Source organism: Lacerta agilis, chromosome 6, assembly GCF_009819535.1.
Source record: "Lacerta agilis isolate rLacAgi1 chromosome 6, rLacAgi1.pri, whole genome shotgun sequence".
NCBI lineage: Eukaryota > Metazoa > Chordata > Lepidosauria > Squamata > Lacertidae > Lacerta > Lacerta agilis.
The window spans coordinates 85840354-85912442 of NC_046317.1; the positions used below are offsets into that span (position 1 = coordinate 85840354).

Here is a 72089-nt window from a genome sequence, read left to right on the forward strand (position 1 = left end):
AAAAAACCCTCCATTTTCTTATCATCTTTTACTGACTTCCTCCTGTTTCCCCTTATTTACGTCCCTCAAGAATATTTCATGTAACTTCCAAATTTAACCCTTATCACATATTTAATCCATACCATTCAATCTTAAAATTAAACATTTTAAGTCTAAAGCCATTAATTTCTAAAACAATTTCCAAATCTATTTCTATCATCTATAATCTCCTAAAATTCTCGTTATTTACTTCAGATTATACATATGACAGCCTATCCTTCTTCTAGAAACAAAAATTTTGAATATTACAATACTTTTTCAAATACAATTTAAATTTTCCCCATTCTTTCTCCACCACGTCATCTCTCAGGTTACGGATTCTCCCGGTCATTTCCGCAGGCTCCATACACTCCAACATCTTCATCTGCCATTGTTCAATAGTGGGTAATTCTTCCAGTTTCCAGTTCTTTGCTATTAAAACTCTTGCTGCTGTTGTGGCATACAGAACTAAATTTCTATCACATTTCAAAATATCATTCCCTAATATACCCAACAAAAAGGCTTCAGGTTTTTTCTTAAAAGTATATCTGAGAATTTTTTTCAGTTCATTATAAACCTTCTCCCAAAAGTCCTTCACCTTAGGGCACACCCATCACATATGAAAGAAAGTTCCTTCAGATTGCTTACATCTCCAACACTTGTTATTTAAACCTTGATGCATTTTTGCCAGTTTAACAGGGGTCAAATACCACCTGTAAATCATCTCCATAAAATTCTCCCTTAGTAAACTGCATGCTGTGAATTTAATATTTTGATTCCACAATCTCTCCCAATCCTCCATCATAATGTTGTGCCCTAAGTCCTTTGCCCAGTCAATCATTGCCGATTTCACTAATTCATCTTGTGTGTGCCACCCCAGCAGAAGATTGTACATTCTGGAAAGATTTTTACTTTTCGGTTCTAATAATTCTGTCTCCAACTTGGATTTTTCTATCTGAAAACCAACTTTCCTATCTTCTTTAAATGTTTCATTAATCTGATGATATTGTAGCCAGTTTGTAACTTGGTCTTTCAATTGTTCATAAGTTTTTAACTTAAAACTCTGTCCATCTTGTATCAAAATGTCTTTATATTTCGGCCATAGTCGATCCAAGTTTGTACTTTTGTGTGCCTTGGCTTCCAAAGGTGATAACCATCTGGGTGTTTTGCTTTCTATAAAAACCTTATATTTCATCCAAATTTTAAACAGAGAATTTCTAATTATATGTTTTTTAAAACCACTGTGTACTTTGCATTTGTCATACCATAAATAAGCATGCCAACCAAAAACATTGTCGTGTCCTTCCAAATCTAATACATTCGCATTATCTAACAGAAACCAATCTTTCAACCAGCAGAAAGCTGCTGCCTCATAATAAGTTCTTAAATCTGGCAGGGAGAATCCCCATGGATGATTTTATATGGCAGAAAGTAAAGGAATCGGTAACTACACTTCTGAAGCATTCCTTCAAATGTTCTACATACATGTAGCTGCATGACAGAGCACTTGGATGTGCATCCTTTAGCATCTCTTAAGTGGGGCTGGGAGAAACCCCTGTCTGGAACCTGGGACCTTCACCACCAGTCTAGTTTAGGCCCACCTAATCTCCTTTAACCCTCATGGGCCAAATTTGACGGGCAGGACCTCCCACATTCAATCACATGACTCCAGGGGCGTAGCAAGGGGGCGTAGGGGGCGGACCGCCCCATGTTCCATAATGGAGGGGGTGACAAATTACCAAGGAACAATTACTGCCCTACTAGGGCGGTTAATAAAAAAAACTCTTTTTAAAAAAATGCCTGCTCCAAAGGTCTTATCTTACTATACTAGGGATTATATAGCTATATATGAAATTTCATGCATATTGGTTAATATCTTGACCCTCCTCCACCAAAATGGCTGTTTACTTGGCTGTTTTCCTATGTTGTGAAGGCTGAAATTTCAGTTCAGTGGAGCACTTGCTATTCCCAACCCTAACCCTGTGGAAAGCCATCTAATTAGACTTTAATTTGATTTTGAGATGTTTTTAGGAGGTAATTTAATTATTGTTTGATTTTTATACCAATGTTATGTATCTGATGTTAGCCACCCTGAGCCCGACTTCGGCCAGGGAGGGTGGGATACAAATAGGTTTTTTAATTATTATTACTTGTTATTATTCCTTAGTAAGAAAATATGAAATAATGTAAAACCATTTTTGTGGGGGGGAATCAATGGGGGGGGGATGACAAGAAATTTTCCGCATCGGGCACCACCTGACCTTCCTACGCCTCTGCATGACTCGCAGTGGCGTCAGGCTATGGGGTGCTTTGAAGTCCCAACAGTCAGGGGACTTGCAAGCCCTTTCAAGGCTTATTTGACTCTCCCCACCAATCAGCTGCCTCCCTTGCCAATGATTGGGAGCATAAAGGCAGCAGCATCCATATCTCCACCTGCCCCCTACCTCATATCAGATATGGGGGAGATGGCCTTGGTTTGGAGGGAAACAGCCTCATGTGCCAAATTGGGACCCATGTTGGGCCTGATTAGGCCTATGGGCTGGAGGTTCCCAACCCCTGGTTTAGATATTATTGCCCTAGATAGAACAATGGTCTGGCTTAGTATAAGGCAGTTTCTTCTTGCCTATGATCTCAGCCTCTGAGAATCAGAACTCTGCAGCCCTGCCAAGTGAGTGTGCCCAAGAAATGAAATGTATTTCTTGGTCTCAGTTGCTGGAGAGGAAATCCAGAGCGAGAGAGGCTTCTGAGCTTGTTGCCCCATTTGCAAAGATGCTTCAAATGGCCTTGTGACCGAAATGGTATTGCTGTGTGTAGCTTACCACCCCCCTTTAATCTGGAGTGATAGAATGCACTTCAAATGCTTCCTGACAGCCCCCCAAACAAACCCACAGCCTTCTTAGTAAGTTCCCATGTAAGCTGTCAGGCTAAGAGAAACATTATCATTTATTTTTAAATGTCTAACAGCATTAGCAACTGCCGACTGTGAAAATGCTCCCACCCACTTCTGATTGTGGTTTGAGAGTTATTAATCAAAAGAGAGAGAGAAATGGCAAGGTCAAACATGGACACCTCATTCGCACGGTAACCTGAGCATATGAAGAGTCAGGATTGCTATGGATCAAGCAATAGCAAGATTGGCACATTAAGAAAAAGGAAATGGTAAGCTACTGCATGTGCCAAGTTAGCTGTCACAAATGACCTTTGTCATGGAGGACATAGCACTAATTTCCCCTCATTGAGATTTGAACTACAAATTATATGGAGTTCCATGATTTGTTGTTCAGTCGTTCATTCGCGTCAGACTCTTCGTGACTCCATGGACCATGATTCTGTCCTCCAAAATCTAAAACACTCTGGGGGGAGGCTGGTTCTCTGTCTATCCGCTACATTTATATCCCACCTTTTCTTCAATGAGCTGAAGGTGGCATACATGGTTTGCCATTTCCCTGTTGTGCCCTCACAACAGCGCTGTGAGATAGGTTAGGCTGAGAGGCGGTGACTGGCCAAAGACCACCCAGTGAGCTTCCTGGCTGAGTGGCAACCTGGCTGAGTGGTCTCCTTGGTCTTCTCTGCCTTCAACTTCCATCATTCCTCATGTTGTTGGACCAACTCCCATCAGCATGGCCAACGACCAGGAATGATGGGAGCTGTAGGCCAACATCCTCTGGAGGGCAGCACATTGGCTACCCCTCTGCCCTAAAGTTTCATTGCTGGCCCATGTTATGTCCAGCCTCCATTGGACACTTACAAAACATAGTGGTTGAAGTTAAGGGCCTACTAGCCCAGAAACTCCTGAGTGGCCAAATGGGGACAGTGGCAAACAGACTTGGTGTCTGGCTAAGGAACAATGGATACAGAAGTGCCTTCTGTCTAGGGGAAGGGCTGTAATAGTAGTAGTAGTAGTAGTAGTAGTAGTAGTAATACCCCACCCATCTGGCTGGGTTTCCCCATCCACTCTGGGCAGCTTACAGCATATCTAAAAACATAATAAAAACACCAAGCGTTAAAAACCTCCTGATACAGGGCTGCCTTCAGATGTCTTCTAAAAGTTATGTAATTCTTTATCTCCTTGACACCTGAAGGGAGGGCGTTTCACAGGGAGGGTGCCACTACCAAGAAGGCCTTCTGCCTGGTTCCCGGAGGCGGACCTCAGTGTCTGGGCTGAGCAATGGGGATGGAGACGCTCCTTCAGGTATACTGGACCGAGGCTGTTTAGGGCTTTAAAGGTCAGCACCAACAGTTTGAATTGTGCTCGGAAACGCCAGTGAAGATCCTTTAGAACCCGTGTAATATGATCCCAGTGGCCACTCCCGGTCATCAGTCAAGCTGCTGCATTCTAGATTAGTTGTAGTTTCCGGGTCACCTTCAAAGGTAGCCCCACATAGAGCGCATTGCAATAGTCTAAGCGGGAGATAACCAGGGCATGCACCACTCTGGCGAGACAGTCTGCGGGCAAGTAGGGTCTCAGCCTGCGTACCAGATGGAGCTGGTAAACAGCTGCCCTGGACACAGAATTTACCTGCACCTCCATGGACAGCTGTGAGTCCAAAATGACTCCCAGGCTGCACATCTGGTCCTTCAGGTGCCCGGTTACCCCATTCAGGACCAGGGAGTCGCCCATACCCACCTGCTCCCCGTCCCCCAAGAACAGTACTTCTGTCTTGTCAGGATTCAACCTTAATCTGTTAGCCGCCATCCATCCTCCAATTGCCTTCAATGGTAGAGCACTGTTTTGCATGCAGAACGTCAATCCCTGGTATCTCCAGGTAGGGCTGGGAATAGCTCCTCTGAAACCCTGGAGATCCATTGCCAGTCAGTGACCAAGGCAGCTTCCTACATTCCTATGTCTTTCATGCGTCACATACAATGGGTTTACGAATGGTTCAGCGGCACAGATCTGAAGCAGCAAATCCATTTCCAACATCAACAACTAATGTTCTTGCACAGATCCTGTTCATTCCAATGGTCCAGGATAAATTCCTAGTGGATTGGGCCTCACTCTTCAAAGCAGTACGGATTACTGTGAAGGTGCAAAGCTACCAAGTGGAACTGAAGTTGCAAAGGTTCCTGGTGAGATTGAAGCAATAATTTTTCCCTACAGAGAACTTTGGATTATTATTATTTTTAAGTCTCCCAAGTTAGTTCAGGATTTATTGCACCATTAACATGACCATAAACAAGAACAACCTGCATTGATATAGATGTGAGAGCTTCGTTGTGCTACTTGCTGACTCGGTGAAAATTCAGAGGCATCAGTGTAAAGGGCAGGGCGAACGGATCGCTGCAGTTATGTTGTAAAACCATCTGGGCCAGTGGCCTTTGGACAGCAGCAACGCATAGCCTGAAGGTGGCTATGCAGCAACAGCAGAGCGCGTCCACCGACGCACGTGGGGTGACGGGGTAGCGCATATTGTGCATGTGCTTTAGGTTAAGGAGATGTGGCAGGGACACAGTTCTCAGTCTTTAAGCCCTGTGCATGCATAACAGGATGGCAAGTGATAGGCAAAGGAGGCATCGTAGCTGCGGGCAGAGAGGTTCAGGCTAGACAGTCAAAGACATGTGGTCAACGTCCTAATGGATTATAGACTGAAGGTTCACTTATAAGAATGCTTCCATCATATGCATTCCCCATGCCCAGAAATCTAGGTATCAGGAATGAAGTTATCCTCATTAGCTTGAGGACTAGCGCCTTAATTTAAGCAACAAAAGCTTCCAACTCTCGGGAAACTCTGCTCAGTTCGGCAGACAAATCATGCCATACTGCTTTCAGTGCATGCTTCTGTATGCATTTCTATGCACTTGTGGGCTTCATTGACCCTCAATGATTTAACCATATTATCTTATCACATTCACTATGTGATCCCTGACTAGCTAGGATATTGTAGCAAAAGAAACACAGCCACTTTGTTAAAGATAAACAAACTAGTATCGAAGCAGCAGCAGCAGAGCTGGAGAATGATGGCTGCTAATAGGCATGGAAAAGCAACGGGTAAGGGGTTTTTTTCCGCTGCGAAAGGGCCTTTTTTTTGCATATGCTATTCTGAAGGCAAAAATGTGCTACAGCTCTAATCTTAATGGGACTTTAAGCTGAAGTAGCTTCTATCTGGGGGGGGGGGTACAACAGGCACCAACAGAAATTATAGAGTGGCAGTGGAAGATCTGGAAATTGGCAGAGGAGACACATGCTGTGGTAAAATTAAAGGTTCCCAACTAAAGTTGGTAAAGTCCACTCAATACCAACTTGAATTGCAGTTGCTTAAGAAGATATTCTGTGAACAGGCCTATGTTGCTGTTTCAAGGGCGTGGTTGTTGTTTTTTAAGTGATCTTTTCAATTATTGTTCCGTACCATTTTAATGATGTTTTATCGTTGTTCGCTGCCCTGACGTTGCAGTATATAAATACCTTTATAAATAAAGATCGCGTTCAGGCTCTGTCAAGTCCAGGATGTGGACCACGAGTATTGATTTGTGTCTTTATTGTTGTTTTTAATGTTGTAATTTTATAAAACTGAAGAGAGGAACTGGCCGCTTCCCCCTTCCCAGTCATTTAGGCCTGTCCAACACATGGACGACATATGGGAACTGGGATAGAGATGGTGTGGGAGAGGGGTAAATTTTCCTGCCCGTTGCAGGAAAGGAACTGTTACGTTTGCTACACTGGAGACTATTGTGTAAAACCTACTCTGAGGGCTACAAGACTGAATGCACACGAGCATCACCTTTGGACGAGGATTGCTGCTCCATTATACTTCAGGTGTAAAAAAAATGGATGCCTTGCAACAGGCCCCCTTGCAGCCCTCTGCAGAAGCAGGTTGGGCTTGCAGAACAACTCTTTCATTTTTTCCTCATGCTGTCATTGTTTCTTTAAGCTGCAAGTGTACACTCTGCATTTACCAGCAGCCCATAAATAACTCTACTGGAGCCGTCGGGAGTCAGCTCTTGGCAGAATTTTGGTTCTCTCTGTGCCCGCTTTACAAAATGACTTATGCAGACAAGGTTGAGAGCATGGCTATTGCCTGTGGACATGACTGCGGCTCTCTAGGCGTTGCTGAAGTCCAATGGCCACCATCCCTGACCATTAGCCATGCTGGCTGGAGCTGAGCAGCAGCCATTGTGGGCTGTGATGGGAACTGGAGTCCAACATCTGCAGGGCCACCCATTCCCCACTGCTGGCTACAAGATTGATGGTCAATGGATTTAAAATAGCTCTCTCTCTCTGTGTCTCCCCCACCCCTTTGTTCAAGCAGTCTAAAGCATCCAGTATCTTCATTCCAACATCTGCCATCAAATCCAACACACCTTCAAGCATTTTCTTGCTCTTTGCTTCAGGAGGTTAAAAAGATAAAGGAGCCCCTGACCATTAGGTCCAGTTGTGTCCGACTCTGGGGTTGCAGTGCTCATCTCACTTTATTGGCTGAGGGAGCCGGCGTACAGTTTCTGGGTCATGTGGCCAGCATGACAAAGCCGCTTCTGGCGAACCAGAGCAGCGCACGGAAATGCTGTTTACCTTCCCGCCAGGGCGGTACCTATTTATCTACTTGCACTTTGACGTGCTTTCGAACTTCTAGGTTGGCAGGAGCTGCGACCGAGCAATGGGAGCTCACCCCATCATGGGGAATCAGCAAGCCCAAGGCTCTGTATTATGACGCCGTGGAGTTCCAACAAGCACAGAGGTGGCAGAAGTAAGGCACCATCTGCATTATAAATAGCCGTGGTTTACCCCAGAGAATCCTGAGAAGTGTAGTTTGTTAAGGGGGCTGAGAATTGCTAGGAGACTCCCTATCCCCCTCATAGAGCTATAATTGTCAGAGTGGTTTAAGGATCAATCCCTCTTCCCGGGGAACTAACAATGTCCCCATAATTCACAGACAGTCTCCTCTCCATCTCCTCTCTCCTTCGGTACTGTGGGACATTGTGGGTATCTGACATCATAAAAAAACAACAACACCAAACCACATATTTCTCTTTGACAAGGAAAACAACCAGTGCAGGAAGCCCTGAACCAGATTGTTTCCATAATAATGGGTAATTCCTTGACAACTTCCTGGCTATAAATAGCCCCTGCTAGATTGAAGCAAAGTTACTGGACACACAATTGGTCATGCTGAGCTGATGACACCTCACCACTCACTTCTCTCTCAATCCCATTTTTGTTTCCATAGAGCGTTTCAACAGGGAGAAACAGAAAGTTTGGGTCTCTCCAAATCTCCTTATATTGGACCCCGAATAATCTTGGGAAATCCTCACTTGTTTACAGGAGCTGGTCTGGAAAGGAACCCAAGATCATTGAACATAATACACTCTCACTGAATACTGGCAGATCCCAAACTTGAAGGGGTCTTCCAAGAGTAAGAGGGATCTCCTAAGGCCTGCTAAAGCAGGGGTCAGCAAACTTTTTCAGCAGGGGGCCGGTCCACTGTCCCTCAGACCTTGTGGGGGGCCGGACTATATTTTGAAAAAAAATAATGAACTAATTCCTGTTGTTGTTGTTTAGTCATGTCCGTCTCTTTGTGACCCCATGGACCAGAGCAAGCCAGGCACTCCTGTCTTCAACTAATTCCTATGCCCCACAAATAAACCCAGAGATGCATCTATCTATCTATCTATCTATATCTATATATATATATATGTTCCCATTGCGTGCACGCACGACACCACCTTGCTCCGTAACCGCTGCACCAAACAGCATCAAATTAGGACAAAGCGTAACATGACCATCGAGGAAGGATCTAGCATAATAAAAAATTTTAAAACCACACCTGTCATGCCTAAAATATAGAATAAGGCAAAAAAATTGGCACACACATTACATGTCACCAGCAACAGAACTGAAGACTCCAACACCATCCAATAGAAAGGCGGATTGCCTGTTGACGTCATCAGACCTGCGCCAAAAAGAAAACCCCGTCCACCATTTTATAACTGCCATCTGTAAGCACCCAAGGACTTTCTGACACAAACAGCTTAGTGGAAATGTGGAAAAAAGACAGAGCAGGAGGCAGGGCAGTTGCGGAAGAGAGGGGGGAGGGAAAAAATGCGGGAGCAAAATAAGCCGAAGGCTGCCTGAGAGGTCGCAGTGAGTAAGACCGGCTCTGAGGGGATTTTGTCACTGGGGTGCGTAATTTTGGGACTGGGATGGGGGAGAATGCTCTTTTTTATGCCGTAGAGCATGGGGCCAGTTAATTGTGAGAGGGGGGGTTGTGGGGGGGGGGTTGTGCTTTTACAGTAGGCCTCCATAAAGTGGCCATGGCCCTCACTTAAAATGGCCATCGCAACTTCGCATGATGAACACACACAGTCCCAAGTGATCAATACCACCGGCCCGGCCCCTTGCTGACCCCTACTCTACAGGGACAGGGAAGAACGAAAACAGGAGCTTCCAGAATACTTTCGGGGTCAGAATTTAAAAAAGCAAAAAACCCCACAGCAACGTGTGGCCGGACAGCTAGTTTTAAATAAAAGCACATATTCTACTCATGTAAAAACACCAGGCAGGCGCCACAAATAACCCAGAGATGCATTTTAAATAAAAGGACACATTCAACTGATGTAAAAACATGCTGATTCCCGGACCGTCCGCAGGCTGGATTTAGAAGGCGATTGGGCCGGATCCGGCCCCCGGGCCTTAGTTTGTCTACCCATGTGCTAGTCTAACCCCCTGCTCAACCCAGCAAATCCAGGGGTAGAGCATCTCCAAGATATGGCTGCCTAATCTTTGCCTGAAGACCTCTAGAGTTGAAGAACACACCAATCTCTAGGTTGTGAGTTCCTTTGTTGATCTCCTCTTACCACCCTAATGGACAACTAAAATTCCAACCTCCTCCTCTAAGCCCATTAGGTCTCATCCTGTCCTCAAGGATCACACAGAACAAGTCTTTGCCCTCTTCTGTAAGATAAGACAGCCAGGTATTTGCAGTGCTGTCAAGTCTCCTTGCCCCAGGCTTCTCAGTTTACGTTTGACTGGCCTTTGAGGGCAAGAGCAAAGCTGAGCTACAAAGGTTCAAATGCCTGTATTTGGAAAGTCAAAATTAAATTCCAAAACCACATTAATCACTATTGTCCATAGTAGTTAGTTCATAATGAAGAGTCCTGCTAGATCAGATCAAAGGCTCATCTCGTCCAGCTCTCTGAAACTACAAGGGCCAACCAGATGACTCTAGGAAGCCCCAACGTGGAACATCAGCGTGAACTCTGGCTCATGTTCCCCAGTGACTGGCATTCAGAGGCATACTAACTCAGATAGATTCATTTGCTTTCTTATATTTGTACCCTTTCTTCAGCCATGGAGACCAGGGTGGTGGGCATGGGGTTCCAGGCCCTGATCAGACCCAGACCTGCTGAACCTCAGCAAGATGGTGACCTCATGTGCGTTCAGACCATACCCTGGGTGCAGGACCGGCGCTAGGGCTTCTTGCGCCCTAGGCGAACCACCTTCTTGCGCCCCCCCCAAGCTTGCTTTAGCGGGAGGTGGGGGTGGTGGAGAGGCAAGCAGCAGTTTCTCCGCTGTAGCGGAGAAGCTGCTGCTCGTCCGTCCTGCCCCCCGCCCCCCACCAAGCCTGCTTTAGCAGGTGCCGGGGTGGTGGTGTAGGGGGCAAGCAGCACCTCTCCGCTACAGCGGAGAAGCTGCTGCTGGCCCTAGGGCCGTCTCAGGCACATCTGCCGCCGTGGCGCGGCAATCCTTCCGGCGCCCCCATGCGTCCGGGGTGTCCAGGGGAAAGCGCGGGCGGCACAAGCACCCGGCCGCCCGTGGGGGCGGGGGGAGGCTGGGGGTGGGGCCGCGCGGTTCCCCCCACTTGCTGCACTCGAAGACGGGGCTGGGCGGCCGGCTCACAGCCCATCTGGGAGCAGCATGGGCGGCAGCAGCTGTGCCTCCGGCACGCGAGCGCCCGCCTGCCCACCAGCCCATGGGGGCGGGTTGGGGAGGGGGCGCACGGTATGCCGGCAGGCTCGCGGGGGCGCCCCTTGGGGGGCCGGCCCCTGGTGCGCCATGCCACCTGCCCCAATGGGCGAGACGGGGCTGGCTAGCCCGTCCCGCCCAAGCCTGGCCAGCGCCCCCTCCATTTTGGCGCCCTAGGCAATTGCCTAGTTTGCCTAAATGGATGTGCCGGCCCTGCCTGGGTGTATAATATGACAAGTAGGCAATGAAAGACTTAATCCACAATGTGGCAGCTAGATTGATGACTGGGAGTGGCCCCATCTCTGCTACAGTGCGATGGGCTGTTGTGTTGAGAAGTGCTTGGAAGAGCAGTTCAAGAGAATTTCTCTGTGCATTTTATTTCTTAAAATGGTGATAAATTAGACACTCCCGAAAGGTAACACACTATCAGAATTATTTTCTTTTTAATATAAAACAGCAAATGTTTTAAAACAGGTTTATTTTCATCTCCTTCCTCTCCCCTTCCCCTTGCCCGCAACCAATAAACATTAGGAAGGCAAGGCTGTTTACATTTTAATAAAATTAAGTTACTTGGTGCCACTTTCTATTACAGTCTTTATTGGGAAGTGGAGTAAAATTGCACACAGGGGAGTCATAAAAAGAGGGGGGTTGAAATCACCGTGAACAAAAGTATAGATTCTGAGATTTATTTCTTTAAAATGGATCATGGGGAAGATAGATATCTCCTCCTCCGAAGAGAGGTCTGGGTTTCTTCCCGCTTTCGATTGGTGCTGGTAAAATTTGAAAACTTTTAGAGAGCAAAAGAGACCCATAGAGTCAGATGTGTCAAAAGGGAGGCAATTGTCCATATTCAGTTCAAATGGTGCATCTTCCATGGGAAAAGGAGCCAGCATTTAGAGACATAGACCCACATTGATCACCCAAAGTACTAAGGTAGAAATGTGCTTCCCCCCCCCTTTTTTTGCCTGCTATCCACTGACATCACGGGAACAACAGGTTCATCTGCTGCCTGCTTTCAATTTTTAAAATGGAAGACAAGTTTCTTAGGCCAGTGCCAAGGCGCACCATGAGTCTTGGCGAAGAGGAACGCTTAGTCCCGACTGCTGGGTCATGGTGGCCGCAGAGAAGGCGTAGTCCTCTGGCTCGTACTTGAACTGGGTGTGGCTGTCAGCCAGCGCGTCTTCAGATGGGCTCGGACCCTGCGAGGATTTGCAACAAAGAAATGAATGGGCTTGCTGTCCCCATTACAGGTGAAATTTTTCGATCGCATTGGTTGCTTTAACCCCTACCGTAAAGACTAAGGTGTTTTAACACGGGTCAGACTTCCAGTCTTCCTGATCTCTGCAGCTCCTGGCTGTATACAAAAAGAATGGGAAACCTGTAGCCCTCCAGAAATTGTTGGACTACATCTCCCATCATCCCTGAGCAGTGCCCATTGTTGGCTTGGGATGATGGGAATTGGAGTACAACAACATCCAGTGAGCCACAGGTTCCCCATCCCCGACACACACCCTTCTTTATGCCTCTCTGCTTCTAGTTTCCCTTTCAGTGTTTCTCAAACTTGGGTCCCCAGCTGTAGTTGGACTACATCTCCCACCATCCCTAGCTAGCAGGACGAGTAGTCGGGGATGATGGGAGTTGTAGTTCAACAGCTGGGGGGAAACACTAAACTCTCGTATTCCTTCTTTAGGTCTCCCACTCATTCTTCTGCAGGACTCATCTCCATTCCCATAATTCCTTTGGTCTACTGCCAACTTTGGCTCCCCCTTTCATAGACCTCCGTTTTTAATACGGGCCTTTATTTCTGCTCTGGCCTGCCGTACTCTTAAGACAACGTCTGGTTTCTAGCTGGCCCAGGAGGCTTTGAAATTACAACAGCTTGTCCAATCCCTGCTGGAGGAGTCCATCATTAACACCTCCACCAGCAGCACGAAATCCATGAGCATGCTACATATCATATTGTCAAGATGTGCTGCAGTTCCCATCATCCATTTACCTGGGAAGCTGCCACGATCGACTGCCCTGGATATTGCGATGTTACAGAGGGTTCCGTTTTTAAAGTGACGGTGCTTTCAGAATTTGTGATGGAGGAAGGGGAATTGGTGGTTGAATTGGTGGACCCTGCAAGATAAAACAGTTTAAAGAATTCATACGTTAATGGAAGTGTGAATCAGAAGCAGATTGCATTATTATTGCTAGTTATAAGCCATATGATTTATTCATGTTTCAGTCTCCTTCAAACCTCTGACATCTGTGCAAGGCCTCTGAGACCAAACATTTGCTTCTTTCTCAGGGGCGAGGAACCGTCAGGTCCAGGGGCTGAATGTGGCCCTTGAGGGCTATCTATTTGGCCCTTGGGACCCTCCCTAGACCCTACCCCACCCCATAATTCTCACTGGCTCACCTCTGCATGTTACTTGAGTACTTTTATGGCTTTTGCTTTGTGGATGAAGGATGAAGAGGGAGGGAGGCAAATCTATGACTTCTGTATTGCTAGAATCTAGCCTACTGTACAAAGGCAACAATCACATCCATTGCTTTCCCTGCTTTTGCCTCTGGCCCCAGCCATCACTGCATGTGGCCCCCAGAAAGTTCTTGCAATGGAATGCAGCCCTCAGATTGGAATAGGTTCCCTACCTGTTGTTTAATCCCATTACTAATAGCAAACTGGTGCTGGAGGAGACTCTTGAGAGTCCCATGGACTGCAAGAAGATCAAACCTATCCATTCTCAAAGAAATCGGCCCTGAGTGCTCACTAGAAGGACAGATCCTGAAGTTGAGGCTCCAGTACTTTGGCCACCTCATGAGAAGAGAAGACGCCCTAGAAAAGACCCTGATGTTGGGAAAGATGGAGGGCACAAGGAGAAGGGGACGACAGGGGATGAGATGGTTGGACAGTGTTCTCGAAGCTACTAACATGAGTTTGGCCAAACTGCGAGAGGCAGTGAAGGATAGGCGTGCCTGGCATGCTCTGGTCCATGGGGTCACGAAGAGTCGGACACGACTGAACGACTGAACAACAACAACAATAGCAAACTCAACCCACTGAGTGCCAATCCTTTCACAGCCCAAACAATACTGTCCACACACAAGAGGAGCAGTCTTAAGGGACCCCCAAGGTTTGCACAAATAGAAAATACTTTAGAAAAAATATCTTAATGGGGACAACCACCCCAAATAGCCAAACAAGAACTAAGCATTTTAATTTTATCATTTATAATTTAATCTTAATTTTTATAATTGCCATCCTTCAAGCTCACCCTTTCCCTTGCTTTAACTCTTATCCTTTGTTACCGCAGAGGGACTAACTAGTCGGCCAGCAGAACCATAAGAAATAATTCTTTCTGGGTTGCATCTCTTCGGACTGTGGGTTTGGCTGGGGTTGGATGTGTGCGGGGTGAAGGTTAAACACACAGGGAGAAACCTTGGTTGAACTGTAGATCACACACAGAGAGAAAGATGAACTCTCAGTGAGAACACATGGGGTGGATCTACACACAGGGGGACGCTATAAATAAGTCAGAAATTAAATCGTTATAAGAAAAAAACAACACTATGAAAAAACACAAATAATTTTTTTTTGCTCTCCAGCACCATCTGGTGTTGCATCTTTATAATGCATTCAAAACACTGGTTGTTTTGGGGGGGGGGGGGGTTGGGAGGGGTTACTAATGTAGCTGACTCCACAGTGTGTGTGAACTGTGTGAACACTTCATGAATTCTGCTTCACAATGGTAGAAAAAGTCGACATTGAAGGATCAAATCATGCAGTTGCTGCCTTCCTTTCTTTAATTTTGCAGTGTAGAAAGTTGGATCGTAAGCTCTTTGGAGCAGGACAGCCATGCATGCACCAGGACAGCGTTTCTTTTATATTTACTATTATTATTGATACCTGTTGAGGATTTTCCTTTGGTGATATTTTTAGGTTTCCTCTTCCTCGTCTGGATGCTTTCTTTTTTCATTGCCAGAGGTCTGGGTACCTTGACATCAAAAAGAGGAAGAATCGTCAGTCCTGGCTTTGACTTGCCTTTCTGCAGAGCACTCCAGTATTCGCTTTATAGTCACTGTATCTGCGCAATGCACATAGTGTCCTTGTCCTTCAAAGGGGTTCATTTTTCTCATTGGCAGTCCTTGGGCTAGTAGATGCATGAGGCAGAGTATTTGGAGAACCTTACCACACACACACACACACACACACACACACACACACACACACACATTTCCTCCAGTTTCCTTCCTACACTACTGGATTAGAAGAATATAGCCGTGGCTGAAGAGTACAGTGTTTTTACTTCTTGAACAAGGATAGTCTTCTGTGTCTGGGACAGGTGAAACCTAGGTCCGCATTTTTGAAAAACACAAAGCACACTGGCACAGGTTCTGGCCCGGCGGCAGATTCCACTTCTGAACTCAAATCAAAATGCTGTTCTTGGTGCATAAAGCCTTGGACAGCTTAGGGCCCTGATTCCTTATAGACTGCCTTATCTCATAAGTACCGGTACTGACCCAGACCCTAAAATAGTTGTCTGAAGCCTTTTCTCTCAGTGCACTCTCCAAGAAAAGTTTGGAGGAGAGCAATGAGAGAACAGGCCTTTTCAGTGGTAGCCCCTCAGTTGCAAAGCACTTTCCCAAGGAATAATAGTAGTAGTAGTAGTAGTAGTAATAATAATAATAATAATAATAATAATAATAATAATAATAATAATAATAATAATAATTTATTTATACCCCACCCATCTGGCTGGGTTTCCCCAGCCACTCTGGGCGGCTTCCAATAAAATATTAAAATACAATAGTCTGTCACACATTAAAAGCTTCCCTAAACAGGGCTGCCTTCATGTGCAAATACACGTCTCTTTCTCAGGTATTTGGGAACTGATTGAGACTACTGTATAGTGCTGCCTTTATGGCAGTATTTGTCCATCCTGTTGTTGGGTAGAAGGTTTTTGGGACTGATTCTTTTGTGAATTGACTTTTAGAGTCATTGTTTTTAAATACATGCGGGCCACTCTCAATTTCGGCACCGGAAGGAGACGGGCAGGGGCAGGTGGGCTTAATGCGCTCTGCCAATGCATGCATGCAGAAGAAGAAGAGGAGTTTGGATTTGATATCCCACTTTATCACTACCCGAAGGAGTCTCAAAGCGGCTAACATCCTCCTTTCCCTTCCTCCCCCACAACAAACACACTGTGAGATGAGTGGGGCTGAGAGACTTCAAAGAAGTGTGACTATCCCAAGGTCACCCAGCAGCTGCATGTGGAGGAGCGGAGACGCGAACCCAGTTCACCAGATTATGAATCTACCACTCTTATCCACTACACCACACTGGCAGTGACCTGGAACGTAACTCCAGCGTAAATTGAGGTGTGTGTGCCTATATTTATTTCTGTATATTGTACTTGTTTCTGCATTTATTATTTCTTTGGGGCTTTGTGTTTGAAGAGACACATGCACAGAATACAAGGCTAACAAATACAAGCTCCTTACCCCATGCAGTTTCATGTATAATCCACACGCGTTGCAGACCGGCTCCCCTTCTGCATTCCGCCTCCAGAGCGTAGTGTTGGTTGTATGGCAGTTAGTGCAGCAGAGACCGGCGCGTCTAGATGAGGACTGAAAAGGAAGAAATATATATGTGTGGGGTGGTGCTGCAGCGATGCTGCATTCGCATCAGGCAGGAAATGATCAAATCTGAGAAAAAGCCCATTTCCTAGAAGATGAGGGGTTGATGTGACATCAAATATAAACATGTCTAATTGCCTTTTAAACCCATCCAGGATGGTGGTCACCGCTACATTTCGGGGGAATGAATTCCACAGCTTAGAACTATGTACTGGGTAGAGAAGGTAACTGAATATTAATGGGAAACTATGTATTTTTAATTAAATTTGTAAACTTTTGAAATATACAGGGTGAGTCTTTTAAAAGAGGCCCCGTGGAACATGTGTACTCTGTATCCATGGGGCCTCTTTTAAAGGACTCACCCTGTATATATATGTACACACACAGTGAGGGACGGGGGGGGGGGGAGGGAGAGAGAGAGAGAGAGAGAGAGAGAGAGAGAGAGAGAGAGAGAGAGAGAGAAATAACCTAGTGGCCTTCCTCATAGGATGGTTGTGTAAACAAGCAGAATAACAGAATAATAATAAAAAAATTACAATGCAAGAACTGAGAATGCTAAGGATGAGCTGAATCTCCTACCATTACTGCCCAAGGCAATTCTCACCAGCCCCCTGGTGTCTTCTTCGAGGTATGTTCATACATGTGCCCATGTTCATGAAGAAAATTAAGAGGTTCTCTTAATTGCAACCCCTTCACTTTTAAGGGCTTCAGACGAGAAAGTTTTACGAGTTAGAATAATGGAGCCCAACTTGTTCCACTGCTATGTCTCTGACCGAAAGAGAGAAACATATTTTGACTGCTACACGCAATCAGCAGTTCCATGTGAAATTTGCGTTGATTTGCTGCACAGATGCCAGCGTGAGAATCATACCATTGGATTTGTGCCTGGTGAAAACAAGTACTCCTCCTTTCACATGAAAAGTTAGCCTGCTGTCTCTCTCTCTGTGTGTGTATAGAAGTGTTTTAAAAATATCCAGGAAGCTTTGGTGGAAACCAAGACAATCAAGGGTCTGGAAACTGAGCCTTATGAGGAATGGTTGAGGGACTTGAGTATGTTTAGCCTGGAGAAGAGGCGACAGAGAGGAGATATGATAGCCATCTGTGAATATCCAAAGGGCTGTCACATGGAGGATGGAGCAAGCCTGTTTTCTCCTGCTCTGGAGGGTAGGACCCCAGTCAATGGATTCAAGTTGCAAGAAAGGAGATTCCAACTAAACACCGGGGGGGGGGGACTTTCTGATGGTAAAAACTGTTTGACAGTGGAACAGATGGTCTCCTTTGGAGGTTGTGGACTCTCCTTCCTTGGAGGCTTTTAAGCAGAGGTTGGATGGTCGTATGCCATGGATGCTTTAGCCGAGATTCCTGCATTGCAGGGGTTTGGACTAGATGACCCTCGGGGTCCCTTCCAACTCTACAATTCTATTATTCTGTGATGAGGGAAGGCTCTCTAACCCTCCACCCCAAACTGGCAGCTTGATATCGTGTAGTCCTGCAGCAGATACATCTTGTGTAATAGCATGCTCTCACTTTAGGTGCTTCAATAATATTTCACTGCCTTAAAGTATCATTTCTTTGTGAGCATCACCCCATTGCCTTGGAAATTACCCACAATGCAAATAACTGCATATCTGTTTGTTTTGCTATTAAAAATTTGGTCCCCACAAATGATGAATTAAGTGAAGGGGAGCAGGAATCAGAACGAGATGTATTGCAAAGACCACAGTGGTGACTGGCATTTCAGGAAGACATAGTGGGTGACACATTTTAGCATTCTCATTGGCTCCCAGTACGTTTCCGAGCACAATTCAAAGTGTTGGTGCTGACCTTTAAAGCCCTAAATTGGCCTCAGTCCAGTATACCTGAAGGAGCGTCTCTCCACCCCCATTGTTCTGCCTGGACACTGAGGTCCAGTGCCGAGGGCCTTCTGGCGGTTCCCTCACTACGAGAAGCCAAGTTACAGGGAACCAGGCAGAGGGCCTTCTTGGTAGTGGCACCCGCCCTGTGAAACACCCTCCCACCAGATGTCAAAGAGAAAAACAACTACCAGACTTTTAGAAGACATCTGAAGGCAGCCCTGTTTAGGGAAGCTTTTAATTTTTAATAGATTATTGTATTTTAATATTCTGTTGGAAGCTGCCCAGAGTGGCTGGGGAAACCCAGCCAGATGGGCGGGGTATAAATAATAAATTTATTATTATTATTATTATTATTATTATTATTATTATTATTATTATTATTATGGTTGTGAAGTTCCTGAATGCTCACCCACATTTCTAGGCACAGGTTTGGGCTTTCCAGGTCCAGGCCTGAGTGTTTTGTGTTTGTTTTCTCCCACTGCTTTATATAATAATATATAGTATGGGGTCATTCCTCCTCCTCTGCCAGATCACAGCAATGATGGCCAACACTACAGACCTCAACTGAATTATTGGTTAAACACTGTGATCAAGATAATGAAAAAAGTGTCAACAGATCACAATATTGTTAATTAAAGTAAAATCAACTAGGACTGTAATGATTGCTGTGATACTGTTTGGTCAAACAGTGGCATGGCTTCCCCCCCCCCCAAAAAAAAACCCTTAAGGAATGTCATTTCTTAGAAGAAGAGAAGAAGAAGAGTTTGGATTTGATATCCCGCTTTTCACTACCCGAAGGAGTCTCAAAGCGGCTCACATTCTCCTTTCCCTTCCTCCCCCACAACAAACACTCTGTGAGGTGAGTGGGGCTGAGAGACTTCAGAGAAGTGTGACTAGCCCAAGGTCACCCAGCAGCTGCATGTGGAGGAGCAGAGGCACGAACCAGGTTCACCAGATTACGAGTCTACCGCTCTTAAACACTACACCACACTGGCTTTCTTAAGGGTTTCCTATCAGCTCTCAGCCCCCTTATCAAACCACAGCTCCTAGGATTCTTTGGGGGGAAGCCATGATTGTTTAAAGGCATATAAGAGTGATTGAAACATATGGTGTGACTGTGACCATAACAGATGAGCCCTGTAGGAAAAGGACTACTCTTCCAGAAGAGAAACAAATTCTCTCCAGCATTTGGCATTAGTGGTAAAAGACTAAGGTCTATTTTGGTTGTCAGGGAGGGAGGCACACCACATTTGTTGCAAAAGCTCCAGCATTATTCTTACTGTGCTTTTTTAAAAAGAGAGAGTGAATTCCTCCCCCCTCTTCCTATTCCACTCTGCCTTTGCAGAGCTTTGACCTTGGCTAGGAAGTTGTTGACTTCAACATTGCGCCCCGATGTGTTTGTTTATACAAAACCAGACCGAGCCCTTAAAACAGAAAGTCCATCCCAGACTGCGTTTGGCAGCCAAATGCAGCTGATAAGCTTTTGGTATCGTGGACTTTGTAATGTGTTTCATTCAAAGCACGCAGGAAAGGTTCATACGCAGCCTCAGCTACAAAGCCAAGAACCAAGATGGATAGTCGCACTCAGAGTCATTGTAGCTCAAACGACACACGATACTCAGCTGAACAATTATTTTCTCCAATTCTTTATATGGTTGACTCTACACACACACACACACACACACACACACACACACACACACACGTGTTTGTGTGAAAGGGAGCTCAACTGTTTTGTACTCTGGTGTACACTCGCTGAATGTTACGTGTGAATAAATGCGCCAGTGTGCAGCTCAACAATTTGTGTGCACAAATTGTACATCTGTTGATCATACTGTGTGAGCACCCAAGGAACAGCCACGGGTCCATGCCTCACGTTGGGCAAAAGATGCCTGCATTGCAGGGGGTTGGACTAGATGATTCTCATGGTCCCTTCCTATGATTCTGAAGGAAAGAGATGGACAACTCTCCCCTCTGGCTAACCTTCTCCAGGCACTTTAGTTCTTAGTCAAACTCTGATTCCAGATGCATGCTTGGTTAGGAGAGGGGGCTAAGGGGAGGTTAACCAGCAATATTAGGAAAGAGCTTATCTTCATGTCCAACTACTCTATTCCGAACTTAAAAATGGAAAGTGTAATGCTGGTGGTCAACAAAAGAGGTTCAAAGACTTTCTCAAGGCAAATCTAAAAAAATGTAGTATAAACATGGACAACTGGGAAACACTGGCCTGCGAGCGCTCCAATTGGAGAACAGCCTTTACAAAAGGTGCCATGGGCTTTGAAGACACTCGAACTCAGGGTGCAAGGGAGAAATGTGCTAAGAGGAAGGCACACTTGGCAAACCCTCACCATGATCAACTCCTGCCTGGAAACCTATGTCCCCACTGTGGAAGAATGTGTGGATCCAGAACTGGCCTCCACAGTCACTTACGGACTCACTGTTAAAAGCATGTTTATGGAAGACAATCTTACTCAGCTACGAGTATAGAAGAAGAAGAAGAAGAAGAAGAAGAAGAAGAAGAAGAAGAAGAAGAAGAAGAAGAAGAAGAAGAAGAAGAAGAAGAAGAAGAAGAAGAAGCAGCAATACTAGGAATGGGCTTATCTTCATGTGCATGCACCATTGAGATTAAAATTAGACACTTTGCCCACAATCTCCCGCTTTCTAACTCTGATTAAGGCAGATTCCAGGTGCACACTGACCAGCTGCCATCGTGTATTTTCCTCTCCCTTTCCAATACTACGTTTAGGGCTTGAATAGTTTTAATCCAGCAAAGACAGATGAAGGTCATGGGAAATACCTTTGGAATCCCAAGGACAAGTCAACATTTCTGCTGCCAGGGATGTAAGATATATTCTCTAAACAACTGAAGGGGGAGGGAAGAATGTTATACTTTAAAGCTCGGTGAGTAACAGTGGAAGGGAAAGACGCATTGGGTTGCATCCAATGCTATTCCTGCTCAGAGTAGACCCATTGAAATTAATGAACGTGACTAACTTAGGGTCATTCCTTTCAGTGGGTCTACTCCAAGTTAGCTGGAGTCCAGCCACGGAGTATAAAATTAGATGAAGTGTGAAGTTGCTAAATGTAAACACAGGCAGTCTTGACTCCAACCATGAGGCGCCAGAGTTTCGCAGACTGGATCTGGGGAATGGCTGTGCAATTTGAAAGCTTGGGCTTCCTTTATGAAACCTAAAATTGAAACCCCCAACCTGAAAAGCAGGCAAAAAGAGAGAGAGAGAGCTGGGGGAGGAGAATAACAGCCACAATGGTTTTAAAGCCTGTATTTGGATGTATTTGAAATTAAAGTGCAAGCAGATAAAGTCATATATATATTAAGAACATTTTGCAAAAGGTTCCATAGAAGTTTCTACACTGAATGCTGACTTTCTTGCTGAAGAGAGTCTGACCCTGTAGGCATCCTCAGATGTGCCTCAGTGGCAGAAGGCAAAGATCTGGCAGAGGGATCCACTAGGGGTGTGTGTATATAGTTCAGGCTGCTGCAGTTCTCACTCAGGTCCGCACATGCAAATGAGGGATTGAAAGTGACGTTCAGGGATTGGGTAACTACAGAAAGTTGTTACTGTTGCTTGTAGCTGAGTTCTATATAAGCAGGCTGCTGAGCCCTTCAGATCAGTACTGTTCCAGCCTGAGAATAAACAGAGCTGCTTGAAGAATCACTGTGTCGTTTGCTATGTCCACCCACTATTTAATACTCTGGTTAAGTATTTAATTGGTTCCGGAGGTCCGTTCTTAACCTGAAGCACCACTTTAGCTAATGGGGCCTCCCACTGCTGTTGCGCCGCCAGAGCGCGATTTCTGTTCTTATCCTGAAGCAAAGTTCTTAACCTGAAGCATTATTTCTGGGTTAGCGGGGTCTGTAACCTGAAGCGTACTTAACCTGAAGCATATGTAACCCGAGGTACCACTGTACATTCAAGAACATTCTGGCAGTCAGTGGAGCAACCTCAACTCAAACAGCTCAGAACCACAATAACTCAAGGTCCACCTCTGTCTCTCCATATGAACCGACCCAGACCCTGCAATCACCATCCGAGGCCCTTCTTTGTGTGCCTCCTCCACAAGAGGTCCAGAGGGTGGCAACACAAGCCGGGGCCTTTTCTGCAGTGGCTCCCTGTTTGTGGAATGCTCTCCCCAGGGACGTTTGCCTGGCACCTTCATTGTGCATCTTTAAGTACCAGGCAAAAACATACCTCTTCAATCAGGCCTTTGGTTGGTTAGCCTTCTCTTTCCTTTTAAATGTGTTTGTGGAAGAGGGTGTTATGGGTTTGTTTTGTTCTTGCTTTCATTATGCCTTTTCTGTTTTTAGCTTGTATTTTTATGCTGTGTACCAGCACGAGATCTAGGGATGGCGGGTGATATACTAATTTAATAAATAATAATAGGTGCTACAACGTTGGCAGTAGCCAACACCCAACAGCAAACAGGCTGCAGAATTCTGCACCAGTCATGGCTTCTAAACCAGCCAAGAGAGCAGCCTTATCTTCAAGATTACCAGTGATTGAATCACCGTAGACCAGCTAAGCTGATCTAGGAAAGATTGCAGCTGACTCACAAACCAAAGCTGGTCAAAAACATACCTAGCCACCAAAGTAACCTGAGCCTTAAGCAAAAAGCTGGGTCCAACAGAACCCACAGACTATATTTGCTGCTTCATAGAGAATGCAACCCTATCTAAAACTGACAACTCACTCACCTCCAAGATACAGGAGCCACCCAGCCACAATGCTTCCAGATTCTCTGGATGTAAACTCAAGCTTATTAAACTGGATTAGACAGATTCCTGGTGGATAAGGCTACTCACCAGGATGGCTTTGTGCCTTCAGTACAGGTGGCAGTAAGCCTCTGAATACCAGTTGTTGGAAATCACAAGTGTGGAGAGGAGTCTTGCACCCTGGGGTCTTGCTTGTGGGCTTCCCATAGGCACCTCATTGGTCGCTATGCTGGACTAAATGGGCCTTGGGCCTGATCCAGGGGGGTTCTGGTAGGCAACTTTCCTTGTGCAGGAAGAGAGAACAGCCCCAAGGTCTCTGCATCGGCACCTACTCAGTTTGCAAAGAGCTTCAGAATATAAGCAGTCGCCTGCTGGATCAGACCCATGGTGTGTGTGTGTGTGGGTAGGACACATACACACATGCACACACACACACAGAGAGAGAGAGACAGAGAGAGAGAGAGACCAGCACCCTATTTTAACTAGTATCATGCCAGATACTTCCAGGAAGCCCATTAACCAGAACAGGAAAGCACAGCAACTGGTAAGTAGATTTTACTAACTCTGAAAATGGAGGTTCTAATCTGCCTATTAGGTTAGAAGCAAAAGAGGGATGCAAGTGCTCTGTGGAAATCAGTCTGCTCACTCAAAATGACAACACTATGCATTCCAGACCACAGTATTATAGCTGAGTTGGTAGAACATGAGACTTTTAATCTCAGGGTTGTGGGTTCGAGTCCCCCATTGGGCAAAAGATTCCTGCATTGGACTAGATGACCCCCGTGATCTCTCCCAAGTCTACAATTTCTATGATTCTATGATTTATTCATTTCTATATCGAAAATTCCTCCCTCCCTCTTTCCTCCCATGCAATGTGCAGAACCTCTACTAAACAATGTAAGGAATAAAATCCAGCGGAAATGCAGAAATGGGTTGGGTCATCTGACAAGAAGCTGATAAAAACTGTAAATTGTTTTCATAAGGCGGCTTGCTGAAATAATCAAAAATTAAGTTGGCTTATGAAGCTCATTGCAGGCGATGCCAACTTGATTTCACTGGAAAGAGAATTCTATACCCCTGGTACATCTGCAAGTAGAGAGAATGTGGATTTCAGACCCAAATGTGGCCCCGAGGCATTTCAATCTGAAACCGTAGAAATCTGTCCAGACCTCACACCTTTTCCAGGCCCTTCATCTGTGACCAGACCTCTGGCTCACCTGGATGGAGAGTGGCCCCTGAATGGTTGCTCATGACTGAGTGTGGCCCCTGGCCAGAAAAATGTCCCCTCCCCTGACACCTAAGACCCCCCAGAAGCAGTAAACACAAGAGGCGATCCAATATTAAAGACCAGACAAGGTGGGTATGGGTGTGTAAAACAGAAGCCAACTGAGGGTTAGCCAGACTTACCAGCCTTTTCTGGGGCTTGATGAGAGGCCGGTTAATGCCATTCATTTTGTGATATAGACCACAGGCGTTGCACAGGTAGTGCCCCGTCCCATCTTTCCTCCAAAGTGGAGTGGACATCGCTCCACAGTTAACACATTCTCTGCCATCTCCGGGGAATTCCTCCAAGAACTCTGGAAGTGAAACGAAAGGCGAGACACATTTCATTAGGCATTCAGGTGGAGACCCAGTCCCTTCTTAGCATCGAGACAAGAGACACTGTAGCACATCTCAGAAATGGTAAATCTCCTACCTTGAAGTACAATAAGTCTTCCCTGGACTTCCAGGGAAGAAATTCCCAAGGTTTTTACTTTCCTATTTGATGACAAAACAGCAGCAAGATGGTAAATGATAATGGGGTGAAACTTGCTGAGCTGATGGCGAGACCAAGGAGAGGAAGCGGTGCAGAAAGTTGGATAAAGTTTAAAAGTTATTGGAAAATGTAGTATAATTTTTAATTTTTATGTTTCCTAGGGAAGTAGATATAGGTTATCAGTATAAGAAGGCATAGGTGAAATGTTAATTTAAATGTTTTAAATAAATAAAAATGGAAAAGTGGTAATGATTGAGCGAATAGTAATGGCTAACTTGTTAAAATAAGAAACTGCAAATGAAGATTAGAAATGAAATTCAGAAGGAGGGACAAGGGGAAGCCACCCAAAGATGTTAATGGAAAATGTTAGGATAGTATAAGATTTATTTGTGCATTGTTTGTCTTTTGTATGTGTGTTTTTGTTTATCTTATAAAATGAATAAATATTATTTTTTTAAAAAAATGAAGTACAGTAAGTCATCATGGAATGGGAACGATGGCATCAGAAAGCCTATAGGCTAGGTTTTGAATCTTCTTACAGAAGCTCCCTCCAGACATCATTTCCATTGAATTCATCACTATTTGTGCTCATGATGGGGCAGGACAGTCACAAGAGATCCCACTGTCAATACTGCTTGCACCTTCAATTTTGCGTGCTGTTGCCTCATTGCTTCACATCCAGTTGGTGCATATCCCCTTAACTTCCTGTTGAAATCCCACAGGATCCATACCACAAATAATCTGGTTTATTTTTGTCCCGCTTTTGGTACGCCATAGCCTCTTGGGGCAGCAGTAAAATGGTGGATTGGGGAACCAGGCAGAGGGACTTCTCGGTAGTGGCACCCACCCTGTGGAATGCCCTCCCATCAGATGTCAAGGAAATAAACAACTACCTGGCATTTAGAAGACATCTGAAGGCAGCCCTGTTTAGGGAGGTTTTTAATGTTTGATGTTTTATCGTGCTTTTAATTCTGTTGGGAGCTGGCCAGAATGGCTAGGGAAACCCAGCCAGATGGGCGGGGTATAAATAATAAATTATTATTAATTATTATTATTCTTATAAGCGCTGCAACTGATGAACAGGAATAAATCCACCACTAACACCCTTTTATCATGTCAATAATGTTAAAGGATAAACCTCCCCCCCCCACCAACCTTCCCGAAGAGAAATCCATTGCATTCCCTGGGAGTGAAAGAAGGGCAAAGAATTTCAAGGAAGGATGAATCTCATAGAGGGCATTCCTTCCTGCTCTCCTCAAACACAGCCTCAGGGTTATTGTGTGCACAAACATTTGTAAGTCGGGTATAACACTGGACTAAGGGCAGGAAGCCCAATCAGTGTGACGTGACCAAGAGACAAGAAAATGACCACAATGTGCATATATTTAACACAAGGGACTGTGCTTGGGCCCTGAGAGAGAGAACCACCCTGGATAGGTTGTGTCTTCGCTGAGAGCCAAGAGGTTGAGAGATCTTGAAAAGAGAGGTGAGTTGGAAGGGGAAAGAGGCATGAGGTACCATCAGTACTCAAAACAAAACAAAACAAAAAAAATCCTTCCAGTAGCACCTTAGAGACCAACTAAGCTTGTTCTTGGTATGAGCTTTCGTGTGCATGCACACTTTTTCAGATACACTGAAATAGAAGTCACCAGACCCTTATATATAGTGAGAGAGTGAGGAGGGGTATTACTCAGTATATAGAACTTTAGCTGTGATTCCTGCATTGCATTCCTGGATTAGATGACTCTTTGTGTCCCTGCCAACTCTACAAGTCTACGATATGAGAAGTGAACACTTAAAACCAGTAGCTTCCACTTTTTATTTTTTTAGGTAAAAAAAAAAAAAAAGGAAAAGGAAAGGACCCCTGGACGGTTAAGCCCAGTCAAAGGAGACTATGGATTTGCGGTGCTCATCTCACTTTCAGGCCAAGGGAGCCAGCGTTTTTCCACAGATAGCTTTCTGGGTCATGTGGCCAGCATGACTAAACCGCTTAGCCAGAGCACATGGAAATACAGTTTACCTTCTGCCGCAGAGGTACCTATTTATCTACTTGCACTGGTATGCTTTTGAACTGCTAGGTTGGCAGAAGCTAGAACAGAGCAATGGGAGCTCACCCCTTCGTGCGGATTCGAACCGCCGACCTTCCGATCGGCAAGCCCAAGAGGCTCAGTGGTTTAGACCACAGCACCACCCACATCCCTATTGTATCATTGGTATCTTCTTCCAGATTGCATTTTGTCCCTGCAATCTGCAATGTGCTGTATGGATTGTTTTGGGATTATGGGTGTGGCTGTTGTAGTTTTAACTGAGTTTTTATATGCCTTCCAATGAGAGAAATAGAAACAAAATACTGTAGCTTGTTAGGATTTCACTGTTGATCATAAAGGTGAGGTGCATCTAGATTTTGCCCAAGGGGTTTAGGATCAGAACATTAAAAAGATCAAATTTCCAATACTTGTCTCTTTCTTATGTTTTTAAGAGGCAGCCATGTGTCTCCTGAACTAGACAAGTAGAAGCATGATTTACATCCCCTCCACTCAATCCACCCCCCCCTTTCAGTTAATTTCTTGTATTCTTTAATTAGTAATAAATGTATTGTCCATGAAGCAGCCATAACTAATAGCCACTGACATCGGCCGAGACTTGGAGGAGTGTATGGTTTCCATTTGCCCCCGGAAAAATCCTTGCTTTGTGCTGTTTGAATGGGCGAGATGAAGTGCGACCCAGCTTGGTTGTAAAAATAAATGATCGGGATGGTGTTATTGTAAGATGATAAAAGGGGAGGCGGAGGAGATCGGTAGACTTCCCTGATTTCAATCAAGCGGTGCTGCTTGCTGACTGGTGGCGACAGGCAGACTGGACAAGACCTGGTGGAATGTCTTTGGCTGATGGAGAAGGTTGGGGGATACTGAGCCCTGGGTATCAATCACACCGACAGCTCAGAGCTGACAAATGACAGACTCCGGGTAGAGAGGTTCGGAGTCAGTTTTACAGCATTACGCCGGCCAAATACTGACCTCGTGGTAGGCAAGGACTCGATAACTCTGCTCTGATGGAGGGTCAGAGCTAAGCCTGCAGGCACACACATTTGCCCTACGCTTTGCTTTTAGGGCTGCGGGTTTTAAACTGGTAGGTCAAGCCAGTGCTTTTCGTTGCTTAAAGGAGTCAGATCCATGTTAAATACCAGCAAAAGACTGGTTTGTCTTTAATTCCTTGCAGCAGATGCACAACACAGCCAAATCAGGCACAAGAGTTTTAATAGTAAGGGTCGACTTAGCTTGTCAGATGGGGGGGGCAGCAACCTATGGTGTGTAGCGAGTCAAGTCTACCCCTTCCTGGCTTAAACTCATTCTGGATTATTATTATTTTTTAATAGAAGTCTGCATGCTTAGAGAATGGCAACTAAGGGAAAGGGGGCATTGCAGTTTTCGGGCACTGCACCAAGAATGCCTTGCATGCACCTTAGCTACATAGGCTTGGATCATAAGAAAATATACAGTAATTTAGACGATGCTCTTGACCAAATAAAAGGTCAGATTCACAGCCGCAAACTGGTTTAACAGTCGTCAACTGGTTTACCACACCTATCAGCCAATCCCCCATTCCCACCACCCTTCTGAGTAATACCCTTCCCCACCCTCTCACTATATATATAAGGGTCTGGTGACTTCTTTTTCAGTGTATCTGAAGAAGTGTGCATGCACACAAAAACTCATACCAGTGACAAACTTGGTTGGTCTCTAAGGTGCTACTGGAAGGATTTTTTTTAAAAAAAATTAGATTCACAGCTGACCTCCACCAGCGCACTTTTGGAACTGAACACCACTGAAATGTATGAATCTGATGGTATAGGTACAACAGACACATTTTATACAGGAGAAGGATAAATTTAGGAAATAGACAGATATGGGCTGCATCCAGCTAGTGCTTAATCGTAGTGAACTGTGCAATCCTATGCACAGGCAGAAGCCAGTCCTGCTATGTTTAATTTACTCTCATCTAAAAGAGTGAACAAGGTTGTAGCCTTAAGTCATATAATAGCTAGAGCGGAGGCCACACGAAGAAGACCATGCATGTGGTGTTCTTATTGTCATTATTATTCAGTTATTCAGTTTCTTATCTACCCTTCACTACAAGGTCCCTGCAATTTAAAAGGTCCCTGCAATTTAAACTTGCTGCGCTGCCGCACAGTTGGAAGGGGTGCCGGCTGCTCGCGCCCACCATCTTGGGTTGACTGCGCATGTCCACCCAAGATAGCACCCTTAAAACTTGCCGCGTTCCTGTGGCGCCAATCGCGGGGGCAGAGCGCCGCCCCAAGTGTTACCCCCCCAGGGCGGTACCTGGGGCGGACTGCCTCCCGCCCCCTTGCTCCACCCCTGCACACCAAGGAAGCCAACCCATGCAGACTACCCAGAGGGGATGTCTATCATGCCAGTGGAGGCTGGTCCATTAGAGTGAATATGGCACTGCCCCACACCAACCTGAGTCTGCCCTCAGCCAGCCCCCACCTGCCTATCTTATATCTTTCATCCAATCCATAGGGTGGTAGTGCCTTTCAGCTTTCTCCTCCTCAGTCTCAGTGTTGCTCTGGGAGAGCTCAGCAGGGAGAAGGATGGGGTCCTGTTGCTGGTTCTGGCTCTCCGTCTATTCTTGGATCTTCCTGCCCTCTGCCCTACCAGTCGCCAATGGACTCCAGTCACCAATGCAAGTCACCCCACCCCAATACACACAAAAAACATACAAAGGAGCTACAAACATACTCCAGTGGTTGCTGGTGCAAGTCCCAACATGGGGAAGAAGAAGAATAGAAGAGTTTGGATTTGATATCCCGCTTTATCCCTACCGGAAGGAGTCTCAAAGCGGCTAACATTCTCCTTTCCCTCCCTCCCCCACAACAAACACTCTGTGGGGCTGAGAGACTTCAAAGAAGTGTGACTAGCCCAAGGTCACCCAGCAGCTGCATGTGGAGGAGCGGGGAAGCGAACCCGGTTCACCAGATTACGAGTCTACCGCTCTTAACCACTCTCACCACACTGGGGACTTTTTGCTCTCACATTAAATGAAGATGGACAGCTTGCCAGCAGCCAGGGGACTTCCAGTTCAAATCTGCTCCAGGGAATTCCTCTTCCCTTTCCACGTTGCAATCATCAAGTTGAAAAGTTGATGGCCAGGAATTGGGTGTCAAGTTACACCATATCCTATGCTCTGCCATGGTAAAGTTGTATAGGAGGCTTCTGACACAGGAGTGGCTTTTGATGTCTTGCCTTTCACTGAAGTCAAAGGGAGGGAAACGTCCCGTGCCAGAACTGGTGGTGTTGCCCAATGATAGGAGCATAACCATGTCCTAGAGGCATGTGTGAAGTGTATCACTCATCTTGCCGCATTGTAGCCATGGCACCAGAGGAGTTTCACTGGTGTAGCTGTGATGCCTGTAAAATGTATCTGGTGTTGCAGAAACATAGCCCCAAAACTCCAGTACAGGAATGCACCCTTAATCGATATAGAGAGAGGTTAAAAATAATTAAAAGGGTTTCTTCGGCTATGTCTGAAGTAAGAGGAAGAACAAGCAAGTGGTAGGTCCTCTGTATTGGGAACACGGAGAAATAATATTGGGTGAGAGAGCAACATTGAGACTCAGGAGGAGAAAGCTGACAATTTAAGAAGGGTGTTGACAAGCTGGAACGTGTGCAGAGGAGGGCAACCAAGATGATCAAGGGTCTGGAAACTAAGCCTTATGAGGAGCGCTTGAAGAAGCCGGGTATGTTTAGCCTGGGAAAGAGGAGACAGAGGAGATATGATAGCCATCTTCAAATACAGTATCTTAAGGGCTATCACATGGAAAATGGAGCAAGTCTGTTTTCTCATGCTCTGGAGGGTAGGACTCGAACCAGTGACTTCAAGTTGCAAGAAAGGAGATTCCAACTAAACATTCGGGGGGGGGGGACTTTCTGACAGTAAGAGCTGTTCAGCAGTGGAACAGACTCCAAAAAGAGGTGGTGGACTCTCCTTCCTTGGAGGTTTTCAAGCAAATGTTGGATGGCACCCTGTCATGGACACTAGTTTAGATCCCTGCCATTGCAGGGAGTTGGACTGGATGGCCCTCAGGGTCCCTTCAAACTCTAAGATTCTGTGATCTATTCTTATAAATGAAACATCAGGGACCACCTTTCCCCCCTCCATTCATTTTTAGTTACTGAAATAATGTTCAATTTATTCAGTATTCATACACTTTATATAAAGCTCCAGTGATAAACCTTTCAGACAATGAGCTCCCATTACTATACAATGAGTGGCCATTGTTGTAAAGAGGATCTATTTAAATGTCATTCAACAGGTAACTTCAAAGAAGAGCTGTTCCTATTTCTCTCACTAGAAGAAATGCCTCGTTTTTTTAAAATAGGTCACCTACTACCTACATGGTTTTGTTTTAGCCCTTTCATTTTTGATACAGCAGCTTAAAAATACACAGATCTGCTGCTCTGTTAAAGGGGTAGCTGCTCTGATACGTAGAGATATATTATATGTTAAAATCATCCCCAAACCAGGGAAACAACCAGAAAGCATTTGATTTTCAGGTAAATACTGTTGTGTGCACATGTGCCCATACCAGAGAATAGAATGCAGCCATCCTCAACTCATTCATGGGAAAGCTTTATTGAATACCACTACTGGCGTATAAGACTACTTTTTAATCCAGGAAAATCTTCTCAAAAGTCGGGGGTCGTCTTATACACTGGGTGGAGAATCTGTGGTCGAGGATATCTCAAACTCTACATTTTAACTGGAAAAGTTGGGGGTCGTCTTATACGCCCAGTCATCTTATATGCTGGAAAATATGGTAGTTTATTTCTAAGTAATACATGGACCAGGCTTCATATTTAGACAGTTAACTCTGGATTGCAATCAAGGGATATGTACTTCTCCAAGCCATTGTAAAGTTTTTTTAAAAAAAATGTATCAAGTTCACAAACTGTGTTGGTCTGCCATAGTCAAAACAAAATTTTAAAAATCCTTCCAGAGACTTAGAAACCAACTAAGTTTGTTCTTGGTATGAGCTTTCGTGTGCATGCACACTTCTTCATACCAAGAACAAACTTAGTTGGTCTCTAAGGTGCTACTGGAAGGAATTTTTGTATTTTTATTTTGTTTTGACCAAGGCTTAAACGCTTTATGAAAAATGAGTTGCCTCAATGCTAATTTATTTCATCGCTCCCTCCCAAGGATATTTACATGTATGCAAATTCAACTGATCCCTTCTACCATCAATCCCTGTGGATAAATTTTGCCTCACATACCAACAGCCCTGTCTTATTATATGTTTACTTCTGAACTTTCACTGAGCTCAGTAGGATTTACTTCATGGATAAGCAAACTAAGGCCCGGGGGCCGGATGCAGCCCAATCGCCTTCTCAATCTGGCCCTCGGACGGTCCAGGAATCAGTGTGTTTTTACATGAGTAGAATGTGTGCTTTGATTTAAAACACATCTCTGGGTTATTTGTGGGGCATAGGAATTCGTTCATTATTTTTTTCCAAAATATAGTCCGGCCAAAACAAGGTCTGAGGGACAGTGGACCGGCCCCCTGCTGCAAAAGTTTGCTGACCCCTACTTCCTGATTAAGGGTGCAATCCTAAATGCACTGGAATGTAGAACTGAAATAAGGATTTGCATTTTGAGTAAGTGCAGAGGACTGCACTGTCGAGAATGCTGATTCTAGTCACTGAACTAGAACAATGATACATAAACGGGGGGGGGGAATGTATTGATTTGATATGAGAATTATAAATATGCTTAACAGTTGATATGACTTTTAATCTAACCTAGCACCCCTATCCAAAGACAAGTCATTTCAAATATCTAAATAATTTAGTTGATCACTTGTTTGATGGGGTTAATCTGTTACAGCTCAACAATTTCTGTAACACAATAAAATAAAACCTCAGTAGAAGTATGGCTGTACAAAATGATCAGTAGACTGAAGTCTGTAACTTGGATTGCAAAACTGGTACTAACTTTTTCTATATAAGAGTTTAAAATATACAAATGTGATGTGGGGTTTGATGCCATCCACAATACGTCATATTCCAGGTAGTCACTCTGGAAAATCAACAGTCTTCAGTCATTTATTTCAACGGTCCTCCTCTAAGCATGATTTAGGAATACAATTCATACTTTCAATGACTCTGATCTCTGCAAGCTCAGAAAAGAGAATAAGCAAGTGAAAAACTGGTGGTTATGTTTGGAAGGAGTTCTTAATGACACGCTCCTTTGCAATTTAATATACTGATTTAAACAACTGAGAAAATTCCAAATGTGAGTAGCAGGAAGGGGAAAGACATGGCATTTTGATACTGATGGAAGTGTAAAGGGACCCAACTTTTTGTTATTGTTGTTACAATGTGAAAATTCCTTGCAGGTTGAAAATGTTGCATTTTTCCACTTTCACATCCAGAATTATTTCACACACCGCCCTGGACACTTCTGTTGAAGATCAGTTTAGAATTTAAGGAAATGGTGTACACAAATAGTACATAGAATTTCAGCCTACTAGCCCCACAGAATTAAGTAACACGTTCAACTCACTTCTTATGTGCTTATTCGAAAGTAAATTCCACTTTTAGGAAATTTGTGTTCAGGGATCTACTCCCAGATCACCTAGGCACAGGATTAACAGTCTTATTGTCTACTAAACACCCATATTATTATTATTTTGTAAATCCTAAACTGCAAGCCTGAACCTCCATACATTTTTGGGAGTGTAGATTAATACTGCAATAAATTAAACCTATTTCGAAGTAAAAAAAAAATCCAGTGGTTTAATTAGGGCTGCAGTCTTCTATCACTTACTTGAGAGTAAATCCCATTGAAGACAGTGGGATTTCTGAATAAAAATGCACAGGACCTGTCTAAACTACAGGTTGCAGCTCCTAAATATAGAAACAATGCCTTTTGGGAATCCAGCTATGCTAGGGAGACCTGGTTCGGTAATCCAGCTGCACTGAAAGGGCAGCGGCGAATTCACATCACAAAGAGCTCTTTGCTTGTTTCTTTTATTCGAATGCGAAAATATTCCCAGCGATGAAAAGTAGGAGAAAGGCAGTGTTTAGAATGGCCTTCTCCGGTGCGGGGGATGGGGGTGGGATTTGGGCCAAACAACCCCCCAAATCTTACTCCCGAAGCCTTTCCGTTCACTCTGGCGGTGGGACTCAAGGTTAAAGCACTTTTTCTCCTTTTAAGACTCGAGGACTAATTCTGCTTTGTTCTTAGGATAAAGATAAAGGGCGGAGAAAAGCAGAGACAGGGCCATCCAACCAAGATAACAAAAGATTAAGTCGTCTTTCAAAAGGACTCAAAAGAGACTTCGGAACATAAAACCCAAATGAAGGGACAGTTGCAGGAACCAGATCGAGGCGGGTTTTATTAGCCAAGCGCCTGCTTAAGAAAGTGCGCTTTATTGAGATTCTTTTCTGTTTCTGTTTTGTTTTGTTTTTTTGTAAGAAAAAAAGAAAAAGAAAAGCAGTGTGAACCCAAAGCGAAGCGAAGCGGCTTTGATGGTCCTGTGGCTGGGCGGTTTTGAGCGGGTGTTGATGGATGGTGCCACGGAGCACGTAGCCGGGGAGGGCGAGAGATTTGTTTGGGCGAAGGCGAATTAGGAGCCTTGGAGTCTGTTCAGATCTCAACTCATTTACCCCAATAAATTACTTTTAAAAGGCGAAACGGCTGTAAATCTGCTCACCTCATTTAAACACCAAACAGCGTCACCTCTGAAAGCTGCACAACATGGATATTGTGGAGGGAGGCAGATTACTCCGGGCGCCCCAAACCACCGCTGTTATTTCTGACTCCACGGGGAAAGTGTGAACCCCGTGGCTCTTTCATAGCGTATATGTGACTATAGAAAGGCTATTCACCAAGGCAGCTTTTGGAAGGGCGCAACAACGAAAAATCTTTTCCCTTCTGAAGTTTTGCAAGGAAGGGTTTGGGAAGAGAGAAAAGGGTTTGGGAAGCAACGAATCCCGGCAAAATCGAGGGCTAGTTGTGGAATAGAATGTAAGAATCCTCTGCCTGCTTAATTAGGAGTAAGCCTAACTGAATTCAGCGGATTTACAGTCAAGTACAGACCAGACTATGTGGCATCAAGTTACAGATATAAAAGTTATTGCATGTGTATTGGAGACTAGCCCTCATTTTCCTTCGGATTGTCAATCTTCCATTGTCAGTCGCCGTCCTTGTAACTTTAAGCATCAAACTTTGAGCCATAATCCAATCCAGTAGAAACACCCACCAATTTAAAACTGGAATTCAGAGCCCTGTTTTGAAATGATTCTTTTAAAGTGACAGATAAAATCTCAGGGAACTGGATTTTAAGTTAAATGTCCAAAGAACAGAAGATGGGAAGTTTTCAGCGCTGCAGATTAAAAATAGGACCTTCATGTGAAGAGGGCCACATCTTTCTATTTTTATGTTAACAGGTGACAGATAACAAGAAATGTTATCAGAAAGTCAAAATCCTCACCCAGCACCACGTTACTACAACTACTGTACAACCTTCCCAAAATATTCCCAGGAGAAATCTCAATTGCCTCCCAGCCCAATGGGACAATATGCTATTATCCTAAAATATGCTGCAATGGCATAGAAAATAGTTGATAGCATAGTGCTAGTCCCCATGCTAAATCAAGACTTCCCAATTCCATTCTGAAATTGAGGTAAAAATTCCCTACCGATGGTAATTGTGCAGTTGTTCATTCAAAAGAAATAGAGATGTGCACACTTTCACCCACCCACACAGACCCAATCCATGTGCAAAGCAAAGCAAGGCCAAAGTTTGATATAGATGAGCATTTGACCCCAGAATTCCTTCCCATTTGCGCTGCTCTTGATGGGGGTAAAGATCTAAGGGCAATATGCTGATGAGGCACAGCCGCTAGCATGGAACACTCCATCCCTAGTTCAGATCTCGAAGTCATGAACAGAAAACCAGACTTAGGCACAAGTGCCCTGCATGCAAATCAGCGCCAGCTTGCTTCCAAATGAACAGTGGCTTCAGGCTAGAGCAGTGGTGTGCAGTGAAATTTTTCACAGGGGAACAGTTAGGCCAGAGGCACCAGCTTGCAGGGGCGATGGGGTGGGGGAGTCACACGCGGCAGGCCTCTGATAAGATGCTGCAGCCCTCCTGCCTTCCATCCCAAAGCCAGAAAGGTGAAGGGAGAGCTCTTGGACCCTGTTGGAGCATCATGCCTCCCTCCCTGAGCCAGGCAGAATCTTCCAGGCTTTGGAAGGGGGAAGCCATGTTTTGATACTTTAATTTACCAGGAACATTTAGAGGGCTGGTCTAGTCCCCATAGTCCACTTGACTGCACACCACTGGGCTAGATCCTGCACTCTCAGTCTTGTGTCAACCCCATTGCTATCTGCATTCGTAGAAATGCTTCTGAAGTGCTATGAACATTGGATACAGTGTAGTGCAGGCATAGGCAACCTTCGGCTCTCCAGATGTTTTGGCCTACAACTCCCATGATCCCTAGCTAACAGGACCAGTGGTCAGGGATGGTGGGAATTGTAGTCTGAAACATCTGGAGAGCCGAAGGTTGCCTATGCCTGGTGTAGTGTGATACAATACAGAGCATTGCCATCAAAGCCTTTTCTCCCTCTTGGGGGCAGTTTCATACATTAACACACATACACCCCACATACTGTATAGAAAGGCACTTTGCCTAGGAAACAGCGTAACACCTGAACAGATGTAACGACATGGAGCAATTGCGCACTGAGCAAAATGCACATAGGTTTATGAATATATCGAAAGCTACTGCCAGCCAAAATATATCCAGCACACGAGCGCTTACTGAGAGACAAGCAGATGAATTCATTGCCTGGAACAATCTACGTTGCTCCTTCCCATATAGGGCTTGAAAATTATCCAAGTGTTTTTTTCTCAAGCTCCTTTGCATCTGAACACTAACCACAGTGATCAGGCACATATTCTAAACCGAAGGGTTCCCGTATATTGCCCGTCTGCAGCCACACCAAGGACAGAATTTGGCTTCCAAAGCCACGTCCCATGCACACAGAACCCCAGAAATAGTTCTTACCATTTCCAAGCCAAGGCAGCATTTGCTGGAGATTCTTGAATGTTAGGGTGTGGGGAGGATTTGTCTTGGCCAAAACTTTCATTCTTCCAATATGCCATGTTTGCTACATCTCATCCCTCTCTGCAGTGCCCCCATTTACAACACTACCTCTAGCAGATTATTCCATAAAGGGAGACTTATTATTTTTAAAATGAATGATGTAGTTATGTATGCACCCACATAAAACAGACAAAAAAATCCAGGACAAACTTTCAAGCCAATTTTAAACCAGTTAAAGAACACCAAGAGAGCCATCAATCTAGTTCAGCTTTCCAATTTCAACACTGTTGACTCAAATGCCTTCTTGCCTTGTGGTGGGCTTTCCAGATGAGTCAAGGGCAGCCAACATAGCCAATGTCACTCAGACACCTCTTGGAAGCTTCTTCTTCTTAAAAAAATCCACTTTTCACACACCTATAATTTCCAGCGGACCTTAGAGGAGAACCAATTACGAATCAACTAGATACTGGTTTCAGTACAGCCTTAAAGCACCCTTAGGCCATGGGTGGTGACTTTCTGCCCCTCTGGATGTTGCTGGACTCCAGCTCCCATCATCCCTCACCCTCTGGCCATGCTGGCTGGGGCTGATGGGAGTTTGAGTCCAAAAAGATCTAGAGGACCATAGTTTCCCCATCCCTGCCTTTGACTACATGTACTTTTTGACTCAAAGTGGATTTGCTGAATTTTCCAGGTTCTGGAACTGGGGTGGGTTTGCTTATGATAAATTAAGACGAGAGACAAACAGACATGTACTGAACACAGTGAGATACACTCAACAAAGAATGCCAGGTCAAACCATGGCTTAGTACAAACAAGCAAACATGCAGACTTCTGGAAATGAGATGGTGGCTGTTTTGATCTTCCAGTCATTCTGCTGCTACATCGAGAGAAACCATGGTTTGGCTTAGTTGCATGTTGCCCGAACCCAAGCTTGTGGTTTAACACTCCCAGACAAAACGTAAGGACAGATTTTGGTTACAGCTCATGGTTTATCAGAAGTGAGGTAAACCACAACCATGGGATTGGATGATGCACTAAGCCAAACCATGGCTTTACTCAGTGCAAGGGCAGAAGCAAAACAACTCTGGCTGACACTTTGGGAGCCTGTGTGTTTTCTCATTCGTGTTATTATGCCACCATTCAGATTCATGTTATTCAGCTTTTCTGTTCAGCCTCTCCATGGTCAGGAATCACAAGACAGAGAAACACTTCAGTCTCTCAGGACATGCTATACAAGATCTCAAAGTAGCTGTCTTATTACAAAGGAATTTCAGAAATAGACTGGAAAGAGAAGTTGCTGAATTGCAACATTACCAAACTTAAAACCATGGAGAGACCTGGTCTGAATAGAGACATTAGATTCTTGTCTCATTATACATGATATTTTTAGCCATCTCACCCCTTGCTTTTTCCTGTAAGACCAATTGCAGTCGTTAACAGTCGTCAACAGGTTTACCACACCTATCAGCCAACATGAGTCTGACCAAACTGCAGGAAGCAGTGGAAGACAGGAGTGCCTGGCGTGCTCTGGTCCATGGGGTCACGAAGAGTCGGACACAACTAAACGACTAAACAACAAATCAGCCAATCACCCATTCCCACTACCCTTCTGAGTAATACCCCTCCCCACCCTCTCACTATATATAAGAGTCTTGTGACTTCTGTCCAGTGTATCTGAAGAAGTGTGCATGCACACGAAAGCTCATACCAAGAACAAACTTAGTTGGTCTCTAAGGAGCTACTGGAAAGAAATTTTTTGTTTGTTTGTTTCGTCAACAACTGTTGTTTTAAATTACTTTCTTTTGACCCAAGTGCTCAGAAAAAACCTGCCAAAAATCTTTCTATAACTTCTACTTTTAGTTAAGTATCTTTACTTATTCACTTGATTTAGGGGCCCAGCTGTCCCCCTGGCCCCCTAGTTATACCCATGGGTCTCTTCCGACTCCACAATTCTAGTAGTGGGAGTTACGATACATACCAAATGTGGGTCTCCGGCCAGGCAAGCCCCCCTGTCGCGTCTGAAGGCTGTGCAAGACGCTGCTCTCAAAGTGCCCCGCAGTCCAAGATGGCGGCATCTCCGCAGAGCTGACGTAAGCCCCGGGATAAGGGCTGGAGTAGGACCCGTTGACCGAGCGCACCAGAGCATTGCCATACTGGTCGCGCCCCCCGGTGCCCAACAACAAGGGGCTCTGGTAGCCTGCCTCTCGTCCGGCACCGCTACCGCCAGGGGGGCTGTGGGAGTAGGAGAAGCCGGGCGGTGCGTGAGGGCTGCTGGCGTTGAAGTGCGAGGCCTCGGCGCTGGCCGGCTGCGCCCATCCTGGGTGGCTGCTCAGGGGGTGGCCCTGGTGGGCAGGTTCGCAGCTCTGCAGGTAAGGCAGGCTCTGGAGCATGGAAGGCATCCGGCTGGTGGGAACGTAGACGGCAGGGCTGGCTGGCGAGTGCAGGAAGTTGCTGGAGTCGTGGGAGTATGCCGATTGGCCAGGGTTGGGGGCAAGAGTTATGCTCTGGTACATTTTGTATCCTTCAAGGCAGGAGGAGCGCAGCTGGTGGGGCACAAATAAGGCAGTTGGACGGCAAGCGCCGGAGGTTTGACATGAAGAACTCGGCTAATCCTCCCACACCGGTACAACTGAAGCAGCTTTCAGGCACCTGGAAAACAGGAGAGAGGAGAAATAAAGAGATGCTTTTGAGTCCTGTATCTTGGCTCCTTCTAGCAAATGACAAGTTGCTTCATCCAGACTTTTCCATCCCCCCTCTTTTGCTCATCTGTCAGCTACATAAAAGAAATTATTCAAAACAAAATAGAAAATATTTTTTTCCCCTTCCAGTAGCACCTTAGAGACCAACTAAGTTTGTTCTTAGTATGAGCTTTCATACCAAGAAATGCACACGAAAGCTCATACCAAGAACAAACTTAGTTGGTCTCTAAGGTGCTACTGGAAGGATTCCCCCCCCCCTATTTTGTTTTGACTAACACGGCTACCTACCTGTAACTGGAATTATTCAAAATATTCACTCTAGGGTACCATCCAGCTGTTCTTCTATCTGCTAAGCCATATTTACCCAATCTTCAGACCCAAATGTCTCAAATTCATTCATTTTCCTTTGCACATAAGAAGTCAAAAATGGGTTCTCTAATTATTATTATTAGTAAATGTGAACAATGATTTTTCTCTAATCAAACATATCAGTTTTGCTTCCCATAGCTTCCATCCCTGCCCTGAAAACTTAGCAAGAGTGGTTTGAACATCACAGCAAAGGTGGGAAGGAAGACCGGAACTTATAGCATTTGGGGAGTGTTCAACATTTTTAAAATGTCATTTGCTCACATGTTTTAACAGCAGCTTGACCGTAGAAGATAATCAGTTAGTAAAACGTCTCCTAAAAAAACCTTACTTAACTGGAGATTATTTTTTTGTATCAATGACTTGAAAAGGGCTGGTAAAATTTCCATTTACATATCAGCACATTTCCATTTACATATCCCAGCATATTGTCGTTTTTTTATCCCTTTGTCTAACTAGGTCAGGGTAGCAAACATGCAGATACCCCATTGCTGTTGCCATTTTTAAATTATGAAATGTACAACTTCATTACTCAGTAAGGGCAGCATAAAGCTAAGAAAATATAAACTATATAATTAAGGGAAAAGGTAAGATCTTCACAATATCCCTGTGAGGTCAGTTAGGTTCAGAGGGTGAATGGCTTAGGTCACCTAGAAAGCCAGTGTGGTGTAGTGGTTAAGAACAGTAGACTTGTAATCTGGTGAACCGGGTTTGCGTCTCCGCTCCTCCACATCCAGCTGCTGGGTGACCTTGGGCTAGTCACACTTCTCTGAAGTCTCTCAGCCCCACTCACCTCACAGAGTGTTTGTTGTGGGGGAGGAAGGGAAAGGAGAATGTTAGCCGCTTTGAGACTCCTTCGGGTAGTGATAAAGCAGGATATCAAATCCAAACTCCTCTTCTTTATTGCTAAGGGCAAAGGGATGGACAACTCTGTCCTGGACACCAGCCAGCCAGTTCTGAAGTGGCTGAAGCACTTTTGGCAATCAGAAGCCAGAGGAAAGACATTTGCAGCTCACTGATGCCCTCCATTCATGTATATTTGGAAGTAAGGCCCACAGAATTCAAAAAGGCTTGCTCCCAAGAAAGTCTGCAAAGGATTGCTTCCCCAGATCTGGATCCTGGTGCAGCTCACAAGCCACTAAACATCAAACTCATGTAGATTCCAGTTATCCCTATACTACACACCCCCAGTGTATAATCAACACTATGGTGACTTCAATTTCTTTATCCCTACCCAGCATTATCCCACTGAGCCCCATAGGGGTTATGTTGCAATGAATGAGTTGAGGATTACAGCCCGCATCTGTAGTCTGACAGACGGAAAGAGAAGTGGAACAATTGGCTATTTTTAAAAGTATTTTAAAAACAATGCAAGAATGCATTGTTCGTGCCCTAACAGCAAATTCTTTTGCGAGGCTACATGGAATGTAGACCCACCCATGTCAGTGGTGCTTACCCCCTAGCAAGTGTGCACTGCAGTCTCCAAGCACACTTCCTGACAGGGCTTTACACAGGGAGCAAGTGGCAGTGAGCTCAAGCCTACTCATTTTGAAGTAGTCCTATCACCCTCGTAAGAACAGCCTCCTGGATCAGGCCAATGGCCCTTTTCTTTTTTTTTTCTTTTTTTAGAAGAATTTATTAGCATTTTCATAATACAACACAAACCCAGACCCACACCTACAAATACAAAACAATTACAAATACACATAATGCCAGGATTCTTCTTCTTGTTTATATACCTAAAAAAAATTCTATTTCCGAATCTTGACGTTTGACTCCCCCTGCCTTTTCACCTTCGGTTTTAAATCCATATTTTACTTTCTTAACACCTTTTCTCTATAAAAAATTTTTTAACTTAAATTAAAGATAACACAATTATCTTCATCATCCTATTATATCATAAATCTTAACAGAATATTCTTATAAAAACTAAACTTATTTCTTCTGTCCATTATCATGCTGCTTTAACTTAAAATCCAATATCCCCTTACTTATTCAAAATAAACTTATTCTTAACAAGCTTCACTCTCCGGTTTCAGATACCATAGCAAACCATTTGGGTTTTACATTTAGTGCTTCATCCCACCCCCCCTCTATCCATTGTCTTTCTCTGTCTTTCGCCGGAACCAATCCTCGAGATGTCTTCTTTTACCAAGTGTCCACAGATCCAGGCAGTATTCACAACAGACCTTGCATCGAGTTTCAGGGTACACATCACATCTTTTCTAGGCTCCTCCGTTTCTTTGTACCATACTTCTTCTTCTTGTAGATATCTTAACTCCATGTCCCTTGCCCCCGAGCTCCCACCTCGGGGTCTGGATATTGTAAATTTTCCCGTTCCAGGGCTGCCAATGGCCCTTTTCGTCCAGTATCCTGTTTTCACAGTGGCCAATGGGAACCCCAAAGCAGAACCCAAGTACCACGGCAGTTGGTTTACTCTAGAAGTAGTAGCTGAATCCACTGTGAGATGCTCCATAGGAAGCGATTGGCAAATGAAGTATTAGAGTTGCAGCTACTACAAGCAGATGCATTGAAGAGCCTTGTGGCATCTTAAAGGCTAACAAATTTACTGTGACATAAACTTTCGAGGACGGGGGATCCACTTCATATGCCATACGGCAGGAATTTGCTCTATTCAGAAGTTGTGAATTGAAGCATAACAGCATTCCGACTTTTAAGTGATTTTTTATTTATTTCATAAATATAATTTATGAACAAAATGTCACATGGAACCCATTTGAGGCTCGAGAATGACACACTTAACCAGATGAAATATCCTCTTCAGCTGTGAGTGAATTGATCCATCTATTACGAATTAACCAAGAGCAACCACTGTCATCCAGATAAGGTTCTTCCTTGCCACCAAGTTGAAAAGCTTATCTCTTACAAATACTTCTGGTGAGTATGGGGAACACATTTGCATGACATGTGTCCATATAAAATTATTAAGTGAAAGCAGTGGTGCTCTTTGGGACACACACACACACACGGGTCATAAGCACCACCATATCACAGTAACCTCCCCTAAACCCTCAGAATAGAACAGACTACCAAAAAGAAGCAAAAAGAAGCACAATCCTCTGCATGTTTATTGTTACTATTAATGATAATTAATTAATTTTTATAACTCCTCCCAAAGGAGCTCAGTTTACCATCTGTTAGGAATGCAAAGGATTACAGCCCTTTATACACACACATGGTCAAAAACTTCAGAATAAGAAATAGAAACACTTAGCACACAAATAACATGTGGCATTCACACCCAGAATATATATAGAGAGAGAGAACATATAAAACCAAAATACAGTGAGCTGTGAGTGTTTAAGTGACACCAGGAATCTATTCAGAAGAAGTTGCTTTTGGAAGGCCAGGTTCCAGGAAGGAACAAGGAGAGGCCCAACAGATAATTAGGCCAGTGGATTGTGTGCTAACTGATGCCCCAGCCTCCAAGTTCATTCTGAAGTAAAGTACTGTATGGACGGTGGAAGTCACTGTATAGACTATTTGTATGGAACTGTATAGATTATTTGTATGGAACTGCAGCAATGCAGGGAGGAATATAGGAAAGATTTAAAAAAAAAAGTTGAATAATGTGTAACTAGAATTAATTACTGCTTTTTGTTTCTTTTGTTTGTATCTCTCTTGCATTGGAAGAAGTTACCTACGTGACTATACACTTAGTCTTACTTTTTCTTTTTCTTTTCTTTCTTCCTTCCCCTTTTCCTGCTTTTTGTGGTTCTTATTTTTGTTTTTTGTTTTTGGTTTGTTTGTTTTTTACCTTGTGTGGTTGTTATTCCTTTGTATTTGTATCTGCGAAAGGTTTTTATATTCGTTGTGAAATTGTTAAATCTAAATCTAAATAAAGTTGATATTCAAGACAAAAAAAAAGTTCATTTACACCCTGGGTTCTAAAAGCGCTGTCAGGGTTAAGTTGCACCGGCCCAGATGGATAATGAAGCCGGTTTAGAACCACATTCCACATTGCCCAGAGCTGTCAACCTTCCTTTTTTTTGCAATGGGAAACACGCTGAAATAAGGGAATTTCCTGCAAAAAAGGGAAAGTTGACAGCTATGCATTGCCCGGTTGTGGTGAATGCACTGCACTGATATAAATGCAAGCCAGAAATAGGATTATTTCTGTGCACTGAACTACATCCAAAAGCTCAGCCTGTAACATTTAGACAGAAAGCTAGCAGCTTAACAGGATACACTGCAACACAGTCACTCTTAACCGAGTTTGGAATTGGGCTAAGTACTAACAATTAATCCTGCATGCTCCCAGTATCCACAGTAGATTTTGTCCTAATCATCACATATATGTGTAAATAAGTCCCACTTTTTTGAAAAGAACCAGGTTGCAGGTAAGTGGATGTAGAATTTTTCTCTTCAAAGCAGTTATAAACTGGCGTCAGAGTTTGCCACCACAGATGTAGTAACAAATTGCATTTAAAAAATAAATATTAGTACTGTAATATTACTGCTGCTAAGACTATTTGCAGATGATTTCTTTTTAATTGTTTTTATTAGGGATTTTCTTGGGTTATGATTTCTATGCCAGTCTACTCAGGAGCAGGGCCTAAATTCAATTAGTTGCCTCCCATTTGCTTGAACCATGCTCTATGCCATTTACAAGGAAAGAAGTCGTGGCTAATTTGGTGAGCCATTTTTTTTGCAAAGGATTGGACCCAGAACTTTGGAAGGAAACCCCAAGTGTTATCATCTAGGGTTTCATAGTTCTTGGAACACTCTTGAATTATTTATCCTCTCTCCCCTGCCCATAATGGTTTGGATAATTCATTGGATAATCTGTGAAAGCGCTCCCCCAAAATACACTACTATCCTAATAATCCCTTGCCACCCTAATGAAAATTAAGAGGGGCGGGGGAACCAGAAGCACTAAATCCACTTCCACTAGAAGGAGACATTAAAATACAGACTTCCAAACCAACCCCAAAACCTCATCCCACATATAAAAAGCAACACTCTGCTAGAACATTTCAGAGAGCTAGGGGTGAGTTAAGAGTGCTGGACTAGGAATTGCCGGAGGTGAGGGTGGACTGTGTTCAAATTGCACTCAGCCAAAAAGCTACAGTACTTGAGTGACCTTGGGAATGGGTGCTTAACCTATGGTTCTTTTTAAAGTTTCAAAAGGCAAATAAAGAAATAAGAGTAGTTGAAGGATGAGGAGGTGAAGAAACTTAGAATAAGTACAGTCCTCTGAATGTTTACACGGAAGCAAATCTCAGCTCTTGTCCAAAAAAGAAAGAAAGAATAAAAATTGGAAAAATGGATAAAATGAAAATAGCAGAAACCCTTTTGAAGAGTTCAGTAGGAAATCCAGATCTGTGATCCATCACATATTCAAAAAATATATAGGGAAACCCCCACCCCCCAATGCCCTGCAAATTAACATTGCAGTTCGAGGGCATCAGTATTTTAATTTCACTAAAATAATTTTATGCAATACAAAATAGCAGCAATCTTTCTGACGTAGTTAGCGGGTTTTGGCTGCTGAAACACAGGAACTAAAGCAGGACGCGTTACTACGGAATGCCGACTTAAACCTACACCTATAACATTTTACTCCAAAGTAAACCTCTGGTCTTAAGAAGCTCGTCAGCTTTACTGTGCTGCTGCGATCTCGGCTGCAGTCCCATTCACTCGGAAGTAAGGGCTATCGTTGAAATTAAATGGGATTTCCAGTGTGCCAACCTGGAGGATCTCTCGAACAGATTCGAGTTTATTTCCTATGAACTGTAGGATCGATAATCAATTTCGCTGCCCTACGCAAGTTTCCTTGCGGAAACAAGAGTTCCCCAGATTACTTTCGAGGATTAGAATCCCACTGACTTCAGAAGAACTTACTTCCGAGTAAAGCATAGCTTGGCTCCATGTTTACCAGGAAGTAAAAAAATAAAAAAATAAAAATAATCCGAGGAAGAAGCGCTACTTGCTGACGGCTTAGCTTTTTATTAAAAAGCACACATACTGAACACACTGAATTCCAACTCAGAATTAAGCGGTTCACGATAGCATGATGTACTCCGAAGTCAGTCCAATTGCGCTTAACTCCGAATTAAAACTCGAATAGGATCCGCAAGATCAGATTGCAATGTTTTGGGATTGTTTTTTTTTTTTTCACGGATACATGCAAAGGTTCTAAAGAAGTAAAAAACCATTAAAGCTAAAACGGGACGTAAAAATCTCCAATGTAATTTGCTTTTAGGATTCGGGTGGACCCAAGGAGAACAAGTTCAGTAAAGGGGATCGGCAGCGACGGCGGCGAGATAGATCCCCTTCGAGATCTATCTAATGGGGAAGAGGAATGCTTCCTAGGCCCATCCCATATAACCAATCCTCTCTTTAAACGGGGGGAGGGCGTCTTCACCCTATCAGTTCTTCTGTAGGAAAACATTATCTGAACAGGGTTCCCCCACCCTTACCAAAAAGAAAAGAAAAAAGATAGGGAAATCAGGAAACTCGTAAATCACAGACACGGTTATCAATAGTGGGTCTTTGCAGAGCTAATATAGCCCCCCCTCCTCCCGCCGTTCGTTCCCTTTCCCCACTTCTCCGAGTGTGGCATTATCTGGGAAGATAAGCCCAGCTTGCACGAGAGATAATTTTAGAGAGAGGGATACTTACGCAGGAGCAGGCAAGCTTCTGAGCTGAGACGATTCGAAACAAAGTATAAGAATTAAAAAAAAAAAACCCAAAGGGTAAAAAAAATCCCAGGCAAAAGGAAAAGAGTTTGTGCGTGCAAAGGGTGTCTAATCCCAGTATCTCCCCTCACCCCCCTAAAAAAAATGCAAAAGGGGGTCTCTTGCTCAGCAGCCCATCCCTTTGAAGCGCGGCTCTGCTGCGTCGCCGCTGCTCCGGCTGCGCCTCTTATCTCTGATCCGCTGCGCTGATAGCTGCTGGGGACCCGGCTCGCCTATCGCGCCTGGAGACGAGCTCCTCTCTCGCCTAATCTCGGCCTTAAAGTGATTCCCTTCATCTGCGGCTCGGCCCCTTTACGGCCGGGGAGAGGGGGCCGCGTCACGTGACCGCCCCCCCCCTCCTGGCAAGCTGGAGAGAGAGAGAGAGGCATGTAGGGCAAGGTTGGGTGGCGAGGAAAAAAGGAGGAGGAAAAAATTGTTAGGGAGATTTCCCTGCCCCAAAGCCAGAAAGTAATTTAAGGGGATTTTTATTTTTTATTTTTTTTAAAAGCAGGGTATGGATTTTTCTTGCATTGCCAAGGCCTCTTGATTTCTCCCTCGATTATTTCCTTTTCAGAGCTGCCTCCTCCCTGAGGAAGTCGTGCGCGCTTGTGAATATACAGTACATGAAAGCACATCTCCACCCGCCTCGCCCAAAGAAGCGCGGGAACTGTAGTTTGTTCAGGGTGCCCGGAATGGTAGCTCGGGGGGAACTACAGTTTATTCCCAGGGTTCTTCATGTATATATGGAGAAATTGGCTTTTAAATGTCTGATGTGCTTGGAGGTTACTTGATAGAATGGATTGCCAATCTGTTACCTCCCCACCACGAAAGGGACGGGGGAGACCTACCTTAGTTACGGTTCTGATAGCATTTTTAAGACGGATTGCTCCGGAATTGTGGCCCCTGATGTCACCTCCAGCTTCGATGAGAATCAATTTCCATAATTAAAACTGCGGTTGGGCGGGGGGGGGCGGAATTTGAAGGCTATAACCCTTAAACACCCTTGCGTGGAAATAAATCCCTTGGACTTCTAGCTGAGTCAACAACGCAGTTAGAGTCGTGCTACGTTTATTACTTCTGGGAAATCTTATTAACATCAATGGGACTTTGAAAGGGTTATTCTCTCTCCCCAATCTCTTAGCAGCAGCCCCCCCCCCATTACTTTCCTCTGTTCTGACCGTTCACCTCTATTTTGGCGACATCTCTCCCCCCCCTCCACACACACCTTTTGCTATCCTTTCTTGTCGACGTTTTCCTTAAGTTCTAACTTTTTCGTACCATTAAATCCCAGTTATTCCGTATTGGCTCCCCGTTTGAATTCTCTGGAACTGACATGCATCCTATATATCTGCAAATTCTCTCAATCTAAGGCAACTAAACCATCCCCCACGCTTAAAAAGTGACTCGAATTAAACCGGCTTTAATTGTGAGAGAGCAGCCTTGCTATCATTCATTTGAAACCTTAAAAAAATAAGTATGTAATAATAAATGAAGGGTTTTCTCACCCAGGAAATCAATTCAAAATTATCAGCGGCATGAAGTTTGGACTTAAGCAGAAAGGTTTGCTTCGGATCCCGACCCGGTCTAGGCTCACATTTGTTGCATATTCATATGTAAACATTAGCTTGATTAAAACTTCTCTTCCCCCTTAAGGGGATCATCCTTGCCTTGGGTTCCCCCCCCCCACCGAAGACCCATAAAAAGGGGGAGGAGGGAGAGAAAGCGATATCTGGCACCAGTTGACAAACTCTGAAAACCGAGCTTTCTCCCTCACATTTATCTCTGAATTTGCAACTTTTAGGATGCATTAAAACCGACGGACCGCGTTGCAGTTGTGCCACTGGGCTGTAAGGCGAGCTTATCAGTTCCACGAAACTGTCCCGAAAACCTCCTTGAGCGAGTTTGCTCGCTTATTCCACGCGGAACTGGAGCCTACCGCAGCCGAGGATGCAACGCTTCTTCTCCTTAGACGTTAAAAGTCAGGGAAAGAAGAGGATTCGCGAAAGAGCTCGCGAATTCTCAAGCTCCAGGAGAGGGGGACTTTTTTTTTTACAGTATATTTCTGTCTCGGGCACAACAGAGTTAAGCAGAAATACGGTGGTTTCAAAACGATCTCGCCCCCTCCCCCAATCCTTGATGGCGCTACTGGGTCAAAGTTTAAGGGGAAGACCTTTAAAAAGAAAATAAAAAAGCGAATCTGGTTTCTGGCTGAAAGCGAGTAATTTGTCAGATTTGGCCTACAGCCACAAAAACCCACTCCCAACTACATATGTTTACTTGGCAGTAGGGATCGCCACACTTACTTAGGAGTAAGTCCCATTAAAGAACAAACTCGCAGAGGTAGGATCGGATTGTTTACTTCCAGAGAGTTGAGGCTGCTAGCTGGAAAACTTGGGTTGGATTTTGCGCTGTTTCCAAATACATCAGCATATGTGAAAAAATTTACGGGCTCTGGCGATCTTGAGGTTAGCGTAAAAATGTAAGTAGATGCATCAAACCCGAACCCTATTCATTTCTGATTTGCATTATAAAAAACAACAACCAAAGCCTCGTGGATTTCAATCCGAACTGAAGCTTCGAATAATTTCGGGGGGCGTCAGAAAAAAATGGTTGTGGGTTGTACCCTGAACAGGCCCTAAATTCATAAATGTTCCTGCTTTTATGTAGTCTGAACACAAGCACCTGTTGCTCTCTGGCAACTCTTTACTGGAAAGACGGAATGCTAAGAGTGCGATACCAGTTTGTTAGGACTTCCGAACGGACCTTAATTTGCAAATCTCTTGCGCTAGAATTGGTTTCTGCAGAAGGTCCCAGGTTCGGGGTCCGGCATCTCCGGGTAGAGCTGGGAAAGTCTCTCTGCCTGGAGAGCCGCTGCCAGCCAGTGTAGACAACACTAAACTAGAGGTGGCCTCCTCTGTTCTCCACGGCATGCCCTAGAATAATATCCTGGATAACGACCCCCTTCTCAGTGGCTTAAAGGACAAAGTGAATTGGATGTGACTTAAAAGAGGATCAGGGAAACGCGCAATTCTTTCCAAAGCAGCCCTGCTCTCTGTCTTGGGTCCAGATGACTCGAACCAGTATTACATCGGATTGCTCAATATTTCATCGGATGTGGAGGGTCGTTTATCAAAGCAGGCCCCATTTTTAAAGAAGAGATTTGTGAACCCAGGAGGCTGCGACTTAAGCTAGTGAGCTAGGAGCCTTAAAACTGAAAGCCCCAGGTTGGTCTTATTGATCTAAAAATCGAATTTAACTAAAATCGGTTTAACTGGCATGTGACTTCGCAGTGACTTCGAATCAGAAAGATGCCCTGACATTCTGAATGTTATTTGAACCTCCTCTCCCGCTGCAGAGCAAATTAGGAAACCGCGAACCTCTCAACCGCCAAGGAAAGCGAGGTCTCTCTAGCACCATAGATCCAGCTTAAAGAAGAGAATAAAGAGGAAACCAACCCTGTACCCACCTCCACACTCCGGAACAAATGCTCTCTGCTATGAGCTGTTGCCTGTCAGGCAGTAATTCAACAGGTGTGGCTTCTCATAGCTACCTTGTCCGCAGTTAAAAACAACAGCCCTGCTTTTAGGGCTGAAAAAGGAGATGGCCAAGTAGCATTAATTTTGCAAATGTAAGCTGCCCCCACTCCAAAATCAATTTGTCTTTGAACGCATCCAGTAAGCCTACCTCTGTGTTGACGTGCCTCAGGCAGTAGCGTAGCTGGAGACAGTTGTCCCTTGGACAACTTAGTTTTAGTCTTTATTTTCCCACTGGGTTTTATTATTATTACTATTTTTAAAATTGGGAGCCGCCTTGAAAGACGGTTGCGGCGGAGAGGCGAGATCTGAACTCTCAGCGCGACCGACCTAACTGCAGCCTAACCTCTCTGGGTTTAGGTTGTTGTAGTCTTAGACATACTTTCCCGAGAGTAAATCGTATTGCACTTGGTGGACTTACTTCCGAGTAGACCTGCTTAGACTTGCACGGCGGAGACGGAGATTGCAGGAAAGGCGAAGAGACCTTATTGTATACTATATAAAACCAGACTCTTTGCCTTGATGAAATCTCGCCCTGAACAGGTATTACGGTGGAGATGTGAACGTATGGCCTCCCAAGATACTTCCCGTCCACATCTTTCGTCTTCAAAGTCCGGAAATTATTTATAATTTCCTCAGCTCTTAACTATTCCTAATTCCTCTCCCTTCTCTGCTGAATTTATATATATATATAAACAAAATAAAAAATTCTTTCCAGTAGCACCTTAGAGACCAACTAAGTTAGTTCTTGGTATGAGCTTTCGTGTGCATGCACACTTCTATATATATTTCCTGCAATCACGTTCACTCGCAGAATTAAAACACCCAGAGACAAATATACAAGAAAGCGAGAGTCATAAAGGGCATTTGAATTTCCCTTGGGTTACATTTTCCTGCTCACATGCTTCCGAGTAAACCCCATCGGAGGGCGACGGGGGGTCCTACTTCCGCGTAAATAGCATGCATAAACATCCAGCTACATCTCCATCTCTCTTTATTATGGTTTTATTAAACGGACTGCGATTGCGTCGTCCTTGGCTACTTTTATTTGAAATAAGATTCTCTAAGAGTGGCCTTATTTTGCTGGTTGATAATCTGCTTTTTAGAAGACGGTGGGCAGAAGGTAGATCTCGGGAAGATTTGCAGCAGAACCCGCAAGGATTTAGCAAGACCCCCAGCAAAACGACCCCTTCTCCCTGCCCTAAACGACCCTGCTGAAATGGACGTTTGGACGGAACAGGACTGCGCAAAAGGACTTAGTTCTGGAACTCAGAACAAATTCCTGAGCTCAGAATCCTTAAATTCTCCAGCTTTCCTTTCAGTCTCTGGTGCATCTTTCACTTCCAGCCAAAATAAAAGTCTATCCCACAAACCTGGAGAATCCTCGTTCTCTAGCATACATCACATTACTTAAAAATAATTTTTAAAAGACTTCAAAGCACGAAAAAGCAACTCGCAGTCTCTCGAGATAGCAAGAGGGAGCAACGTAACAGACACACGAAGCTGCGGTAGATGTCTTGCAATTCATATGGAGAAACGATTGCATAGAGAAATAAAGGGGCAATGGTTTCCCGGGGGGGGGGGACAGCCCTTATCGCTTATTTGCTAATGTATCTGGTCAGTTTTCCCCTCTGCAAAATGGGGAGAAAATGGGCTGCGACGCCTAGTCTTGCAGCCTGATCCTACGCACGTGTAGCCAAGATCAGTTTCCCACTCCTCAGTGGGATTTACTCCCAGGTAAGTGCGCACGATAGATTTATTGCAGCTCCTGCATGCAATGTCGGGGGACTTCATCCTTAGAGATGGGGTATGCCCCCTTCCTCTTTTAGATTCACTAATATTGCAGCAGAATGTGGAATTATCCCCCCCCCCACACCAGTCCTGGTGGCGTTCAGTGGGGAACAAACATCCTCACTCCAAAGCAGATCCTATTGAGTTCAGTGGATGATGATTTTGATTATATATTTATTTATATCCCACCCTTTTTTCATTGACAGGGACTCAAGGCAGCTTACAGATAAAATGAGAACAGCTAAAAAACCCAATCCTTAAAAAAAAAAACCCAATTAAACTTTACCAGAATGAAACTATATTTATATATAGTTTTATAACTACATAAATATAGTTATAATTCTATTGCTATTTATTTATCAATCAATCAATCAATCAATCAATCCAGATTAAGGGTGCTTTGTAGGTCTACAGCTCAAAATGCATTTTGTTATGGTAGACACCAATTAATTTAACCCATGGGTTGGCAAACTAAGGCCCAGGGGCCGGATCTGGCCCAATTGCCTTTTAAATCCGGCCTGTGGATGGTCTGGGATTCAGCATGTTTTTACATGAGTAGAATGTGTCCTTTTATTTAAAATGCATCTCTGGGTTATTTGTGGGGCCTGCCTGGTGTTTTTACATGAGTAGAATGTGTGCTTTTATTTAAAATGCATCTCTGGGTTATTTGTGGGGCATAGGAATTCATTCATTTTCTCCCAAATATAGTCCGGCCCCCCACAAGGTCTGAAGGACAGTGGTCTGGCCCCCTGCTGAAAAAGTATGCTGTCCCCTGATTTAACCAGTAAATCACTTCATGTTGTTGTATTTAGCCCTTTCCGAATCAAATACAAGCATTTCCAAATTAAAATAGAAAACAACGGTTTGACTGAAGAGTGGGGGACAGGGGCCGAGGTGGATGCCCATAGGGTGGTACTGCAGTGATTCCGCAGGAGCTGTTCCCCACAGCCCTCGATAAGCTGAGCCACTTCTAAGACTGCACCACCAAAACAAGCTTCTGACTAACTAAAGCAAGACATTATGACTTCTGGAACAAAAAGGCTTCTCTCTTCAATAAAGCCCCCCTCTTGGTTTTACTTCATATCCAGCCTGCTGAAAAGTCCTGTTGAACTCAAAAGCCCAGATGGGCGGGGTATAAATAAATAATAATTACGACTTCCGGCGGCGACGCAATCGCCGGGTGGTCGAGGGCTGCTTCGGGTCCGAAGCGCCCTGTCCATCCCGGGGGTCAGGAGCCCCGCTACCGCAAAGCGGGGCTCCGGTTGGGGTGCGGGAAGAGCGTCCCGCACCCTGGGCTCCCCGGCAGCGCCCGCGGAGGCTCCGAACCCTTCCCTCGCTCCCCCTGTAAAGGGGGAGTGGGGGTGAAGGGACAACCGGAGCCGGGCTTCGGGGACATGCCCCAACCGGGATGCAAATGCGGCGACAGAGCCCGCGGTGAGCGTCTAAGTTCTACCTGTGAAGAATGGAGCTAAAGGAACCCGGTGGTCGTGAGTAAAGAATTTGAGTAGAAATCGTGCTTTTGGGACGATCCGGGGGGAAGGAGAAGGGCAGCCTGCCTCCCTCCCTTCGAGCTCAAGAATCTAACCAATTTGAGTGATTACTGCTACAGAACTGGTTACAATGTATTTAAAATCGACACATGAGACTGGCAAACTTTTCTTTCGGGAAGTTAACTAGAGGAAAATATCTCCATTTAAAGTTGCGGTATTTGCGCTCCAGCTCAGGAAAATGGCGACGAACAAAGAGGGGAGTAGAAATATGACACCCACTTCCTCCTCCTCTGCCAGTATGTTGGGTTTCGTCCTTGAACTGGTATTGAACTCTGGACTAACGGATGAACAGAGACTCACTGCCTTGAAGGTGGAACTGCTTTGTAGAAAAGTCAAAGTCTTGTGTGGGGGTCTGAAATGGAACCAATTGCCCACAGAGGAGGCTTTTAAAACTTTTGACATTTTGGAAGAATGCCTTGCCAAGGAGCTGAGAGGGTTGATGCAAAGTTGGAGAGAAATGAGTGAGCTACTTCGGAGAAGAAATTCGCTTTCTGGGGGTGGCAGCCCCAAGGCGACGTTAAGATTTTTTATATCCAGTCCCCGAGGTGTGAGCTCGGGGGCCAGGGACAGAGAATTAAGGTATTTACAAGAAGAAAAGAAATGTTACAAAGAACCGAAGAAGCTGAGAGATGATGAGATGGATACCTCTGATCTCGTGGCAAGGAGAGATTTGGACTGTGCCTGGATCTGTGGACGTTTGGAGAGGGAAGCTACATGGAAGTTTAGTGCTGAAGCCACCAGGAGAAGAATAATGGACAGAGGGGGTGTGGGGTGAAGCATTAAGTAAAATTTAAGGTAGCCTGATATGGTAAACTGAAATCGGAGGGTGAATACTGTCAACAATTTTCTGTTATATTTTTTATTTGAACATGAAAGGAGATATTTCAAGTTATCATGTTATTAGCAGCAATCTTAAGGATAGAAGAGATAGATTTGATCGAATGAGTTGTGAAGATCTGTGAGGGGGAGTATAAGTAAAGTGAATTTAAGTGGATTAAGTTTATGGATTAAGAGGATTGAGATCAAGATGTAGATTAAGATAAGAAATCGATAAGAATAAATGAAGAAGAATTATGACGAGGTATTATTATGATGATGTATTTTTAGTAAAATGTTGAAGATATAATTGATTGTAATTATACAACTGAATTTAATTTCTTTTTTCTTTTTTAGGAGAAATGGTTATAAAATAGATTAAGGATATAAACTCGAAGGTGAAAAGGCAGGGGAAGTCAATAGTCAAGATATGGAAATAGAAATTTTTTTTTTTTTCTAGAAAGATGCAATAAGAAAACTTGACATTGTTTGTATTTGTTTTATTTGTTTTGCATTTGTTTAATTGTAGGTGTGGGTGTGGGTATATGTTGTTATAGAAAAATGCCAATAAATTCTTATAAAAAAAAATAAATAAATAATAATTACTACTACTACTACTACTACTACTACTACATTTTGGGTTGTGCTATATTAATTATTGTGTCTTTATAGATGCATCTGTTTTAGTTGATGTTGTGATCCACCTCGAGTTCTTCACTGGGAGACAGGTGGACTAATGATTGATTGATTGGGCTTCAGAATTTTCCGAATCATAAACGGAGGTTTGGCCATCCGTGTTAATGGAACATACGTCCTTCCTCTCCTTAGTACACAACGGAATTAATTTTTTCTCTCTGTATAAGATCCAAAATAAAGAGAAAGAAAATTAACAGCAACAACCCTCCCCAACAAACTCCAGTAAGCAATACCCCAACCCAAGATGCTTGCATTACAAGAGCCATTTCCCAGCATTCCATCTCTCTCTCCCTACATTCTGTCACATTCTAGAGCACGGGTGGCCAACTCCCCAAGAGGCTGAGATCTACTCACAGAGTTAAAGACTGGCAGTGATCTACCCAGGTCAAAGTTGTTGAGCTTTTTTGGAAGGAGATCCCTGTTTTTTTTGGGGGGGGTATTGTTTTTTAGGGAGGAGGAAAGCCCTGTTTTTTAGGGGTTCATGTTGAAGTTGTTTAACTTTTTTTAGGGAAGAGGAAGGCCCCGTTTTTGGGGGGGCAAAAATGTTGAGCTTCTTTGTGGGGAGCCAGTGATCTACCGCAGACGTCTAGTGATCTACCAGTAGATCATGATCTGCCTGTTGGACTTGCCTGTTCTAGTGTGACCAGGAAACAGAACCTTGGGTGTTGTGATGCAAATGAAGAGGTGGAGTTATGCAGATAAGAGCAGGGTTGGTTCTTAATGGTTCATCACCAGGTTAGGTTCCCAGCCAACAGTGTCTCAGAATCCTTCACCTTCCTCTTCACAGAACCTTCTTTGCAAAATATGAGCCATCTCATCACGTGCAATCCACCAGTCCAAAAGATGGACCTTTGGTGAATAAATCACCAGCATCATTCTTTCCCACCAGGGTTTATTTATTTATTGTTTTGCCTTGTTCCCCTGAGGTGGAAACTGTGAGTCTGGATTTGTACCACTTTAGAACACTTGAAAACCGTGTTCAGGGAAGACAATCTTACTCAGCTACGAGTGATCACCAAAGAAGAAGAAGAAGACCACTTCAGACTGTAGATGGGGGGTTCACATGACTGAACTCTCCTCTATCCCAAAATATTCCCTTCACATGGAAAACAAGCATGTCAGGAGGAAGGCAAGACTGGAACCCTTCTCTCTGGCAGTTAGTTTTCAATGTGGAGGGGATTTTTGAATGGTGTAATTATGTGAGCATCTACCTGCAGTCTTGAAATGCTTCAGCACAGACATCTCAGTAAGAACTATGCCCAAGGTTACCCCAAACCCACTAAGTTTACTCAGGGCCGGCCCACCCATGAGGCAAGGTGAGGCAACCCTCTGAGGCAGCAGACCTCACAGGGGCAGCAGATCTGGCCTCCAAGGAAGGCTGCCATTGCCCAGTGACAGTAATGGCTACAACACACTCCTTGGAGGCCGGATCTGCCACCTTTTCCATAGGCCCCTCATGCTGTCTCTTGGTGAATAGGAGGCACTGCAGGTCTGCTTCCACCCTTGTTGCCAATATAGATCTTTATTCCCTGCTTGTTTCTGATGTAAATCTCCACTCCCCGTTTTGTGGCTCTCCTTAGGTTCCAAAATGTTTTGGGCCAGCCTTGGGTTTAGTGTAGAAGCTGTGATTTATGCAATGGAAGTTGCTTGCTCTAAGTAGCCCTATTAGGAAAGTCCTTGTGTAGCTTAAGCTGATGTCCCAATGGCAAGGTTACAAGGAGGGGTGGAGAATTTGGCTTGATTTTGAGTCAGTGGGTAGAAAGCAAAGGGAGAGGTGGATGGTAGTGTGTATGGGGAGGAACTGAGGGAGGGGGGCAAAATGGATGGAGCGATGTGAGGGGGGGAGGGGAGGGGGGAAGTCCTCTGTAATGAATTAGTCCAGACCTCTGGCAAGAGTAATCTTTGCCCAGAAGGGTGCCAGGAAAGGACAGAAGAAAAGAGAGGAAAGGGTGTGGTAGAAAATGTGTTTGAGAGAAGGGTGTGGAAGAAAGAGAGGAAAAACAGGTGGAGAGAGAGAAAGAGGGAGGGAGGGAGGGAGGAAAGAAGGTGGTTGCTGTGAGAACAGGGTGCTGGACTAGATGGGCCATTGTCTCTTTCTGTGTTACAGATAGGTAGCTGTGTTGGTCTGCAATAGTAAAAAATAAAATAAAATAATTCCTTTCAGTAGCACCTTAGAGACCAACTAAGTTTGTTCTTGGTATGAGCTTCCGTGTGCATGCATGGTGTATCTGAAGAAGTGTGCATGCACACGAAAGCTCATACCAAGAACAAACTTAGTTGGTCTCTAAGGTGCTACTGGAAGGAATTTTTATATTTGTAACATTTTTCCTGCATCTCCTTATTTAAGCCCAATTTTTACTTATCCCATATATTCAAAATTGGTTTTATCTCACTGCACGCCTTTATGTTAATCCTGCTAATGATTGTATCTGTTTGCTATAATTTTTTAAAATATTCAAAAAATGATTTCCACTCTGAATTAAAGACTCGGTCATCTTGATTTCTTATTTCTTCCTGTAAGTTTCCACATTTCTGCATATTCCAATATTTTTTGCTGCCATCCTTCTATGGACGAGACGTTATTTTGTTCCATCTTTGGGCAAATATCATACAAGCTGCTGTGGTCATATACATAAATAAGTTTCTATATTGTTTAGGTACTTCTAATTCCATTACCCCCCAAAAGAAAAGTCTATGGTTTCTTAGAAAATGTTACCAGTATCTTAAACTCCCCCCCCCCCGCCAACCCATGAGGCTTCTCTACTCTCCTGAATGAGTGGTACTTAAGGGAATGCCTACCACTCTCATTATCCTCATTTATTTACAGTTAAGCAGTATGCAAATGTTGTTCAATAAATAAATCTGGCAGGGGCTTGTTCACCCAAAACAGTTCAGTTGGCTTCCTCTGCCTCTGCAACCTCCGGCAAAAACCTGTGACTTAATAAAATGTGCCCCTTGTTCCAGCCAATATCTTAGGTCTTGGCTCTTTATTCCTACCTGTGTCTGCAAAGCCACACTGGTTGCTCTGCTTCCCTTCATTTCAAGTGTATCGAATCAGACCTGCAAGAATTGACAGTGACTATTATTCGGTCCTAAATACTCCCATGGAAAAAGGGGAGAATCAAGCTCCTTCTTTGTCATCTCCAGAAAAGTAAAAATGACCCAGGCACCTGATGCTTGTCAGAAAACAGAGCGAGTGGGTGAGGAACTTTAGTTCACCTTTTCTGGCTTGACATGACTGCAGAGAAGCTAGTAAAGCAATTATCAGGATCTCTTCCCTGTAGTCATTTCAGCTCTCATTGCCTTGCTAGGTCATAAGGTATTGGCCCAGTACCAACTATCCTGGATCTTAGGATCAGATGATGAAGGCTTGTTGGTGGTGCTGACATTGGAGGCTGCTTGGATGGCAGTGACCAGCCACAGGGCCTTTTTGGTGGTGGTTCCCCTTTTGCGGAATGCCCTCCCTCTAGAGGCGCATCTGCCTCCCTCTTTATTGACTTTCAGAAGATATTTAAAAACATTCTGGTTTACCGAGGCATTTGATGGTTGAAGAACATTGTTCCTGGCAACGCTGAGATCACCAGTTGAGAATGGTTTTAGCGGTTTTTCATAATGTTTTAAACTGTTATTAGTTGTTGTGTTTTAATGTTTCATCACCACTCTGTCTGCTGCCCTTGGACCCTTCAGGAGGAAGGGTGGGAGAAAAACTGAATGAATAGAGAAATAAGAACATATGAACGTACTGGATCAGGGCAATGGCCCACTAGCCCAGTGTTTTGTTTTCACAGCAGCCAGCCAGTGGCCTATGAGAGGCAGCAATTGAGAGCAGCAGTGCTCTGTCCATATGCGATTCCTGGCAACTGGTATTCAGAAGCATACAGGGGTGGAACATAGTCATCATTAATAGAAGCCATGAGAGTCCCATGGACTGCAAAAAGATCAAACTTATCCATCTTTAAAGAAATCAGGACTGAGTGCTCACTGGAAGGACAGATCCTGAAGTTGAGGCTCTAATACTTTGACCACCTCATGAGAAGAGAAGACTCCCTAGAAAAGACCCTGATGTTGGGAAAGATGGAGGGCACAAGGAGAAGGGGACGACAGAGGATGAGATGGTTGGACAGTGTTTTCGAAGCGACTGGCATGAGTTTGGCCAAACTGCGGGAGGCAGTGGAGGATAGGGGTGCCTGGCGTGCTCTGGTCCATGGGGTCACGAAGAGTTGGACACGACTGAACGACTGAACAACAACAACAACAATAGGCCTGCCTGCCATTCATTTCCCTAATGTTTTGTAAGAACTGCCTTGCTGCACCTCAGACCAAAGGTGCTCCCAATCCAATGTTATATATCAGGTGTGGGCAATAGTCGGTCCTCCAACTACAGCTCCCATCATCCTTTGCCATTGACTGTGTTAGCTGGGGCTGATGGAAGTTGTAGTTCGGCAACCTCTGGAGGGACAAAGTTTTTTTCTTTTTGTTTTTGACATACAGAGATCTTCTAGTAACGATCTTGACAGCTATAGTGCACTGTCAACTCTGGTAGAAATTCACTGATCTTCAAAAGCACAGCCTCTCTTGTCTATATTGCAGAAGAATCTAGTGAGTCACTCTTGAATACGGTTGGCAGTATAAGACTTCGTGGGTGTAGATGAGGGGTCCCCAAACTAAGGCCCGGGGGCCGGATGTGGCCCAATCGCCTTCTGAATGCAGCCCGTGGATGGTCCAGGAATCAGTGTGTTTTTACATGAGTAGAATGTGTGCTTTTATTTAAAATGCATCTCTGGGTTATTTGTGGGGCATAGGAATTCGTTCACCCCCCTCCCCAAATATAGTCTGCCCCCCCACAAGGTCTGAGGGACAGTGGACCGGCCCCCTGCTGAAAAAGTTTGCTGACCCCTGGGTAGATAAAGGGGAAACATTTAAACAGAAGCATTAAGAATACAGCAAACTGGTGGCAGCGGAACAGATCTCAGAAGGAATACCTGTAGTCTTGGGGAGGACACAGAAAGCAAGATGATTCCAGGGACCCAGCCTCTGCAAGCACTTGTTGGAAGTGAAATGAAATCAAATCCCCAAACCACATTTTATTTGCAAGGGGGAAATTCCTTTGGATTGCCAAAACACAACTGTATGCATTGCCAGGACACAATTATATACGGTAACATTCTTCCCCCTCTTTATATTGCTTCTCTTACAAAAAGCATGGCCAGATAAAGGACCGTAATGACCCTAGCATTATTTTCCAGCGCACGGCCAGAAGTACTCCAAACGCTGGGTATTAATAATTCGCAGCTGGGCTGAATGCAAAGGTTGAGGGGAGGGGGAGGGGAGAATAGATTTAGGAGGGTTGAGCTGTCCAGGTAAGTTTTCTTCCAGGACCCTGCGACAGACAGAGCGGCGCCCTTTAGACGCCCCACGCCTAATCCATCCCCTCCCCACACGTTTCGCTTTTGATTTGTGGACCTTTCGCCCTAACAAAGACACGTGGCGTCCTTAGCAGGGGTTGAGAATCGGAATCGGTGGCTTTCCACTAAATCCGGGGCTGTTCGTCGGCGGCGGAGCGGGGCCGAATCAAACAGCCGTCTCAAAGGCAAACAGGGCTGGCATTAGGAAGAGACCTGGGTTCGAATCCTGTCTTTTTCATGGACCCGGAGAACCCGGGACCTTGCGCACATCACCCCTTCCCACAGATGTCCCCCTCTGTCCGCAAAATGGAAACAGTAGCGTTTAATGCAATGAGTCTCTCAATCCCGAATCTGTTTTTAACAGGGCTGAGCAGGGGTGCCAACTGTAATAAAATGGGGGGGGGGCGCTGAGGCAAGCCCCGCCCCGCATGATTGATCGCATGACGAGGTGCACGCACACTATTTAAATGGTAATATCCATCAACTTGGGGAGCGGCCCCCTCGAATATTTTATGGGGGTGGGCTAGCAAAAACCCCTCGGCCCTAGGAGTTGGCTCCTATGGGGCTGAGCGTTTAAAACTGTGGCTCCTAAACTTCGTCGCCCCGCCCAGTTTGTTCCAGTGCCTTTTACCCTGCCCTATAAAAAGCATTATTCAAAACAGAGGTTTGCACGACCCACTAAGGAGGACAATTCAAAACAGTAACAATTAATTGCACATTGATTCAGAGTCCAGTTTAAAGTTATTTAGTTTGATTAGTTCAACAAAACTGATGAACTTGATGCAATGATTCCAGCTTTTCAAAATCTGATGGTCATTTACATGGGCATTGTCGGGGGTGGGGGGCAGCTCCCCATGTAAATGAATCAAAATCAATACAAATCTAAGGTTCTGCCCCCCCACCCACAAAAGCCTGCCCCCTATCAAAAATCATTTACACCTCCAGTGACACCCTGTCACACTCTGCACTTAAGAAGCAGAGTCTGTGATGATTCTTATTATGTATACATATTTATAACATTCCAATGCCTCCTTCTTCCAAAGAGCTGAGTCTCCCTCCCCGCTTTATCCTCACGCCAACCCTGTAAGGCTAAGAGATATCAGCTGACTTAAGGTCACCTAAGTTTTGCTTCTGAGTGGGGATTTCGCAGCTAAGTCTCCTGCTTCGCCAATGTGATGTAGTGATTAAGAGCGGTAGACTCATAATCTAGTGAATCGAGTTCGCGTCTCCGCTCCTCCACATGCAGCTGCTGGGTGACCTTGGGCTAGTCACACTTCTTTGAAGTCTCTCAGCCCCACTCACCTCACAGAGTGTTTGTTGTGGGGGAGGAAGGGAAAGGAGAATGTAAGCCGCTTTGAGACACCTTCGGGTAGTGATAAAGCGGGATATCAAATCCAAACTCTCCTTCTCCTTCTGTAATGGCAATGCACCAACCACTATACCAGACTGTACTTGTGGCATGTTTTAAGGGGCATCTTGACCCAGAAGTAATCCCCACTGCATTCAGGGGTTCTTACTCCTAAGTAAGTAGGTATAGCATTGAGGGTTCAACACAGTGCATCCTGAAAGTAAAACTCAGCTTGCACAGGAAGCTGATGAGTCTGCAGGGAAGAATGGAGAGAGAAAAGACCCAAGTTCCCTACTCTGAACTCACCTGTGCTGTTCATTTCCTCAAGGTGCTAGCCTTATATACTCTCAGGGTTGTTAACCTCATTTTCTAAGTCACCTTTTCAGCTCACCTTGGGAGAAGAGACATATTTGTGTGTGTCTCCTGCTGAGATGCCAGAGCACGCATGACTCCAGGCATCTCCAACGAAGTTAGACAGAACTAGGAATTCCTCCCACCCCATTTTGCAATTAGTTGTTTTTTTAAAAAAATTAACTTGCAATTAGTTTCTTGATCCAGGAAGCCCCAGGAAGGGGCTTGATTGATTCAGGGGGCCCTCTCGCCCCGACTCTCTTATTTTTTAATGACAGCACTGTGTCACTTAAATGGGATTGTTTTGGTGTATATTTTAATAAGGGGTGATTCTATTTTTATGTTGCAACGGGATGGGTTTTATTTCGCATTAATTTTAATTGTGTATTTTAACTAATGCACGTGTGATTGGATTTTATACTTGTGAGCTGTTGAGAAGCCTATTATGCACTCGGTAGGACATGAATAAAGGAAGAAATAACATTAGTAAATCAAATCTCCATTACTCCAAGATCTTACTTATTCTCTCACCACCCCTTTCCATCTGCGATATGGTAGTAATCATGCTGACCTATATTCGAGCATTTACCCTATTTAAGTACAGTGCCAGCAAGTATTTATTTTAACCCTTAGTCCGAATTTCTTGGACCGTGCACAGTCCCAACCAGAAGCCGACCCCTCGGATTCTTCTTCTTTTACAGTATTTCATTGAGGAGGGTTTCCTCGAGAGACCTTCCACCCTCCCCTCAAAGCGCCAGTGAATTCTGCTTGTGAATTTCCCATAAAAGCTGTTCTATAGCCTCTGTTGGTGAAGCGCTGGGGCCCGGGTCCCATCATCTCAGCCCCAGCCAGCATGCCCAACGGTCGGGGAGGATGGGAGCTGGGAGTACAACAGCGCCTGGAAAGCTACACATTCCCTGTCCCTCTGCTCCGACCTTCTCCTCCACGTAGTCTGAAAACCATGGGAGTCAGCCCAAGATTATTCCTGCTACCTGCATTGCATTGCATTGCATTGCATTGCATTGCATTGCATTGCATTGCATTGCATTGCATTGCATTGCATTGCATTGCATTGCATTGCATTGCATTGCATTGCATTGCATTGCATTTGTAGACGGGGTCGCGTTGCTGCATGGCTTTTCCCTCCCAAGAAGGGGATCTTTCACAACCACATTTCTGTGTATCTCTCTGACAGGGGTGCCAACTTGAATAAAATGGTGTGTGTGTGTGTGTATGTGTTTCCAGGTAAGCCCCGCCCCGCACAATTGATCGCATGACTCATCAGCTTGGAGGGGGAAGCCCCCTCAAATATTTTATTGGGGGTGGAGGCGAAGATCCCCTCGGCCCCTAGGAGCTGGCTCCTATGCACTCTGATGCTTCGGCCGTCGAAGATTCACGGGGTGGCGACTTTCCACCTCTATTCCTTGGGGTCTCACTCCATTGAAATGGAAGCGATGCCCAGCGGAGTCGCCTCTAATGAAATATAACATACATTCAGCATCAGGTCTTTCTTGTGATCCTCACCAGAAACACCTGACTGTCCGTCGTTGGAAACAGAAAACTGGGTTAGATGAAACTTCGGTATTTGAGCTAGCGGTACTTCTCATAGGTTCCCAATGTTACATATACTGTACAGTATATATATTTTTGCAAATGATAATACTTTATAAAAAGGCTAGAAATTGTATATTCTCCCTCAAATAACTGGAACATTCAGGAAACCGTCGCGCTGTGTTCCTTTCCAGGGTTCCGGGCAAGAGAAAGTCGGCATTTGCGTCTGAAAAACGGCCGTTTCGGTCCATCCTACTTATTTCATGTGGAAGAGATTTAAGGGTGTTTCCCCCACTTCTCAGGACGTGCGTTGCCCGACTCGGAAGCTCCCTTTTCTTTAATGAGGCTTGCTCACAATTAAATGTGGAGCAGGATCGCAGTCTTAAAAGTACTTCATTGTGGCAGAACTAGGAATCTCCGCCTTTATCCCGCTTAATTAAACCTGGCTAAAATAAGTTTCAAATCTGTCTGCCAAAACCTGAGCACAGAGAACCTTCCCTAAAGCTGGAAATCCAATTCCATAGCTAAAAAATCACGCAGAACATCAAGAGCAAATTCAAAATGCAGATCCTTGATATCTTCTGATTTTTTCCCTGATTGTTATGCTCTTAGGGCGGAAGTTCGGGTTTCTGGAAACTTAAGTGACAATTTTCTGCCCGTCTTAATTACTCCCTTGTCATGGTTGAATGATGTGTATTGGATCTGTGCAGAATTTATTGTAGGTGATAGTCTGTGAATTATGAGTCATCTTTAAACATCAGACGATAGACTGTTCCGTATGCAACTCATGGATATATATCGTCTGTTTTAGAGTATGCCACTGGAATAATTTAATTTATGCAGTTTAAAGTGATTTTTAGATCTAGATGACATGCATGCCATCTTTAAAATAGATACTATACACCCATTCATACCAAGACTTTTTGTGTCAACTACATCTGTGCTCTTACATGGTGACGTGTTTCCAGTTTGGTTAGCATAATTAACTTGACAACACATGTAAAAAATAAACAATCATTTTATATTGTTTATATGATTCCGTACAACATTTTTTTTTAATTGGGCTGCGTGCGCGCTCGTGTGATTTTCTAACAATTTCCAGAGGGCAATACATCCGTTAGTATTTGCGGTGCCACAAAGCTCATTTTTATGTGTTCTCTGCAACCTCTCTGGAAAACGTACAAAATAGATTCCTATTGTTTGTACATTCCCACTGACAAGTTAAGGTGACTGGGATCGCTGTGCGTTAACCGTGCAGATCAAATCAATCCTTATTTACAGCTTTCAGCAACGGTTAAATAATGTTTAATATCTGGTTAGTGTTAACAGGGATCGAAGCGCAGCATTTAACCGAAGTCGAGTTAGCAACTCAGTTCTTCATTAGGTTGTTAAATTAGGCTTTAATGAACTGTATTCATTAAAGCCTAATTTAGGATGGGGCGTCAGTCGATTTTATATCTCGATGAGGCGATTTGTCTACCATATATTTGTCTGTCCATCTATTTGCTCAAGAAATCTAAGAACTAGCGTTTTCTTAAAAACCCTTTTATCCCGGAGTTGTCCAATCTATAGTCAGTGAATACCGGCTCCAATGCAGGCTGAGATCTAGCGAGTAAACCGATCACTCCCTACTCCCCCGGTGCTAATAAAATACAATAAATATAAATAAATATATATATATCGATGAAACACCTTGAGATTTGTTTTCTTCAAAGGCACACACGATCTCTCAAATGATTAAAAACAAGCAGGAAGCGCCCTGTGGGACGTGGGCAAAGCTGCCCAGCTCTTCAGGCGCAATCCCAAAATACTGGGACTTACTTTCGAGTAATAAGCTTGTTCAGCACCAACTCACGCACTTTGTTTAGAAGATCGACTTCGGGGGGACAAATTGCGAATGACACCGATTGGAACTGGGGAGGAATTATTCTAGGGAAAAGAAAATCTGCTCTCGATAAGCGGGCAGCAAAGGGCTTGGGCCTCCGCGATCTCAGGCTGTATTGACACTATACATCGAAAGCACATTATTTGCCTCAAACAGTTCTGGGAATTATAGTTTGGAAAGGGTGCTGGGAATTATAGCTCTGTGAGCGGGAAAGCTACAGCTCCCAAGATTCCTTGAGGGAAATAATGTGCTTTAAATGTATGCATAGGCACCAACCCGGTTTGAACCACATATTTAGGCTTAGCCTGTTTGGGGATCGGCCTGATAATCAGGTTAGCCTAGCAATGTATTTCCTTCCAAATAATATGTACGAGGAGCAGGCAAACCATTTTCGAGGGCGGCTGCAGAATTTTTTCTTGCCTCTTCCCTTGCCTTGCATAATCGACCCTGCCCCACCCCGAAATGCAACCTGGTTAAAGCGACTAACTTTGATTAAAACCCGCAGGCCCCTTAAAACTCGTCGATCACCTTAAATCACGGAAGTCGCAGTTACGGTACTTATTTTATAATGTTTTTCAGCTGTTAGCTCAATGCGAAGCAATTTCAGCGGGTCTAGTTTCGCGGTGAAATTGACTTGAGACCGTAGCCTGCAAAAGCCCTGAAACTGCCAAGACAACTGCGTACTGTGAAATTAACATTTAGGATCCCAGAGTGCGTGTTCTATGTAGCGCACACACCAACGATAGAAACGTCAGTTTTCATAACCTGATGGTGGATCAGTTCAGGAAGCAAACCTTCCCCTCGAAAGCCCAGAGAAGATTCAAATCCATACACCACCCCTCCCGCCTCTCTACCTGTCCAAAGCAGTTTTTCTCTAGGCGTTTTGGGTCCCGATTCCAAGCGCCTCCTGCAAGCAACAAGCGAGGAGGCGCTTCCTCCAGGCGCGCAGCAACAGAAAAAAAGAGAAGATTGTCGGGGGAGGGGGGAGAGAGACATGCATCTTATATGGAAAGTGGGAGAGATTATTTTGGAAGGTGGAAGGCAGTACGCGATAAAAGATCGGAGAACAGAGACCTAGACAGAGGGATCGAGAGAGGGAGCCCGAGGGGAGTGGGGAAGGCAGAGATATTACGCGAAGTGAAAAGGAACAGCCTCGCGGGCTGGTTGGAAGGAAAGGAAGATAAGAAGGGTCGGTGGGGAGGAGGGCGAAGAGGCATCTCGGGAAGCCGGAGAAACCCGTCTCTGGAAAGGGTTAAACAAACAGATCGCCCTGCAGGGGAATAATATTATTTGCCTTGCTTGACTCCGGCTGGCGGGGATTCCCTTTGGGTGAGCAAATGCCAAACCGGGCTCAGTCCTCCAAACGGGTTTCCTCACCCTCCAGCCGCGGGACAGAGGGAATCTTAACGTAGGGATCGGTTTCTCAGGATTTCCTGTCAATAATAAATTTATTTATTGTGATTCCTGCATTGCAAAGGGGTTGGACTAGATGACTCCTTGGGTCGTTTCCAGCTCTACAGTTCTATAACTTAAATGTTAAGGTCCGCAGGCCGGAGGAAGTTACGCGCGTCTAAGGTCCTAAGATTCTAAGCGCACGAGTCGAATAGCCAGCCTCAATAGAGGCCTAGGTTAGGGCTCCTCTGAAATCCTTGGCGCAAATTCTGGGAGGTGCTTTGCAATCCTATGCACGCTTCCTCAGAATCCAGGGCCATTCATTTCAACGGGAATAACTCCTCAGTATGTAGCATCGCTTCCCCAAACGCCTGATACCCTAAAAGGCATGTTTACGCAGAAGTAAGTCTCGCCGAGTTCGAGGAAGCTTGCTCTCAAGTAAGTGCGCCTAGGATCACAGCCTAAGGAATTTACCCCGAGTTTATTTCAATGGGATTGAAACGCAGTTAACTCTCGCGGGATGGAGTCCAGTTGGTGGCATGCAGTTCCATAGGGAGGGATAAATTCAATAAATTTATCGCGAAAATGGCAAGGTGGTGAGGTTTTTTTTTTTTGGGAGGGATGACCTGACATTTCTAAATATGAGGTGGGGAGGATGAGGGAGGAAAAGAACTCGTGGTCGTGGGAGCGGGGCACAAAGCAAACCCACCCACAATTTTGCTAACTAGAACATTGCACTTTTAAGTTGACGTGTAGCTTCATGCAGGATCGTGTGAACAGGACCCCGTTGGAATTCAGTAGGAAATGCTGGTCTGCGTTGCTCAGATTTCGGGTGATAGGCACGAAGAACACAATTCACTTGCTCTAGAGGGGAACCAATTTGCGGGGAGGCCTGCTGAAAGAACAATTTCTCCTGGTTCCAGCCTGCTTGCCAAAAGCTTTTCAAATCTGAATTCTGAATCTGAATGTTCAGCTTTCCTGCTGGCTTTAGAGGTTTTATGGGCTGCGATGGGGAACAAGAAGTACTATACAGCCAAAGCTAAACCCTATTAAATGTCATTGATTTTAAGCAGAAAGTTTAGAACATGCGTACATGCTTCCAACTGAATGCAATGTGGCTTGAAAATGCTTGATTTTGTTTGGATTATATCCAAGATGCATTTTTTCCCTTGCAGGTTAGGCATCATGATTGCCAAAGAATTCATCAGCAAAATTTAAGATTTAAGGGGGTGTCTGTTTTTTCAAAACGAAGTGTATCTAAAAAAGGCGTTTCAAAAGGAAGTTCCAAAACTTGTTGAAGTTCCAGAACGTGAATCATATTTCTGAACGTTTGCCTAAAGTTGAATGTGTGTGAAATCATCAGCCTTAAGGCACTTGGGCATTCCATCTAAGCCTGTGGGGTTCAATTTCATGTAAATGTGCCTGGCTGCCTTAAATCCAAGGGCTTCACTTTAACCTGACTGTAAATGGAGGTCAGCTGGAATACAGTAGAATAAGGAGTCCAGGATTATATTACAGCAAATATGACAACGAGCAGCAGGGTTCAGTTGCTTCACATTTTCTTCTGCTCCACTTGGGGATGGTGGAATAGATGCTGGGGAGAGATATTTGCGATTCTGGTCCGATCCATTTAAGAATCTTCTATGTTAGATCCCATACAGCTTGGCATGCTTTTATAGTCTGAGATCTATCTCGCTCATAGAATTTTAGAGTTTGAAAGGGCTCTGCGGGATGATCTAGTCCAACCCACTGCAATGCAGGAATATGCATTTGTCCCATATTGGGATCGAACCTACAGCCTTGACATTATCACCTGCAAACCTGGGATTATTAGCACCATGCTCTAACCAACGGAGCTATCCAGCTTTATTTTGCCTACAGAAAGCCTTTAAGCCGACACCTGAACTTGCAGTTACAGGATTTGTTGAAACTGACTGAATGCTTTGTGGCTTTCTGCCTGGGCTGGAATGCCCCATTTTGATCACCACCACTTGGTGGAACACGGTTGACAGGGCATCTCTGTCTGTGGAGCAGATGTAGCCTGGATGGCTACACCTATAAACCCTTGGCGGGCTGAATGCCGTCTGTAGGACTGCAGCCTTAAATCTATGCACAACTCTCAGTGATATCAGTCGGGAGGTAAGGAACTTTTGTTTGGAATGGTGTGCAGAATTATACATTTAATCGACAGCCATGTTAAAATGGAATTTTTGGAATGATGCTCATATCCTAGTTCTAAAACATCAGCATGCTGCCAAGGAGCAGCTTCTCTTGTACAAGTTCTGCTGGGATGAATTGGAATCGGAGTTGTTGTTGTTTAGTCATTTAGTTGTGTCCGACTCTTCGTGACCCCATGGACCAGAGCATGCCAGGCACTCCTGTCTTCCACTGCCTCCCGTAGTTTGGTCAAACTCATGTTGGTAGCTTCGAGAACACTGTCCAACCATCTCGTCCTCTGTCGTCCCCTTCTCCTTGTGCCCTCCATCTTTGCCAACATCAGGGTCTTTTCTAGGGAGTCTTCCCTTCTCATGAGGTGGCCAAAGTACTGGAGCCTCAGCTTCGGCACCTGTCCTTCCAGTGAGCACTCAGGGCTGATTTCCTTCAGAATGGATAGGTTTGATCTTCTTGCAGTCCACGGGACTCTCAAGAGTGTCCTCCAGCACCATACAGTGTTACCCCGGGTTACGCACACGATCTGTTCCAGGTCGCGATACGTAACGCGGACGTACGTATCACAAATGCACAAAAAAACCCCAGAAGTAGCACAATTTGAGCGCCTCTGCACATTTGCGGGTTGTGCGCGCTCCGGAAACACTTCCGGGTTGCGGACGTTCGCAACTCGAACATCCGCAACACAAGGTGTGTGTAATTCAAAAGCATCAGTTCTTCAGTGATCAGCCTTCTTTATGGTCCAGCTCTCACTTCCACACATCACTACTGGGAAAACCATAGCTGTCCCTGCTTTTTAAATTTAATTGGAGTTGTACAGGAGAACATTGCCGCCTCATTTGCAACATGTTTTTAAAGCAGCCGTAGCTGCCCTCAAAGCATTCTGGGACCTGCAGCTTGCTGAGAATGCTGAGTGTGGTTAGGAGACTCATGTTCTACTTACAGAGCTACAGTTCTCAGAGTGGTTTAACAATCGCACCCTCTTCACAAGGAACTATTGAGTCACACAGCATTATGAATAAATGAATGAATGAATAGCCAAAAGCCTGATTAAATGTGAATGGCTTTGCCTGGTTCCTAAAAGCTGGCAATCTTGGCGTCAGGTTTAGTTTCTCTGGGGCGCGCATTGTGAAGCAGTCCTTTTATTTCCCCAGAGTGTCTCAAGGAAAAAGTGGTGGCTTCCAATGGGGCTCATAGATTTTATTACCCTGGGATGCTGTGGAACACCCAAGGCATTATGGGAAAATTGAAGCATCCTATGCTGCCGCCGCTACAACTACTGCTACCATCACGGGGGAGCAGCAGGGAGGAAAAAAAATGAGTTAAAGAAATTGGGGGGAGGGGGGGTCACAGAAACAAAAATGAAAGAAGCAATATGGAACCCATAACAAAACAAGTGTGACTTTTATGAATGAGCAATTGAACACACAAGATAATGAATCACGAAAATGAATGGAACAATAAAACGAACGTTTCCCCCCTCACACAGCTCTGATTCAGATGAACATTTAGGAAGTGGTCACATCTAGCCACTTGAAAAACACCGCAGAGATTACTATATTGCCCCTGTGGGACAGCTTTGCCGTTTGTAGCATCCCGGCCACAGCTGGAAGATGTAGCCACACCTCGGGTGCAGATGTGTGCTAAAACATGCGGCGGAATGCGTGATTTGCTAGGGCTGCAACCTGGCAAGTGGTACAGAGAGTTCTGCCTCACAAGAGGTGGCATTATAAAAACGTGTGCCAACATGGTCATCTGTGTGAATACTGATGGTGAGTGTGCTATTTATAGGTGAATCTGTCCAATTTGGTTTCTCTTTCCCCCCAATCTTAAATTCATTTTTTAACATATATCCCCACACCAGTTTGCATTTTTTTTAAATCCTCAAGAGAAAAGCATTTTAGGGCAAATGACTTCTAATATACATGCGCTTGTAGCGTACATTTTTTTTGGGGGGGGGGCAAATAAATCTTACCTACTAACATGCATTTTTGTATGTCATTTTCCTAATACAGTGGTAACTCTGGTTATGTACTTAATTCGTTCCGGAGGTCCGTTCTTAACCTGAAATCATTCTTAACCTGAAGCACCACTTTGGCTAATGGGGCCTCCCGCTGCCACTGTGCCGCCAGAGCACGATTTCTGTTCTCATCCTGAAGCAAAGTTCTTAACCTGAAGCATTATGTCTGGGTTAGTGAAGTATTTAACCTGAAGTGTATGTAACCTGAAGCGTATGTAACCCGAGGTACCACTGTATATGCACATTTATGCACATTTTACCTCAGTGTGTGTATTTTTTGTATGCAGTAGTTGGCCCGATAATTGCACTGCAGAATTTGGAGAAGTGGGGATTTTAGTTCTCATACAGTTTTGGAAGTGAAAATTAGGTAGGTTCACATTCAAATGGGAAAGGAAATCAAATTTCTCCTCCATCCCTAGCTTTTTGTCAGCTTCCATCCTGGGTGAGATGCAAAAATGGCCACAGGCCTGGTGGAGGGTCTGGCCTAATGAGCAGAACAACTTGTGCCCCTATGGACCAGTTGCTGAGAATGAAAGTCCCCACATCCCCACAGCTGTCTAAGTCCCCTCCTCTCCAAGGATTTCCCCCAAGCAATCAGAGATGGTGCCTGTGTGAAGCCAACCTCTCATCCGCCTTTTTCATACCTCTTCTGGTTCTGGGAGACAAGTGGGTGGGGTGGGGTGCACCTATGACTCTTCACCAACCTGACTCATCTCTGGCTCTTGGGCTCCCTCCTCCCCTTTTCCTGCTTCAGCCTCTGCCTGATTCCGAACTTCTCTCTGTCACAGACTCCACCAGTTC

General features: G+C 44.7%; 1 protein-coding gene across 1 annotated transcript; it reads right to left on the minus strand.

The window, feature by feature from the left end:
* Positions 1-11492: 11492 nt before the first annotated feature.
* GATA5 (GATA binding protein 5) lies at positions 11493-46791 on the minus strand. Its single transcript, XM_033153695.1, has 7 exons — positions 46726-46791; positions 38994-39664; positions 24533-24702; positions 16403-16528; positions 14808-14895; positions 12912-13036; positions 11493-12114 (listed from the first exon to the last, which is right to left on the minus strand). Exons 2-7 carry the CDS (start codon positions 39526-39528, stop codon positions 11959-11961), a joined length of 1200 nt encoding a protein of 399 aa, XP_033009586.1. The 5' UTR covers positions 39529-39664; positions 46726-46791; the 3' UTR covers positions 11493-11958.
* Between the last annotated feature and the right edge of the window lie 25298 nt (positions 46792-72089).

Coding starts and splice junctions, on each gene's coding strand:
- GATA5 (XM_033153695.1), bottom strand. CDS start 39,528: ATGTACCAGAGCATAACTCTTGCCCCCAACCCTGGCCAATCGGCATAC. Junction 24,703..38,993: donor TGGCCGGAGACCCACATTTG/GTATGTATCGTA, acceptor TTTCACTTCCAG/AGTTCTTGGAGGAATTCCCC. Junction 13,037..14,807: donor CAAAGGAAAATCCTCAACAG/GTATCAATAATA, acceptor TTTATCTTGCAG/GGTCCACCAATTCAACCACC.